Source organism: Pezoporus wallicus, unplaced genomic scaffold (assembly GCF_028554395.1).
Source record: "Pezoporus wallicus isolate ANWC-B61680 ecotype Strahan unplaced genomic scaffold, APGP_CSIRO_Pwel_v1 scaffold_3294, whole genome shotgun sequence".
NCBI classification, from domain to species: Eukaryota; Metazoa; Chordata; class Aves; order Psittaciformes; family Psittacidae; genus Pezoporus; species Pezoporus wallicus.
The window spans coordinates 11446394-11518482 of record NW_026635478.1 but is presented as its reverse complement, the minus strand read 5'-3'; the positions used below and the strand labels follow the sequence as shown (position 1 = coordinate 11518482).

Below are 72089 nucleotides of genomic sequence, written 5' to 3'. Positions count from 1 at the left end.
TTTGACCACTCCTGGAACCTACAGTGTTGCCCTGATTCCTTAGCAGAGCACAGACCATCCCTCCTTTGCCATCTGAGGAGGATCCTTTCAGACCCATGGGATGAATCTCCTGTGCCTCACCGTAGCTACGTGGCCTTACCTCAGGCTCAGCTGATCCCAAAGCCCATCCGTGGAAGATACTTGGCCTTACCCGGTCCTGTGATCTGTGGCACATCCTAATTGCCACCATGCTGCAGACTTGGGCAACATCTGCCACAGCTGCTCCCAGGCTCACTGAACCAAGGCAACCCACATAAATAGTGATCCAGGGGTAAGCGGCTTGGTTTCCCTAAGCAGAGTCTAAACCTGCAGACTGGCTCTTGAAAGGCAGGAGGCTTGATCAGAAGCCTGAGTATTTCTTAGGAAACAAAATACCTTTTTTTTTTCTTTTTTCTTTTTTAGTTTGCAACGCCTTAGCAATGCAACTTGGAGTTGCCAATATATGGGGATTTATCTCAAGGCTCAGATACTGAGTGTTTTTCCTAGACCTATGACACTGAATCAGATTTATAACAGAATCTAAGCTTCAAATAAAGAAAAGGAAAATGTTTTTTGATCTTGTGCCTATGCAGGAAGATGGATTGTGGTAGCTATAAATGAGATACAAGGAGGGAGAGAGGCGGCAAACCAAAATGCAAAACAAACCGGAATCTGTTTTATGAACGATAATTCAAGATTCCTGGATTCTTGGTGCTGGCTGTACTGCCATACCAAAGGCCAGCGTTGGGGGTGTGGGTATTGCAGCACTTGTAGGAGTTAAACCGCTCGCACTGAAAACCAAATACTTTCCCACACACTGCGCTTCCCAGTAATTTGACGAGCCGTGCTGACCTAGATCTGCCTGAGGATCTAATATATTTTTGAGTGCAAACATAAATACACTCTCTTTCTGCATTTAATTTTTGAACAGCTCTAATTAAACCTAGCTTTATTTAAACACATCCAGAGCTCCCTTGCTATTTGGTCTTCAATGTGAAGAGTCTTTGCCATTCACGAGAAGAGCTTTGCTGTAAATGAACCTGGGAAGAGTGGCTGCTGCTCCTCTGTCCCTCTCTCTTTTGCTGTTCTTCACTCTTTTGAGGGAAGTGGCTCTCAGAAAACAGATTTCAAGCTGGAAGAAGATTTAATCACGCATCCAGCATCAATCAGGGCAGAGGAGTCCTACTTACGGGACAAATGTAGGCTTGATTTGCATAGGGGATGCTGCATTAGGACCTACTTTTATTATCATTCACAACAACAGTAATATGTTTCACTTTCAGATCACAGAAAGTGAGAAGAGCATAAAAACTGCCCTTGTTCAGTGTTTTGTCTTATTTAATCTGAAAATATGCCCTACCAGATTTCCTGTAACCCTTCTCCAGGAACACATTTAGAGGCATTGCTGGGCTCTGGCTTGGAGTTTTCCACCAAAGCAAAGGTGCTGCTGCGCAGATCCCATGCAGGCGCTGTTGGGATAAAGGGGGGATGTGTGGCACAAAGAGGGAGCTGGAGAGGGTGGTCAGGGAGGGTTTCAGCACACTGCTTGATGTGATACTGTGTAACAGCCAAGTGGCTGCCACTGTCCTAACCTGGAAGCACTGTGTTTGCTGCAGCCCAAGTGGTTTGTCTGAGCCTGACAGACTGTCAAAGTGCTTGTATGACTGAGGGTGAGAGAAGGAAATGCAGAGTAAAAAGAAAAAGGAAATGAGAAAAGCTGAGAACCACAGGCCACAGGTTTCAGTTGTCACGTTAACATTGCACCGCTCTGTTACATTTGCATCCAGAAAACAGGAGATAATGGGTTAAACCGTGACAACAACCCAGTGTACAACTGGGTTCTTGTATTAGAAGATAACAAACAGTTAAAATCTGCAGTTCGTACTCCTTCTCCTCTTCCAGTTTCACCATTTTAGTGGGCAAGGAGAAGAGTTCAGACCTTTAATGTTCCTTTCAATATTCTGTATTTGCATCCCCAAGGAATGAGGCTGGCCTCTGCAGGGCTCCTTGCCGTAACCCCCATAACCTCTTGCCCTGCCTGCTTGACTGATTGCAAAATCACAACACCAGCAGAACATAGTGATGGAGCTAAGGACTGGGTAGGTGCCTGAAAAGCTGCCGGACGCACGAAGACTTCTCTGTGCATGGACCTTCCCCTCCTGCTGCTCCACAAAGGCCTGGGGCAGGCTGGACAGTGCCCCAGTGGGCCCTCAAGTCTTCTTGACTTCCAGGGTGTTTGACATGTGTAACGGTGACAGTGTTGTGTCTAGAGGTGGATTTGAATCTCTGGACCCTAGTGCTCAAACTCATTGCACGTAACTGCCAACGAGTTTTCTACCCCAGCAGTACAAGTCAGTTTTAACGAGCAGGTTAAAAAAGGGGAAGCCACTCTTGCATACCTGTCCTGTTTTCCCTTTGCTTCCTGCTGATGTCAAAGTTTCAAAAGTCAAAGCCTTTTGGAGCAGCCCTACCATAGGACAAGCGCCATGGTACCCATGGAGCAGCTCTACCATAAGATGAGCACCGTGGTACCCGTGGAGCTGCCCTGTCTCACTGGCTGTAACCTACCTAGACCATAGGTCTAATTTCTCTTTCTACCCCAACAACAGTTGGTTTCCGTAATGAAATACTTTTTGCGTGATGGGCACGTTGTGACCAAAGCCTACTTTCATGGTGTAATCATCAAGGCAAGTTTATCACTTTACCTGTGTGTACAGGCATCTCCAGAGATCGCCAGTTTTCCTCCAAAAGGCAAATTTATTTGGAACCTGATCGTGAGAAAACACAAACATTAAGGTAGGAAGATCTTGCTGCAGTGGTAGATTTAAAGAACCAAATGTTAGCATGCTTTTACAGTCATTCATTCCAGTGCAAAGTGGCTATAAAGTACTTCCAAGGCTGACTGCTAATGCTTACACCCATTTTATGCTATAATGAATGACCACACAAGATGCAGCACCATGAAGATTCAGGTCCACGATCTGTAAGTAATCACAAGGTGCAGCCAGCCATGTACTATCAATCCTATATTGCTTTTGGCATTTCTATACTGCTTAATGCTCTTGTGAGTGCCAGGTTATCCTGAACTTCATTATATATAGCTTTGAACATTTCATCAAGTCCTGCTCTTGCTGAAACAATAAATAATCAGTCCTAACCAGGTGCAACTCTGGCAAATTAAAATTGCACTGACATGGAAAATTAGACCCACTAGCAGCTGGACCAGCAGGACTGTGCAGACCAGTCAGGGAAATGCTGAAGCTGGTGGTGGGAAGGATCTAGCTGCTGAAGCAGAAGTGTTTAGTACTATTTTAGGCATATGTGTGTATCCCTCTCAGTCCTTCCTTGCAAGTCCAGAAGGGCGTGGGACTCTGATGGGTTGCGTGTCAGACGTGCCAGGCCCGTACGGGTGTTTTGGGTATTGTAGGATGTATAAAGCAGCCAGTTAGAGGCTAGGCAGGGTAGACGAATGTGCTTAAAATAGCACTACGTGACTACATTTAGGCAAATGAATGTGGCCTTGGCATGTCTGAAACCCTGCCCTGTTATGTCATTTCGATACCTGGCACACAGCAGGGGAGAGACTTGGTCTACTGGGCTATGCAGATTACACAGATGCAGCACACACTTAGGAAAAACTAAAGTCAAGAGTGAATGTTCATGCCTCTAGAGTTAGGTGGAAACTGAAAGGGTGAGGGTTTTTTGGAGGTTTTTAGACTTGAGAGAGTTTTGGTTCCCTCTTGGTCATGCCATAGGTGACTACGAAACGATTTTGCCCACAGCCTGACTCTTCCAGCTATTGTTCTGCCTCAGGCATATACTGCAAATTGGAAAGAGCACACAAGCATGTGCAGTTCACTGCTAACTCCATGGATTGCAAATTGTCTGACTGGATCCTATAAAGAAAGAGAAGCGAGGCCTTGTCAGAGCTGGGGGACCTTGTTGTGTTCCAAGCAAAGAGGCTTCGTCCTGCTGGAAGTGTCTGCCCTAGCCAAGGAGGAAAAAAAATCTTTGTATACAGTCTTTATAAATAAGTAGGTTATACCAAGCTTGTAACTGACTCACACCTTTGTCATCCCAGGGAAGCAGCTTGGCCAGGCTCTGAACTCTGGCTGCCCACTCAGCCTGCAGGTTACATAGAGATGCAGCTCAACTGGAGGTATTAGATTCAGCCACATCACACAACACAACCCTGGTGCAGCAGGGAGGCCATGGCAAGCTCCTCTGTAAATAGCATGGAACTGTAAAATTGCCATCTTTCTGGGCTTTGAGAGATGAGCCTTGCTGTGCACAATGCCCCTGTTGTGTTTCCCATCTGTTCAGGGAGCGAACAGAGAGGAGAGGCAGAGATGGCCAGCGCAGAGGTGAGACCACACAGCCATGTAGCGCAGGAAAGCTCTCCCCAGCCAGCCTGCATAGGCTGGCAGGCAGTTTTCTGGGGGAAGGGACAAGAGTTTAAGCTTCTGTCTCATTTTCAAATGAGCAGAGCATCACTTCAGCCAGCTCCTCTTATTTCCAGTGATGATCTCTACAGCAGTAAACTGAAGAGGGTCAGGGCACGACCTCAAGCAGCAACATGCAGCCCTCCATGCTTTTTATGTTAGCATATTCCCTGCCACAGTTTTGGCCTGTGACACCTGGGGCTCTCCCAGCTGGCAGCCCTGGGGCTGGTCCTGACCGTGGAACTGGTGAGCTCACCCTGTCCTGGGAAAAAAAAAACCTAGGTCAGCCCCGACGACATGAGCTGGGATCTGCATACTCTTGTTTGATCTCAGGGCCAGAGAACAGGCCCTGGCTGATGTGCTCACTACTGCAGATACTGCCAACATGAATGATTTCTTGGACTATTTTGCCAGGGAAGGCATAATGGTACCACATGCCCCATCACGTCTGGTGCCATCCTGAGGTGATCTCAGGGGCTGTCACTCAATCTGCAGAAAGCAGAGCAGCCCTGACCTCTGCTTTGGCAAATGCTTGGTGCAGATGCTTCCACGGACCGTAACTGCACCCTTCGAAAGTCCTTGTTGCACCAAGCTGGTGTGTGAAGTCGATTCTGAAAGCAAGTTAGAGAGCTCCAAATACGCAGATGAGAGAGACAGAGCTTGTGCTGGGCCTGAGGAGCTGCAGTGGGTAAACCTCTCCTGCAGCCCTTCCCTACTGAAGTGCTAATGCAGAGCAGAAAAGGGCTTTCAAGCAGTGCCCCCGTCTGCTTAGCACTGTCAGAGTCCCTGTGGCCCTTTCCAAAACTGCTGAGGAAGCACAGTCTGCCCCAGAAAAAGCCCTCAGAAACTATTGTGAAGTTTAGCTTGATGCATTGCAATGTAAAACTGCAAATTCCAGCTGGCTGACGCTTGCTGCCGGTGGAGGGACGCCTCTGCCCGTGTCCCTGTGGTCCCACTCCAAACAGTGGTTGAGTAACACACCTTACACTGCTGGGGGATCTTCACTGGAGGCCACATATCGAGGGACTAGCAGGTAGCCATCCATTCCTTGGCACTGTACATAGGTTAAGCAGGTCCTGTCCTTTTCTGTATCTCACGCGAAGGCTAGGCTCCACTCTTACCCTGCGTAAGTCTAGTTTGCGGCCTGGAGACTTACACAGACCTTGTATGCCCCTGGCATGAATTGCCATGGGCTGTTCCTCCCCGAGACAGCCACTTGTAAAGGTAGGACCTGTGGCTCCGGCTCATCTGAGCGGTGTTTACTGCCCCCAGCTGCTCGTTGCCAGAGAGCACCCGAATGCAACCCAGCACTATCATTTTGCATCCGCTTGCAACTCGAGCAAGATACCTTTTTCTATCCCATTGCTTTTTCTGCAGCCGCCACGTACCTTTGCTTTATGCCGTTTTGAGGCTTTTGGAAGACAGAGTGTCTGAGATGCAAACACACAACTACCACAGCTTTGAACTAAGTGAAAGATCACAGGATATCTTTGCAAAGAGTTAAATTTGCAGCTGCAGGAAAACAAAAGCAGCAGTCTAACAAGGCTTATTTAGGGCTCAAGAAGCATCCTGGCATTTGAAGTCTGTCGTGTATTTACAGAAGTCTGCCTCTATCAACATCACCACTGCCCATGGAGTCACGGCATGTCAGTACTTATGTTCTACGTTGTCATTTTGTCCCAGTGCAGCCACCGTGGTGGGGACACCCACCCGGGTGGGGATGTCACAAAATCCGTTCTCAAGGCTGGCGAGAAAGAGACAAGGGGTGGGGAGCGAGGGGAAGCCAGGTACGGTGCTCCCATGACATTTGAATAGCAAAGCTTTGGACAGCCACCCAAAGCCAGGTCATTGTCCTCCCAGTACCTAGCTAGTTCCCTAGGCATCTAGTTAAAAATGAGCCCAGCTGCACTCCTGAAGAACTGGCATTAGGTGTGTGTGAAAGGGCAGAGGATGTCTAGAGATTTCCAGGGCACTACAGAAGTATCGCCTGCTTTCACTAGAATTCCGATTATTCATAACATGGTAGTGATCATTTTGCATCTCACCCAACAGGTGGTCTATTAACGTTTCTTGGCTGCAGTTGCAGGAATAATACTTCTAGGCTTTACAGGCAGCATTCATCATGGCTGGCAAGGTAATTTATGTGTGTCTTAAATACTTGTAATTAGAGTTCCTCATAGTTCCAGTGAGGAACAAAACAGATTTCAGTAACATGCAGATGAATAATTCAAAGTGCATTCCTCAAAAAAAGCATTTGTTTTTCTCTCTCACTTTGAGTCCCTTGATCTAAAAGCTGGGACCGGTCTCCCCAGGGTTTGCAGGTCACGTAGCTGCCACCAGCCCCCCAGGAAGTTAGGAAGTTCAGAGAAAACCAAAGCATTTAGCTGGGAAAGAAGTTCTGTAATGTCAGCTTCTCTATTCTGGATACGCCGGCTCCCAGCTGCTGCCTCTCCAATAGGTACTCCACCCAGCCCTCAGATAATAATCACAAGCTATTTCACCAGCTCTGTTTCCTTCTACATTTTTTGCTGTTAACTCCATCGGCTGAATTGATAGCATTTAGCTTGAGAGTGCAGTGGTTATTTGGACTTGGGGGTTATTTGGACTTGGGGCTGTGAAAATACTGACCCTTGTCCTGCAAAATGTGCAAGCACACACGAAGCTTCGTTTCAAGGGGGCTGCTTGTAACCATGAAGTTAAATAGGAGTCTTGAAGAGACAGGGCCAAAAATGCATGGGGTGCATCGCCAGGGTGAGATGGTTTGCTAAATAGATGTGGACATTCTCAATGTCACGTTCCTAGGAAAAAATCTCTGTGCTACCTTACCATTCAGACTCCCTCTGGGGGAGGAACGACTCTGCTGTCAAAGGGTCTGATGCTCCTGTTTCCACTCAGACAAAAATTCCACTGACAGTAAGAGCTGATATGGCTAAGTGGAAATTGCAAAACTGGATTCAGATTGGCACATAGTCGAAAGCCAGAAATCCTCAGTGATAAAACATTTGTCTTTTCAAAGCATGCACCAGTTTCTGAAGCAGATTCTATTTTTTCAGAAGTGTTACTTCCTCCCTCAGCTGCTCATAGTTTCCCCCTTACACAGAATTATTTTAGCAGCTCAAAATACATATCTGCATGTGCAAATTTCAGCAGCACGTTAAAGAGACACCATCCAAAACACTTTAGTCCGTATGAAGTGAAACACATAATGTCTGACATGGAAAGTTTGTATTAGTTTAAGCTTGAATATTTCAATACATCTGTCATGGACACCTAGTAAAGTTCCTTTTGCTGGACTGGTTTTCTCCCTTACTTACTCACATGATGTCGCTTCAGAACATCATCTCTGAGCATCCCGGCATACAACCTACCTCTGAAGGGACCTGTGAAGCTGGAGAAATGCATCCATTTTTCCAAGGGATCAAAAGGTGTTTCAGCCAGCACACAAAGAAAACAGTTTAGGGAGAATAATAGTGCATATAGAGTAGCACAGGCATTTCCCCACCATTTTGAAGGCTTCACTTAAAGTCCAATGGAGATCTTAGTGAACTCTGTCTCTCAGGGTTTTTCTTGAGGTCTCAGTTGCCCAGATAGGGCAGAAGCCCTCAGTGCCCCTGGATAATTACTCTGCCCAGCTGGCGAAGCCTGCCCTGCAGTAGAGACTCTTCCTTTCACAAGCACTAGTGCCCTGTACCTACTGATCCACATTCCCTATTTGGTGATCGCTTTGTCTCTTCTGGTGTTCAGTCCTGAGAAAATGAATTTAGCCTGGGCAGTGGCCATCTGCCCGTCCAAGGGCTCTCAAGCTGCATGGAAAGTCACCCATAGTCAAGAGCTTTCTGTCATGCTACCATGATGAGAGAAAGCTTTTTCCCCCTCATCTCCGAAGACCTTGAGTTCCATGTGGCAGTGAAAGAAGGATAAGAAGGTGAACCAGCCCTCCAAACAGGGTTCTCCTGCTACGAGTGTTCTGAGAGGGGCCCCAGTATCAAGCAGACTTCACAAGTACAGACTTACCTATGGGGCCAAAATCCTCACATCAATACCCAGCAAAGTAACACTTGCTGTGGGTCTGTTTTACCTCTTCAAAAGCATGTGGTTAATTTGGCATAACTAGAAGCAGCATTTCAAGATAGCCTTTATATACAGCATTTAAGCCTACAACTGGTATTTCAGTGGCATAAATGGGTTCCAGGTGTGACAGTTGCCAAGTAGGAGATGAAAAATCTCAGCTGGGTGCAGTCGTTACAGATAGTTGGTGGCTGTAATTTTCAGCAGTGCAAAGATGGGGAAGCTGTCCAAGGCTTCTACCCAGGGCAACAGCACTCTGGTCTATGATGTTCTGCCACCTTTATCAGCAATAGCAGTCATAGGCTGAAACGATACTTGCTGCAGGTTGATGATAGAGGCTGCCATGCAGGGGTGACCAGAGCTAGTTAGAGTTGCCCTTTTTCCTGGCTGAACTGATAGAAGTAGGTCAGATCTCTCTGTCCATCTCTCATTTATGGGGTTACTTAGGTGGGTAGCAGAACATCTTAATCACTTTGCTTAGTTAATTCTGATTTCCTGTAACACTGTGTTCTAGCAGCTCCCTAGAAGACTGGTTTCCAAGTGGGGAAATCTTGATTGCAGTAAAATCAGCAACATTTTGCCATTAATTCCATAGCAGTAAGGATTTGACCAGAGAATATCTGTGGAAGTCAGTGAGTATTGTGGTTCTGTGAAGAGCATGCAACTGGAAAAAAGACTTTGCTCAAGAAACTGTGCATACACAAAAGGAAGCTCAGCTTAAATTGAGAAGTGTAAGCCTGAACAAACTCAGAGCAGCTAATATCTGCCAGTCTGATTTGTAGGCATGGAGCTCCAAGGTGATTGTTGTTTGGACAAGAACCAGAATTTTGGGCTTCATTTATGAGCTATATAATCAATATGGGCTGAGGCCAAAACCCACAGTTTTTATAAGGCTGGGCTATTTCTTGCTTCATATTATTAGGCACAGGAGACAGAGCTGACTTAGATTTACAGAATCTTGGCTCAGACTCAAAAAGCATCAGCATGACTACTGAGAATGAGTGTATTCTCAGCTAAGGCCCCTCCAGGAACCAGGATGTTTCACTGGATTTTAAAAGCCCAGTTCCAGTGCAATTGCAGTATTCATTTCTACAATAGTGTCACTTGTGTATTACGTGGAGCAGTATAAGATTACATTTCTGGTTCATAGCCTTTTCCCTTTATTCAGCCTTAAAGCACTTTGCAGCACAGACAAATCCTGGAACTGCTGCCCCCTTTGCAGCCGTGCTGCTGCTTCTGCATTCAGTCAGACTTTCAGTCATTGGGACGTTTGCTCACAAGCCGCAGCGGTGTTCATCAGGCACCCCAGTTCCTGTGGAAAGATCTCCTTCAAAGTGTTTTTCTGTGAGCTATACCACTGAAATGCAGTTGACTTGAGCGAGGCAGCACTGCTGGATGCCGTGCAGACACACCACTGCGCACTTCTGAGTTTGAAGGGAAGAATAACTTTTCCTGATAAAAACTTGAGGAGGAATTGAGGCAGCAATCTTTGTGAGAGCAAGGGGAAAAAGAAAGAGCCTTTTTCTCTGGGAGGGTTGCGTGGAGAGGTTTTCGGTGGCCGCGGGAGGTTAGTACAGTTTTCCACCTTATCCAAAAGATGGCACTGTTCACATTGGAGCCGTGCTCAGCTCCAGGCAGGGGCACCAGGCCTGCACCCTCCGGGGTCTTGTCCTTGGGAACCCTGGAAATGCAGTCCAGCTTAATGCCCAGGGGCTCATTTCACAGCCCCCTGCACTGTGGCAGACGGTTCTTTAGCGGCATTATCCCTACCTGATTGTCATCCAAGCGGAAGAGGGGCTCAGAAACTGACTTGTTTTTGGCAGTGTTCAATTTCTCTGAAATCCAATTGCTAGTATTTTGGAACAGCCAGTTGTGTTTTAAAGTGAGAAGGAATACTGGGAGAAACAGGGAAGGGATGAGGAGATGAGAGGATGAGAAGCTATGAGAAGGAGCAGATGAGAGTGGTGGGGTGGGACGTGTCAGCAGTGGGAGTAGAGAGGGAAGCAAAGAAAAGAAGACAAGAGAAGTCAGCATGCAAGCATAGAGATTCAAGGTCCCAGCAGGAAGGAACAGGATAAAGAAGCTGGGGTGATGCTGGTAAATGCTAAACTGGGCTTGCTTAAATTTATCCCCCTGCCTTGCTCATGTGCTGAACATGCAATTAATTTGTAGTGCTGAAGAAATGAGAGAAATTTCTATCCATAGTCCTTAGATATGAGAGTTAATGGCCCAGGTACAGATACTCATGGAAAATAAAAGAATTCCCTCCTCCCAGGCCCTGCAGTGCCTCTACATTAAGCTCAGTGGTGTGTTAACAGAGCCCTTTCCACAGGAGCATCACACAGACATCAGGTTTTGTGTTGCTGTGGCGTGGCAGTCACTACACAGGCGAGGGGACTTGCTCCACCAGGATCTGAATGTAGCCCCACGCAGGAAGCAAGATAAAGGGTGTGAAGAGGTGCCTGGCCACCGTCTGCTCCATGGGTCATTCACATGAAGCAGAGAGGTTTACTTGCATGCATCTGGCCCTGCAAACAGCCACCACCACATCACTGAGTGAACCAGACCTTTGAACACAGCTCAGCCTGAGCCAGAGTGGCACAATCTGGGCTGGAGGGTCCTCCTGCCTCCCTCCTTTGCTCACCACAAGAATTACCTGGCTTAACACCTGGAAGGAGCATCTGTGTCTGCTGCCTGCATATAGCAGGATGGAGGCTTTCACTTGGCCAGTCTAGCCTTGTACTCACAACTTTGTGGTCCAACTAGAGACTACCTTTGTAGAGAGATATGGAAAATAATGTTTTATATTATATATATGTATATATATATGTGTATATATATGTATATATATGTATATATATAAAATTCCCCTTTTAAGGGAACACAGGAGCATTACATATGAGTGTTGGATAAGAGGTGAGAAATTTCGTACTAGCTTGAAAATACAGGAGAAATTAATTATACATACATCCCTTTCAATCCGATTTATAACTTTAAAGATCATCCAGGAGGTTGTCAGTTTTGAGTTTAATTGACCTATTTGCGATTGAGCCAATTCATTCCTACAGCTGGGGACTCTTTTTCATAGTTTTCAACTCACTGATTCAAGATTTTAAGGCCAAAAGGGATCATTAGATCATGTAGTCTGGCCTCTTGTGTATAGACTTTCATCCAGACATTCTTCTTCTGAGCTGCACAAGATGTGCCTGGCAAAAGCCTGCATCGCAGAAAGGTGCATGGTCTGGATCAGTGATTCCCAGGATGGGCAATGCACTGTTTCCCTTGATCACTTGTTCCCATGGGTAATCAGTCATCTTGAGATTAAAATGTGAGCATCATCAGGATCTCAGTGATCCAAGATATTGCCTGATCCAAAAAACGTTTAATGAGCAGTGCCTGACAGACATGCTATTAATTCTTTAAAGATAAACTCTTAAAATATAAATAGAATTATGAATTACTTGGGAGATGTTAATTTTGCCAAGCGGGTTGATTAGCTTCAGATACAGGCAGAGCAGACCAAACACTGGGAGTCATCACATGTTCTTTCAACTTTAACTTATATTCTTGTTAAAACTCAGGCATTCTGGGGCAATTGTGTATGTTTTACAGCACTAGGTTTTTAGTTACCCTTTGGAAGCTGTGACCGGGAAATGCCCCTGTAAGGCGCTGCAAATGGTTCTTTCCATGTACCGCTTGGCAGATGCACAGGAAGATGACGCTGGAAAGTTGGCTCTCAGCTGTACTTTGTAGTGAGGCGCTAATGCACGTGTTCTAACACTTTGTAATGACGTGCTTGGGGTTGATTAGGGTGCTTTTTTTTTTTTTTAGTCTTTGCCAAATAATAAATCCAGTTGCAAGCTGGAAGCACCAGATCTCCCATCTTTATGAGAAGACAAGCACCGAAATGAACAGATGTGGCCCCACCTGGAATGTGGCGCTGCTTGCTGGTGTGCAGCTCTCCCTATGGGCATAGATGCAGGGGACACACACAGGTGCTAGAGCCTCCCTGGTCTCCCAACACATCCCCAGCCCCTTCAAGATCTCTTAAACTCTCATTTCTCTTGGTTGCTTTAAGCCCTGGTCTCCTTTCCTTACTCCCTGTCTCTGGACACCGTTGCCTCTTCTCTATTCTTTTTTTTTCTGCAACTGGACAGGACAGCCCCTTCCCTTCCAGCCACGGGCTGAGAGAGGTGAGGATTTTCTTCTTCACTGATACTAGCCCTAGTATCCACCTAACTGGGGACCAGATGGCATGAAGTAACTTTTAATAAGACACACAATCTGAGACGCAGCAAGATGCACCAGGGCTTGCCAGGGTCTGCATGGTCAGACATCAGGCTTCTCGTCACAGCTGTGGTCAAAATCCCTACAAATATAAGCATTGCAAGAGCCCTTCAGTGTGTCCTGAGGGTCTAAAGTCTGTCTAAGGAGCTGGGAGAATCCCTGCTTCCCAAACTGAAGCCTCAAGCACACACACTGTGCACGCAGAGCTGGGGCATGCTGGCAAGAAGCAAGATTTGTCTTTGCAGCTGTTTGAGCCTCAAAGCCACTGCCAATGCTTTTCCATAGGCAAGGGGGTCTTTTTCTGTCCTATTTCCACTCCCTGCCAGCACTGAGGCATGCCACTGCTTTTCAGGGATTTGGGCAATGTGATAAGCCTTGGCTAACATTTAATGCTATTTATTCTTAGTACAGTTATTAAACACACAGGAACAAGAAACTGGGGTCAGCAGAATATCCAAGGGCAGATCGTGCCTGCTGACCAAATGACACCATAGCCCTGCAAACCCTGAAGTGGTGGTCTCGGGGAAAAGTATGGTCTCAACATCTTAGAGCAGAAATGGCATTAGACACTGTCACTAAAAGAAACTGCAAAAGGAATGTTAAATTAAATAGGGATTTTAAATTTTAACACCAATTAAATTTTAAATATTCCAGCTCTCAGTAAAATGAAAGCAATATTTCTGTTCCAACATGGAATGGGCCACATCCTCAGCAGCTGTATGTTGGTGACCCTCTGTGCTGAAATCAAGGCAACTTAACTGATTTGTAGCAGCTGAGGTTGTGCCAGTTCAGGCTCTCTCCTGGAAATACATGACTCCAATCTGGCTGGCAGTGCAGCCTTGATGTTTCATTAATTTGCAAGAAAGATGCTGCCAGGATAGACACACACTCTGGCTGTGTGGCTGACAAAGAAGTAAAAAATTACTCTAAAACTTTTATCATCTGTCATGTTATAGAAGCTAATTTAAAAAGCATTTCCCAGGCTCCCAATCTCAAAGGATCACTTAAGGATGTTGGTTTTGTTTGTGTGTGTGTGTGTTAGAAAACCGCTGCTCGCATTGTGCTTTTCAGACCCTGTTTCTTTCAGAAGGGTGAGGGCACACAGGGAGGAATGGGAAAGACCCTTCATGTCCTGCCAACACATGACTGTTCCCCACACTCAGAGCTTTGTCTTTCACGGCTTGAAATGAGTCATTGATAAAGGTTCCCACTACTTCCTTTGGGAGATCATTAAACAGCCTTTTTGGGCTTCAGTGTTAGGATGTTTTTCTTGATCGTCAGCCTAGACATTTCTCTGCTCTGTTTCCTCCCATTGCCCCTAGTTACACTTTGTCCCACCCTAAACAATTCCTTTTCCCTCCTTATACTGATATATCCCTGTGCATATCAGAAAAGGGGTGGTGGTGACTGACACAGAAATAACACATAAGCATGTTATCAGTCTAGCCTGCAGAACAGTTTGCACTAGCAATCATGACATGGTGCTGCAGCTGGGAGAGTGAAGACAAAGAGGGGTATCCGCTGCTACATTGGCTAACTGGCCCATGGGCCAGTTGGCTACTGGCCTAACCCAGTGCGATGCCTACTCAGATTAATGGGTTTAAGGGACCTCAGGAACTTCACAGGTCTGAGCAAAGCTCTGCTAGACCCCTGGACCTCACAAGGAGGTACTGCTCCCTTTTACCAAAGGCTGCCCTCAGCAAAGGTGCTGCAGTGCAAAGCTAGCGGTTGCTGTTCTTGACACAGCCAGAGTGAGGTGAGGAGACTCAGCAGTTGTGAAAGACAGGTTACTACATCACCCGTCATCCTTTGGATAAGCACGGGGTGTAAAATGGCATTAGGGGCTGTTTTGAAGAAGTTAACTTATGTCTGGGTGGAGGCATCTGCTGAAGGGAGAGGCTGCAGTGCAGACCTCAGGCTGCAGGAAGAGCCTTGAGCTTTTTCCTGGGAAAAGGGCAGGCAACAGACTTGCTTGCAGTCCATGTGCCCACCTAGAGGACCTCCTGCAGTGGGTGTCTGGGCTGCAGGAGACACTGAGAGGGCTTTGTAACATCAAGGAGGCTTAGAAAGTTCCAAGCACAGTCTGCAGTGGACCCACAGCACATGGCCAAACAGCCAGAAACTCCTCTAGTGGTACATACAGAAGGAAGGGGGTGCAATAATGCGGAAGAATGGAAACTTGCAGCAGCAAGGACCAGCAGGGGGGAAAGACTTTCCCCAAAGCCTGAGGTGCTCCTGCAGAACAGTTTCACTGCTCTCTAGACTGAAGATGAAAGACCTGTCACATCAGGAGAGACGCTGGAGCTGAGTAAGGCAGCCTGATCTGCTGCCTGTGTAACAACCAGAATGACTAAGAAGAGGTGATGGGTGATGCTAGCAGGAGGCACAGAGGCACCCCTTTGATGACCTGACATGCTCTCTAGAGGGGTGTGCTGCTTACCGGGGGCTCATATCAGGGTGTAATGGAGACACTATCAAGCCTCCTGCAGTTCATTAACTATTATCCGCTGCTGTTGCTTCACGTGGGCACCAGAGAGTCTGAGGTGTATCAAGAAGGATTATTACAGAGCCCTGAGTGTGGCAGTAAAGGGCTCTGGAGCAATGTAGCTTTTTCATCAATCCTCCAGGTCAAAGGGAAGGCGTTTGAAAGGGCCAGGATTGGTGCTACAGCCAGGCTTTGCCTGCTTAGACCACGGGACTCTCTTTGAGAAACCTGGTCTGCTGGGGTCCATCTGTCAGAGAAGGGGAACATCTTTGGTCATAGGCTTGCCAAGCTTCACAGAACAGTGGCAAATGTCTTTAAGCTGACAGAAGGGAGATTTAGATTAGATATTAGGAAAAAATTTTTCCCTGTGAGGGTGCTGAGGCCCTAGCGCAGGTTTCCCAGAGAAGCTGTGGCTGCCCCATCCCTGACAGTGTTCAAGGCCAGGTTGGACAAGACTTTGAGCAACTTTCTCTAGTGCGAGGTGTCCATGTCCATGGCAGGGGGTTGGAACTGGATGGTTGTTAAGATCCCTTCCAAGCAAAACCATTCTGTGATTTAAGATCTTCCACCATGTGCTGTCTGTTCCCTTCAGGTATTGAATACCCTACCACCACCACTAGTAACTGAAGCCTCATGGTCCTTGCTCTGTTTAGTGACCACGTGGCTTACTGTAAAAACTGTGAGTTTGATAGAAGCTAAAAGAACCCTCTGGTTGAGACAGCATAAGGAAAAATAATAACAACATTATATCATAATCGCAAACCAAAAAGTACTTGAAACTTGAGACTTTTATGCAGCAGTAACAGCCTGGCAAAACAAAAGGGAAGGAAAGCTAACAAATGCAAAGCTACAAAGGCAGTGCAAAAAAAAAATACATTGCAAACAGGCATGGCTATAGTGATAAGCGATGGACTATTCCTCCCTGGCTTATAGGTAATTGTGTGCCTCCCTCTGTGTCATTGAAGTGTAGTAGATTTTTTTTGGCTTATTAGTTTCAAAACTGTGCTTTAAGTTTCTCTGTAAGTTTTGGTGTAAACCTCACTGTTCCCAGGTCTTTTCCCATTCTTAACTGCACATGTGTTAGACACAGGATTTAAAGGCACTTCTCAAAATCCGCATAAGAAGCTTGACTTTGTTTTTGCAAATAAATAGTAATAAGTTAAGCTTATTGGCTCAAAGCTGCTGCACTGTCATATTAGCTGAAAGAAGCATAGCTCCTGCAGAACTGGGGTGGACAGGCTGCCTGGCAAGGAGGAGAGAGTTCATCTGATGCACGGGTGCAATATACATGTAGATTTTGGAGGAAAACCTCTAGAATTGCCTATCACACATATTTCTCAACATTACTCATTAAAGAATGAGAGCAGGTCACCTGAATGGCACTGCAGTGGTTAATGTTGGGGAGAGATTCAGATGGAAGCTGCCAAGGAGAAAGATGGATTTCAGAGGCAGGAAATGGGAATTGTTTTCGCTCTGCCTATATGACTTCAGCTGACTTTCTCCTCACATTCCAGGGTCATCAGTTGAAAGCTTTGAGCTTCTTTGTCTTTGTTGCTGCTATATGTTCACTGGAATGTCAAAATCAGTGTGGTCAGCAACACAGCTCTGGGGGTGCAGACTGAAAGCCCTGAAAACTGTCTTCATCGGTCGCTGCTTAGGAGAAACACAGGCACTCCTTCTGGTGGCAGTTCTCCTGGTGGCAAATACCACACACTTCTGTAGCCTCCTGCAGGGCAGCTATTCTCTGTCATGCATGTAAGGGAGCAATTTCATAATCCAGAGAAGATGCTCAAAGCTAAGGCACTGGTTTAATAAAGTCTGTGAGAAACAAATAAAAATCTGCAAAGACTGGCAGAAAGAACTGGAGCGAGTTTTCCTTGCTGGCAGAGGATTGAGGCTGAACCACATTGAAGCTGAACCACAGCTTTCTGGAGAAAAACTAGGCATTTAGAGTTGGGGTTTAGATTTTGTAACGTTCTCATAATGAGCAAAATCAAAAAGGGCCTTTGGGATCTCAGCACTCCTAGGTTTACAGGAAGCTGGGATCTAAAAAATGTTGCTTTGAATGGTGTCTCTGCCCATGGCAGGGGGGGTTGGAACTGAATGATGTGTAAGGTCTCTTCCAACCCAAACTGTTCTATGATTCTGTGATTCTACGATAGAGCTGTGTTGGCCATTATGACTCAGCTAATCTGATTGTTACCTTGTGCTGACCTCGAGGAACACCCCACTGACCAGTTTTGCCTACCCATTTGAATATATGAGCAGCTTCCACTCCAGTGGCTGGTTTGAGAGCAGCTCATAAGACTTAGTATGAAGTAATTTTAGTGATGCTATTACTGCTAAAGCCCTTCTTAAGAACCAAAATATAGAGTCTGTCAAGATCAGTAGTATCTTCCGCTGGCTTACACGGCAGCTTAAGCCATACTTAGCTAAACTATATAGTGGTCCTTCTTAAAAATGTTGTGAAAAAAAACAGAAAATGCTGTGTTCTCTGTCTAAGACAGTGGGATTTCCACGTTAAGTCACATAATTCCCAAATCTCTTTCTTATACTTTGTTCAACCCAGCTGGAATTGTGAATTTACTTAGAAGATGATGTGTAAGACACAGGTGAGTTGACACATTTGTCAAAACATCTTGGCCAAGAGTCACTGGCTTGCCAAGTGTGATGCGAGACTGCAAGATGGTTTTTGATGCCTGTAACAGTTGTAGTGCCATGACTGGAAATTCATAAAGGAGTGAGAAAGAGACTTTGCTATGGAAGGATGTGGGGTAGTGGCAAAAGAAGCAGCATAGTTTTCAAGAGAAACTCAGAGATGTATCACTGGCAGAACTAGCTGTCTACACTGTGACATTGAAAAGGTTAGATTAGACATCAGTCTAATAATACCTAGGACATAAGGGTTGTTGAGAGACTTAATTAATCACAGTCTTGAAGCCTGAAATCCACAGAAAGGAACTGAAAATCACAGTTATAATAATTTGGGCCCCCTGGCTGGTTATGTTCAGGACCAGCTACCTAGAGTGATCTAAGACAACTGTGTTGGCAGGTGCTGCCCCAGCAGTTTGTCTGTCAGAATTCCCCGCCGAGTGGCAGTATTTTTAGCTGTAGATGAGCCTATTATCAGCATAAATCAAAGGAGCACAAATATTTCTCAGTGTAAGGCATAAGGGCTGATGTTGAATTTAGGAATAGTGCGATGTTAGTTGCTGGGAATGATTCACCTAGGTCAATACCCAGCCACTGAGAATGGACAGGACCCAAAGTTCCCAGAGAAGAGGAAACCAAGGCAGAAATGGGAGTTTATGGAGCAGCCTCCCCACAGGATGAGTCCTGAGCTCAATTATACCTTACAGTAAGAAGATCTCATCATTAACTGTACATTGTGGATGAGAGTCCTCTTTGATCTGTTTTAAATGTTCAGTTTAATTAAATTCCTTTTATTCTTCTTATAAAGAAAGAATAAGATGAAGGAAAAAAAGTTACCCTCTCTTTAGTGTATTTTTCCTTTTATTCATGTCTAAATGACAGCTCTAGTATTTTCAGTTTCTTTCTGTGAATGCATTTATCAAGTCATTTAGATATCCCATTTCTAGACTTTTCTTTTTCTGAAAAATACTTTCAAGAAAAGAATAACTAAGAAATAACACAGTATTTTGGATATGCCAATATGCTTGATTTATATAAAACAATGTTGTAATATTTGCAGAGCCTGTTTTCCATCCTGGGCTGTGCAATACTCACACAATTTTGGATGACTCTGCATTTGAAGTAGGGATTTTCACTGTCACCAGTGATGACCCACTGTTTCGTTCTGAGTAATTTTCAGCTTTTAATAGTAGCTGTCATTTAGGTTTGTTTCTTTTTTTTCCCCAACTCTGATTATTTTGTGTTTATTTAAAACAGCAGATTCCGCTTGCTCTCATATTTCTATCTCACCTTGCTTTCCTAGAGTATTCTGAAAGTTTTCATAGCCATCCCTACTCCTCAGTGGACTTCAACCGTTTTGTGTCATCTGCAAAATTTCTTACCTCACTGCTCATTCAGTTTTCCGGACCATTAATAAAACCATCAAAGAATACATCTGCCAGTACAGATCATTAACACACCGGCTGCTAATCCTTTGCCAATGTCAAAATGTATCATTTCTTTCAGATATTATTTTCTCTGTTTTACTAATTTTAAATCCCGAGTAGTGAATTAACTGTTGCTTAAGAAGTTTACAAGAAGCTAAATAAACAGCTCTCAAGTATTGGCATTGTGAGATCAAATAAAAAGTGGTTTGAATAAGAACTGCTGTGTGAAAAAAATGTCTCTGATGATTCTCATTTTATGCTAATATTGTCTATTCTCCTTATGCTCCTAATGTCAAATTGCATTAGTCCTTAAAATCGCAGTATCATGAGGGAATATAAAGACAGCCCACTGATATTTTGGATCTCTATATTTCAATGTAATACGGTCATTAAAACTGTTTGTATATTTTTTATTTATTAACACAGCAATCTTAAATACATATCTAGGAAGAAGAAGTGTTTCTTTGATGGAATATAAATTCCATTATGTGCAATGAGAGCAAACATGATTATCTTTACCTGTTGAACCAGGAGATCTATTCTAGGATAAATCTCCTGGGACCAATATTCTGAGCAGATCATTTCTGCGTGTCCGTAAAACCACCTTTAAGAACTGCCTGAAAAAAAAGCAAACCTGCTATATGCTGAGGTTTAGTAAGGCTATAGATTCAAGAGGCTTCGACTAGACTGAATCTTTCTGATTCACTGTCTGATTCTGAAATAAATAATCTGATTTTAAGTATATCACCTCATTTCAAAGTGTTGACTTCTTTGGATGAAGGTGGAAGCGACTAAACACATGCAGGAGATATTTTTGCAAGCAGAAGAAAGAGGGCAGCAAAAGGATACCTCATTCTCATCCACAGGACCAAGTTAATTTCAGCTCAGGGTTATCTGTAATCAGTATAGACCCATACGATGCAAAGCTTTTCGGTGGAGGATACTGACCAAAATAACTCTCTGTGCTGGTGCTGCAGCTGGACAAGAGGTGCTTTTGCTCTGGAGTAATGAATGCACTTCTAAAGCCAGAGTGATTACTCTGGGATAATGTCACCATTCTCCTAGAATCGTATTTCTGGGGGGTGGAGGTCTGGCATGGCTAGTGATTAAAATGACAACGTACAAATTCTGACACAACGTTGCATCCCACCTCTGGAAAATGCAGCAGAAGCAGTCGATACTCTGAGCTCTCCTTATGTGACCTACTGACTGTGTGTGGGAATATAGGCTGCGCTGCGATTCTCTTCAGCCGCAGCAACTGCAGCTAATTGTCCCCAGGCAAATGAGCTCACAGACCTGCTGGAGAGATGCAGTAGAACGTCATAAAATGTCTTTCTCTGAGTCAGAAAAGCATCCTCATTCAGAAAAGGTGCTGTCATTTAACTGTTTGATTTTAAAGGGTTCCAAGTCGCATGGTTTATTTTCACATTATCAATTTGTCTGTCATTTACCCCATTTTTGCACATGGTATCATCAGAGGGATTAGGTGGTCATCTGAGGGAAACAGCATGGTCCCGGTAAACTGGCTTACACCCATAATAAAAGGACAGAAATAGGCACTTGTGCTATTCTTCTATATCTGGGATGACTCAGAAAGAAGATGGAAACATCAGCTTACTATATGGATCAGCTTAATTATTCTGCTGGCTTAGCAAATGAGACTTTCTATTAATGACAACAAAGTTTTTTTACAGGGGTAGTTACAAAGTAGTACATTTAGAAGGTGGGTTGTTCCATTTTTAATTACAGATAAAAAGGGAGAAATTAGAATACTTTACTAAAACTCCAGGTGCCAAGAAGTCAATGTAATAAATTGGATGTGGAAGATAACACTTCACAGTTATAATCTGTCATCTCAGAAAATCCAGTGTGAAGCCACATCTTTCAGAGGCTCTCACAAGATCCAAAAACGTGCTGCGTGATAGCTCAGATCCCAATCAATCAGCATTTCTGGAGTGGAGACAGATGTCCATCTGCATTAGGACACCTCTGCTCCCTTTCATCCACACATACATCACTCAGTGCACACTTCATTGCAAGGCTCGGTCTTTTATAAAGGGCCTTTCAGAAGAGAAAGTAGGGGCACACAACTGGATACCAAATTGTAGAAAGATGTGAATGAGCACGGGTTCATTACACAAATTACATCTACTTGTACTAATGGGGCCAGTCCGTGAATTCTGGATGATTGGATTTTATCCTTATCTTTAGAACTTGCTTAAACTCACTGTGTGTTTTGTCCAAGGCATCTCATTCTGCAATTTATAATATTGACAGAAATCATATAGCTCAGTTCCATTTTTATTAAACACACCCACATTTCTCGATGGAGGGCAAAATTATACCACAGTGCATACAGCTATCACATTGCTTTGGTTTTGTTTTCCTTGGGAATTAAATTATCTTTACTATCGACTTCTGTCAATTTTGCTACAATCTTATTAGAGCTCTAGTTGTGTCCAAAGCCTTGACTATAGTAGAAAAGCCACAAGGAAGGATTGTAACCAAATACCTTTCAGCACACCTTTCTCACAAATATTTAACCATCTGAAAAACAGGCATCCTGTCCAAGTTTGTTATATAGATTCCCTTAATGTATATGTAGATAAAGATACCATCAATGGGAAAATTATCCAGTCAGTCCTAGACACCCGGTTTTCAATAGGATGAATCGTCTTCTGAAAGCACCTCTCTTCATTGGCTACCGATAGAACCCAGACATGTAAGTTTTTTCATGCCTAAGGTTAAACAAAAGAAGACTTACTATAAATTGCAGTATCATTGTATTTCAATCCAACCACTTTGTTATTGTATCTTCATCATGTAAACTCAACAATTTTCACACAAAGACAATCAAACAGAGGTAATGATAATGATCTTGATAATAAAATGTGAAGCACTGTTTAGTCTAGAAATGCCAATTTAAAAGTAGGACTGGTCAAGCTTAAGGCAGTCTTAGGAAAACTAGGTGGCAATCTTAAACCTCAGTAAAGAAGATGCTAGTGCTGTGCTTTCACTCTCCTTGCAAACACAACAAAAGCTCTAGGTATACTTCATGCATTTCCTTGCTATTCCTCTTGCTTGGTACCTGGTATAGTAAACACAAATTATCTTTAAGTACAAGATTTGAAGTTCTTAACATGCTGCACTCATGTAATTTTTAGGTGCTTCTTCAGTATGTTGAGTAACTGAGCTTTTGGCTCCCCGCTAAATCACCTTCTTATGCAAAAAAAAAAAATAGAGTCAACACTGAGTTTGAGAGCACCCCAAACAGGTGTACTCAGCAAAGTCAATGCACACAGCTTTTATAACTAACCTCATCACCAGGCAGAAGGCTCTCTGCTCCATGGATCTTGTGGCCAGAGCAGAAGGCACTTTGATGTGGATATTGTAGCCAGAACAGATACCATCTCTGCACATATGGGCACAGAGGGTATGGAAAAAGAAACTGTCTAAGAAGCTAGTCACTGCTTAGTTGAGTAATGTGGAGGTATCAACAAGCACAGACCATGCGTCTTGAGCCAGCCTGTAGAAGCTTTCCAAGGCTGATATGCAGTTCTTCTCAGGAGCCCATCTGCTCATAGCCACTATGCACCTCTTGCCTTATGAGTGGAGGTGGTTTTCCATATGCAGTGTCGCCAACTCTATCTCTCCTTTAAAGTGACTGTGTGAACTGCCTTAAGTCTTTGTGTTGCTTCACAGTAATAGTAATGCCAATGATTAAAAAACCCACAGAAATTAAACAAAACGCCTTGTCTCCAATCATTCATTTCACGGTCTCCTTCTCCCTCTCTCTTCAACCTTTCCTCTAAATAAGGTCTTTTCTTGCTGCAGTTCCAGCCAGCTCCAGTGATTTTTTTCCTGTCTACCTGATCTCAATCTAATTAAAAAACAGTCTTAGCAGATGCCTCTGGACGATCACCAAACTTAAAGTGAGTTTTCAGCAGAAGGAATACAATCCAAAAATATTGGACGTATATTCCAGTAACAAATTCCCATGACTTCAGGTCAATTCATTTGATGGAGTAATCTGGCAAGGTTCATTTCTGACAACAGAGGTATGCTGGTTTATACCAGCTGAAGGTTTCATCCTGCCTTTGTTTACTAAATAAATGCTGAACTTCCAAAAAATAATGAGGTTAACAGGTCACATAGCTGCAACCTTCCACTCTTGATAGAGAGGCGGAAGGGTTGTCAATCCCACTTTCCTCCTTTCCCAACAGAGCCCTGTCCCACTGGTGGTGCAGAGATGGGGATCCCTGGGGAGCCTTCTACACTCATTAGTTTCTCCATAACTGGGGAATCATTAGATTTAAAGCAAAAATGGGCAGATATTTGTTCATACAGCAATAATTGCATAAAAATAGGGACTGGTACATTCATAGAAGATAGGTGCCTATGGTAAAAACTCAGTATTTAAAAATACCTATCATGAGATTCAGCAGGACTAAAAATGGATGACTTTTCATTGAAATTAAAGCAACTCTGAAATTTGGACCAAATTAGAAGCAATGTTCACCTATTTCTTCCAGGTTCTCAAGCTGTCTGCTAAATTTTAGGAGAAAAAGACTTCCAGTGATTCTCCTGCCTCTTTTTAATTAAATTTGCGAACAGAGGAGGGTCAAACAAGAATCTAGCCTGTGATTAATTTATCTAGTTGAAATATGAACTCTGCTGCTTTGAAAAACCACTATATCCAAGCTTGTTTCTAGTCAAGGATTTCTTTATAGCAGGAGATTCTTGGAACGAGAAGATTTATATTCTTCACGTCTCTTTGTGCAACCCCACAGAGAGGGAGAGCATCTGAGTGTGAGAGAGTGTGTGTATGGATGCAAAATCTCAGAGGATGCCCTCCCTTTCAGAAGAGCCAAATATATTCCATAGCATTAGTATACAACATACCTTGTTATTTTGGTCACAAATTACCATGGGGACACAGAGCTATTCCAGCTGGGTGTAGATATTCATAGCCTTTGTTTACTACCTACTTGGCAGGAGATATATATGGAACTATCTATATGGCACAAGTGGAATAAGCACCACAGTACTCAATTCAGCCATAAAAATGCTCTAATTTATTGAAGTAGTGTGGTTGGATGACACAAAAACTAATCAAGCTAGTGATTCCACGACTGCCTGGAACAAATCACCCCCATGTACTCTGTTCAGCCCATTCCTCCATCATTTAGAGGTAATCTCAGCACTATTAAAATGTGCAAGATAGATAGCACTTGAAACTGAAGTTTTCTGCTCTTCCGCGAAACAGGTCTAACTAAGAAATGGCAATGCATTTTCATGCTTGCAATGAGACTGTGTGTTATTCCTGCCAAAAGAAACAGCATTACAACCAGCTCCCCCTTTCCTGCATGGACAAGTTGAACCATGTGAAATCCAAGCAGCTTCTGGTTCTTTGCAGGGCAGCCTCCAGGAATGAAGCTACACTGAATGAAACTGCGCTGCTTTCTCTAGAAGAAACATAACTGTGCCAAGAGCTGAGACCAAGCAGTTTTGTCTAAACAAACCTGAGCTGGCATCACTCAGTGCTAGTGTGAGTAGCTCTGCCATAGGCACCTGAAGAGGACAGGCTGCAGGTACTGGAATGACTCAGAGAAAAGCCTGAGACAAGCAGAGCTTATGCGCTAATGTGCAGCATCACTCTGGACAAACTGAGCTGGCTCCCTGATGTACCACCTTGGTATCCTTCCAGAATGCTCCCCAGCATAACCTGTTATATGTGTATAAACTCAGTTAGTCTATTAGTTGGATCTTCCTTGACTACCACACATAATTAAGAACTAACTGTCTTTAAAAAGTACTGCAGCCCTACAGATTGTCAATATTATATACGGGCTTTCAAGTGCTGGGAGATTCTGGCCATAACCACTGAAATAATTAATTGAAAGCTCCTTTTCTAGCTGCCTGGGTACATGCGGTGTCCCAAAGGGACATCAAAACTGAAAAACTGGGCAAGTGAAAGTCATTACCTCTGGGTAAAGGGAGAGAGTGGAGGAATGAAATCAGCTACTCTCACTGTAATCCAGCGACATTATTCTTCTCTTCTAGAGAGGCCTATAATAAGCACAGGGTATTTTGATCCTCAGATCTTCTCAGTTCTATACCATGTAAATTAGCCAACTGTGAGGATGTCTCCTGGCCAACTCATCTCACAGGGTGGTATCTTTATCATATGCTTCAACTATACAATCAAAGTTAAATAACAGGCTGAGCAACTACTAGGCTTCATTCCTTAACAACCACAAACACATTTAAGTCTGCTAGCTGGAAGGGCTAGCTGGCCCATGACCTCTACCAAAGTATGTAGTATTTCAGTTCTAGGTGACCTGGAGTTCAATGCCACCACTGGGGAGGACAGGACGGGGCTGCCTATGTTGCATTCACAAGGAGGTTTACAGGAGACAAGAGAGTTGCCTGTAGAGATGTGCATTTAAAAGAGTTTGGGAATAAACTTTTTTTATATTTTGAAATAAGAGTTTGCTCTCTGGTATTGCCAGTTTAGCATTTCCTTTCAGTGAAATGGCAGCAACGCCAAAGGGTATGGTTAGGACAAAACCAATGAAATCATGAAGACAGAGTCAATTCCCTGTGGTTTGTGGTTGTAGCAAGTGATACCATCATACAACCCGAGCAAACCACAGAGCATGTAATCTAGTGAAATGTGGCACAGTTATAAGGCAAGTATATTTGTCGTGCAATAGAAACGGTTGGAGCAATCATAAGTCTTTTTGTGCGCCCAGGCTTCTTTGCAACGCAGTGCACTGCTGCTGAGTCAATTAACTCTACATCTGCAGGTTCCTGCAGTAAACCCTCACTCTGCAGGATGAATGTGACTAGGTGTTTCTCACTGCTGCACATTACTTTCCCATTTGTAATGTTTTTTTTATAGGCTCAGGCTTTGACTGAGGACACAGTGTTCCGGCCCAAAAGGACGTGTCTTCGCAATGCATTTAGAGTGAGACTGCATCTGCTCTTGGAGAGTCATGAGTCTAATAGGCAATCTGCTTGAGTTATGTACCATGAAGCAGACTAGACTATGGGTAAAGATTCTCATTCATTACATAATTTCTTTGAAATGATGAACCTGGTGTGTTTGTTATGAGATCCAAAATAAAGGATCATTAAATGTAAAAGGACATTTTGAAGGTTGGCTTTAAGCTCATGTTTAGCAAATCCTTTTTTGTTGTTCCTCAGACCTGTGATAATGCTGCAGATTTAAATATTTCCTAAAGAAATAACCTCCTTTTTTTTTTTCATTACTTAAACCCCTTTGTTTTAGGTACTTTTAAAACAAGCATCATTTAAACTTCACAAAGGCATTATGCTCTGGATTCAAATGGATAAACTGGGGCAAATGGGCAGCTAAGAGAATTTCTTGAGAAGCTGAGCTGAATATACAAGTCCAATGTGTTAACTAGCACACTGCTGATGCTTAAATATCGCCCAGAAAACACAGTATGTTCTTGACACAGACATGTTGGCCAGAGATTTCAGTTTTATGAAGTTGCTCTTCATAAAGGGGAACCAGACTTTAAGAGCACAGAGGCATACCTTTAAATAAGTGGTTTCCCATTAGAGGATTCTTGTGCAAGGAATGTTTAGGACCTGATCCAAAGTCTACTGAAATTTTACGCTGGCTTAAGTAAAGCTTGTATTAGGACCTAAGTACTGTGCAGAAATTTCTCAAGTGTAAGAAGTGACAGATGAGTCTATGCACAGCTTAAATGAAAAAATAGGGGTAGCAAAGGGAAACAGTATCTGCAGAAATAGAGCATGGAAATGGTGGAAGATCATTAAGTTGTCATTGTCTTTTTTAAAAGCCAACTGTCAGAGAGGAAGGAGAAAGTAATAACTGGGAAATGAGGTGCACTCCAGCTCTGAAAAGGTAGTGTCTTTAAAAGAAGAAAAATCTAATATAATATTAATTGAGAACTACTCTTTCTCATTCTCTCTCCTGCCAGTTTCTAAGTATATGTATATCTTTATCTATGCAACAATAAATATATGGGGTTCTATGCTATTAGGAGTTTAAAAAACAGCAGTTTGACAGCTCCCATGCAATTACTATTTGAATTTCTGAAGCTATTTGTTAAAAATCTTCAAAATACGCTCTAATACTCTCTACACCTACTCCTCAACTAAGGTAAAAAAGCATCTGTCCTCTGAAGCCAGCAGAACATCACCAATTTACAAGGAGGACGAGATCTCTTTAGGTTGGGTTTCAGTTTATACTGCCTGTATAACTCTGTAGCATTCAGAGGTGCCTTAGAACACAGAGTCAGAGTACCAGTGTCTGAAATACACTGCCCACGAGGTGGGACTGCAGCAACTGGGAAGCATCATGCATCAAGGGAAGTCAACGTGTTGTATATTTGGATGATCATTGTGGCAATTGCTTTGGACTACGGAAAAGAAAGATTGTGAAGTAGGAGACTTTCTTAACTGATTCCAAAGTTTTAAGCTGCCACTGCCAAGATTTACCCAAAGTTTCAGTAATAAAGCTTGAGATCAAGATATTTTCCTTAGAATGAACATGGTCGATAGAAGTGTGCCTTCATAAATGATGCTTCATGCTGTGGAGAGTTCAAGAGTTCTTTGCTTCTCCTTCAACTGATGCTATGGCCAAGGTCCCTGTTTGGTTAGTTTACAGTTGTTTTTTGTATATATTAAATGTAAGTCAGAATCCACACATGACAGAAGAAGAAGCTTTTTTCGGAGATAAGCTGGAACTGTTGAATTCAGACGCCAGAGCCAGCCTCCTAGCTGGCACACAACATTCACTAAAGTCAGTCCATTTTCAGCCTAGAAACACAGCTTTGGGTTTTGCTTCCTTCAGAAAAGAAGAGGGAACAACTACTTCTTGAGTTTAAACTACAAAGTATTAGCTGTTAAGAATGAATTTAAACTATCTGTAGGCTGCGTGACTTCATAATGAATTATTAATGTAACTTAACCATCTGCTTACATGGGGAGACATGGAGGGCCATGCTTCCACAAAAAACACAACTGAACTCTTTCCCCAGGCTTTGCAGGAAAAGCACAACATGGGCATCAAGAGACCTGAGGTCTAGTTAGGGTGATGGCACACACTGTGTAGGAAGGGTTACTTCTGCTGTGTCTGTTAGTGCATCACTCTCTTCATAAAACATGTGATAAAATTGTTTGTGTACAGTACACTGAGGTTGTTGTGTATGATCAGCTCGTCTGCTGCAGCCAGCTTCAGACAGGAGAAAGCAGACTTGGACTGAATGAAGCTGAAGTTACATGATTTCTGAGGCGCTGTTCGTGCCTTTGCTCTGAGCATTTCTTTACTCTTATTTTGGCAACTGCACCTTCACACTGCAAGAGACAGAGCAGGATTTACATCTTATTTCAGAAGTGAGGAGTTGGAAGAGATGAGCTGAAGGTACCTTCTCAAGCTCCCCATCACCCTCCAGACCAGAGCTCAGATAGCACCCAACTTGCACCTCCATTTCTGTCCAGTCCCCAGCACTTTATGTTGCCAGTTCCAGCCCACCATAACAAGTCAGTTTAGCGCTACTTGGCTAGGGTGGAAAGACGTCAGCCATGATTTATGAGGGACTGGGATAAGGCGGGATCAGGGAGTCTCTGAATGACCCCAAGTTTGTTTGCTGCCTTATAGACTGCAGTATTGCCTAGGCTCCCCAGAGCTTCATTGCTGCTCATCACTTTTTATTAAAGGCTCAATCACAGCTTGAAACTCAGTGAACAATCTGGCTCCACAGAGGATAAAGGATAAAAGGGGCAAGCTCACAGACTACCTATAAGTCATACATGGTAATGTACCAGTGCATAATCAGCCAGGGCCAAAGTTTATTGGATAATTCACTCAAAACAAGTAACACACTCAGCACTATGAAAATGTAATGTAATGTGCTTATTTGGTGACTTCTGTGGATGATTAGTTGCCCTTAACCCCACCCTTACGGAGATATTGTTTATACTCAATAAAGTTTCTACACAGCTGGCATTGTTATCTCTTTTGACACTCTCAGCAGAGACAAAAATGAAAGGGTGCAGAGACTGAAGTATCATGGACAGTTTTCAGCATACTGCCAATACGATGAAAGGAAACTCATCCTGTCACTTCTCAGGCTCCCTCTGTTTTGTGGATAAAAGTTAAGTCTCAAGGAAGATCAGCTCGGAAACTCTGAGGAGCCCTGAGTTTTGCACGTACAGAAGTTTAACAAACTTTGCAAATTAGAAAGGGAACTTCTCATGATTAAAGCAGTCAATGATGCTACTCCACCAAAAGAATTCAGTTCATTTATTTTGAATTGTAGGTTTAGGTTTATGTATTTGTTGTAACTCTTCATAGATTCTGTATCAGGGTGTTGTGAAAGCAATGAAATGACAGGAGATCTGACTACAGCATTCTGAATTCATTACTGACTTTCCAGATGGAAATCATTGGGTCTGCAGAAGAGCTAACTGAGAATGATCAAGATTTTACTGCAGCTAGATGCACTCTGTTTAGATTGTGTGACTCAGCATGTAAAAACAATTAAAAAAAAAAAATCCGTAAGTGAGGAAAATCAAATAATACAAAATTAAGTGTTATCAATAATAATAATAATAATGATTAAAAAATCAATTCTCTTTAAAGTCAGCTCTCAGGCTCTGTTCCTTTGCACATGCAGAGAGCATACTGCATGTCCTTTACTCCTCCTGCCTTGTGTCGTGACAGGCTCACTCTGGATTCCTGCCTGCACCTCTCACTTCTGTTCTTGCAGTTCCACACACTAAAGAAACAGCTGGTCACAATTTATTTAATCATTAGCTAGCACAATCATCTCCCCACAGTCACTAGGCCAGTGATGCAGTGCTGCAGGCTTAATAATGCACCTCCTGCCCCACGTGTCGTTCCGAGCCATGCACGCATGTACTGATCTTGTACAGCTCTGCGAGAGTTGTTTCCAAAGCTGAGATAGATTGGACCTATCTTTCCAAAACATAATCCATAATTAAAGAAGAAGAAGAAACTACTCTCTGCCTAATTTCTACCTTGCTGCCATTTGATACAGCCATATTCAGCATACACTGTGAAATGGTCCAGCACACACTACAACAGCTGCAGGGAAGGCAAATGAAAACACAGCACCCTTAAAGCCTAATGCCAGCTAATGAAACAAAACTACTTAACATTGTGTATTTACTTGCCAGCTGTTTCACAGGCTGCAGTTCAGTTGCTTTTGGATAAATGGAAACAAAAAATAAAGTTGTGTTATGACGGAAGAAGACACCAATGTCATCCTACGCAGACAAAGAACAGATGAACACGAATCCCATGTTTTGAAAGTCAAAGAGGCATGAAAAACAATACACTTCCTGTTGCTTGAGTCATATTGATTCCCTTCAAGGGCAATGGAAAATAAACTAACAAAACTTTTGGCAATTAATTTACCAAATTACCATTGCTAATTTCAGAGGATTCCTATGTCTTTACCATTAGCTACCACAGTGACCTCTCAGTGGCTGCCAGTGATAATGCAATGCAACTTGCATTATCTCTTTTGTGGGACCACACAGTATTCCCAACACACACAGAGGCACTGGTCTTGTACATGTCTGCATAAACTATTTTCAAAGCCAATGTGGAAAATGTGATGTACATCACATTTGAAGGCAGAGACTGCAACAAAGATTTGGAAGAGACCGAGATACGCACTTGGGAAGGAGCCAGTAATTGCCCATAGGAGGATGGAGTAGCTGGATAATGAGGTGGTAAGAAACAAGGAAGGAGAACTAACTGGGGAATCTAGGACAGCAGCCAGCTAGCAGAGGTAGGAAGTGTCTGTTCAAAAATGCTGGAAAACATACCTGGAGAATACTGGGCCTTGCTAGCAAAACCTTGGGCCAGGCATATATCATGCAATGCATTGAGAGTAGAACAAGACAGGGTGAAGGACAGAGCTGTAATTTCTCAGGGATATAAAGGAGGTTGCACAGGATGTCCTAATTCTGGCATTTCTAAGTTTTTGCTCAGACAGTTTTGCAGAATGAACAGTCTCTGAATGTAGCTTTTTCTGTGTAATGTGATTTTTCACTAAAGTAATGAATAAGATGCAATTGGTCCCCGCTGAACTCAAAGGATATATTTTCATTTAAAGTTCTGTTACGAGCAGTTTTATGCACTTGCATGTCACAGTCCTGAGTAGCATTCCACTATAACACTGGGAAGCCCTGAGCTTGCCTGGTGGGACACATCATGACATTTTGGTAGTATAGTCAGACCTGAATCCTTATTTCCCCCCTTGGTTACATTCCACTTAAAACTGCCAGTGAAACATAAAAATGGGCCCTAAGCTGAACGATGAAGTTGGTAGTATATATACTTACTCACAAAAATACACGCATGGACTATTATCACAGAATCATCCTTTCAGTGTTTATGGCTTGAGCTTTGAAACTGTAAAGATGTATCCGATGACAAATTTTTTTGGCTCTAAGTTTTGTTATGAAAGATTCTCTCAGCACTGTGGGAAACAAAAAGGGATTGTCAGAAGTACAGCCCTTTTGTAAGGCTTTGGGAATGCATTCTCTTTCAGCAAGGTTACAAAGTAGGTTTCTACAGTGCCCTGAGACTCACAGGAACCCCGTTGTCTTTCTAAGCTCTATTACATCTGCTGCCTTTCTAATAACTGTGGTACAAATGGCATGTGATTCTACTTTGCTTTCAGAGCTCTAGCTAAAGAAAATATGCAGTGACACATGGACATGTACCAACTCCCTGGGATTGCACACAGTAATATCAACCTACAGATTGGGCAATCAATATTTAAAATTCATATCAAGTCCATGGGGGAGTTCACTGTGTGTTACAGTGTCTCCTGGATGGACCATGCAGTAAAACTGTGATTCACCAAGTATTTTGTTTAATAGAAAAAGAGGCAGGCTAAAATAAAACAGGGCACTCTCCATCCACCTTGTGTTGTCTGTGTGCTCCTGTGACTGTGCAGTTATTCCAGAGCGGGGTCATGTCTGTGCTGCTGTTGTTTGGCACTTGCAGGTGATACTCCTGCACCACAAAGCACTTAGGGCCTAAGATGGTGGGCAAAAAACTGCTGGTGCAGATGGTATGATCTAGATGTAAGAAGTGGTACCCAGATGCTGGGGAGGCCCCTGTACCTGTCTTGCTGTGTACACACACCCTTCCATGCAGGAATACGTCACCCAAGTTCCATATTTGCTAGTGACTTTAATACACTCATTTTGCCAAGGTCCTAAAATACCATTATGAAAAAAAATCTAGCTTTCTCCTATCTCCCATTGAAACACATTAGACAAAGCCTGAAATTCACTTCCAAGGGGAATAACTGTATTCTCTCAGTAAGACTTAAAATCTACCTAATAACCACTAGGTTGACCTTTTCCTTATTTCTGTCAAGTCCCATATACAAGCCAGGGGACCTGTTTACAACTTCTCTTCTGAAGTCACAGTGCAGTTAGTGCACAAACATCACCTGGGACACCACCAGTTTTGTGCTGCTGTTTCTAACCACTGTGTAAGGATGGGCAGCTGTGTTGTAACCAGGTCAGATGTGCTGTCTGTGAGTGTAACGTATATGCATAGGATTAAGAATGAAATAGAGCCCTCCCCATGCTATGAGCTTGCTTTTCAGAACTACTTTTTTTTCCTCTACTAATACTTCAGCTTTTTCTGAAACAATCTCCTTCATTAAAGGGTAAAACAGAATAGGCAGTGGCCTTGCCCCACATTACTTAAATGGGATAGAGGACTTCCATGCCATGAAAACTTTAAACTGCACGGAATATGAGGATCAGAGATAACATACAGATTAATTTAATTTCCTTGGTTTGGAACACCCTGGCTTATCCTACAGTTTCCAAAGAAGACTTAGGGGGATAGGAAGAACTGAGTGGGATAACCCTGCACCAAGCCTATCTTCATGGATCTTTACCAATGTTTTGGTCTATTTGGGGTGTTTGACACTCACTTTGCTTGTAAAAGAAGCAGTATCGCTAGCCTTGGAGACTAAATGTCAGAAATTCATAAATCCACAACACAGGGTAGTAGTAGAAACAGTGCTTTTGTGCTACCCATATAATTTGTCTTAAAACTGTCCCACAGGTTTGCTTCTCTTCTATGCCCATGATGTCCCTGTCTTTGCTATCAGGTTTGTTACTAGCAGCACATAAAGCAGTGGCTTCTCTACTAGAGACTAAACTGAGATCTACGAACATGCCCCCACACAGGTTGCAATCTGCTTTTGACAACAACTGAGTCATAACAATCCACACTGCTGACACACAGGTGAGGGAGCCTTTGCAATTAAATCCCAGTCATTAGCATCCCCACTGCTGGAGCCATTTAGTCTCAGCACTGCGGAAGAAAATGAGGAAACAAAAGGGTACCAGGAGAGACTACCTGCTCCATCTATCTCTCTAACAGTAATGTAGAGTGTCACTTGCTCCTGAGCTATTCCAGATGACCTGAAATGCATTGAGGAGGATATCAACATTAATTCTGCACTAGTATTCTGACAATTGACTGTATGCCTGCACACAGTTTATTTGGACTGTTTCTATTTCATTATTTAAAAAAATACCTTGGAACATAACAATAGCTACTGCAGAAGAGCCAACATGAAAGGCAAAAGGATTGCTTATCAACCACAGAACCTTGCTGATTTGAAACCTGGATTTTAAATGTATATGCACCAGTTCACTAAGACTTTCAATGAGAAAGAATTGTGGGGACCACTATGGTGGAGAAAGATGCAGGTCAAGAGGCATCTCCTTCTGCCCTGACTCCTGTAGCCTGCTCATAGATAAGCCAGCATCTTTTCTTATCCTCTGGTTCCCACTGAGCCCCACAGAAGAGTTTGGAGGCAGCCATCATTGTCCTCTCTCTTCTGCTTTCTCTCACCCATGAAGCAGACACCTGCACTGGGACAGACAGCTACACTTCTGATCTGGACCTGTCAAGTAATCAAATTTCACTTCCCAAACATTCTAAGCTTTCCCAAAGCTTATTTTCCATCTAGAAAAAAGGCACAGTTTGGTCAACTTGGCTGCAAGGGTAAACCCTCTTGATTATTGCAGTCAGATTTTCTTGACATTAAATGCTATGTAAACCCAAGTTTGAGAACAACAGAAATTACTCAGGAAGTGCTTAGTAGCAAAGGTGAAGAAGAAAGGAATGAATGTTTTTTAAGAATTTAGTGAGTAGCAAGCAGCAGACTGTTTTATCTTGGTATGGTTTATTTTGGGATTTTTTCTTCTTAGGAAACACCTGAACCAGATTGATTCCTCTTAACCTGTCTTGAGAAGCTGAAAGACTGACGTCCAACAAGTTATTCCTGTTTAAACCAACCAAGCTTTAAATTTGCTGTCTCTCCTTCCTCCTAATAGTTGGTGATTGGATACCACATCCTGGGAAATCCTACTGTTCACCAGATATTTGTGACTCCTCCTCCTCCTAGAGAAAAGTAAAATTGTAGCATGTATTAAGATGTGAACATCTCTCTGAGATGGACTGAAAGGGCAAGGCAGATGGGATCCTCACACGTGCAGTTTTTCTAAGTGAATTTTTAAAGCCTATGGGTCATATGGCAACCTTCCTCACTCCATCCTAACACGGTACTTCTACTTTGATTCAGAAGTGCCCCCTCCAGGAGCCAGAAAGGCCAGATGTCACTCCTTTCCCACTCCATTTTTTGCTTGTCTACTAAGACAGCAGATGAAGGAGAGCTCTTTATTATACTGGCAACTACTGTTCACTTGGAATTGGAAGGAAACCCACAGCTCTTCTCAATATCAGATAGCCACTCAGTGCCAATTGGAGATACATTTCATTGGTAAACCAGGAATTTATTGCCATTATTAAGTTATGGGAGCTCAGTTCATACTGATAATTCTCTACAATTAATATATAATACAGGACATGTTGCCTATAGGATACTTTGTGAAGGTGTTTATTAAGGTAGTCTGTGGGAAAACTTACTAGTGTAGCCAATGTGACCACTGAGGTCCCAGGGCTCTAACTGCCTCTATAGATATTCCATTCAAAATAAGTAGTCGGGGGGGGGAGGGTGTTTAGCTTATGTCATTTTGAAAGTGAAACAGATTAAGCCAGAAAAAGAGTGTTCTAGTTTGGAATAAGACTATCCATATAGTATGCATCGGACGATTTAATTTTACCTGTTCCAGTTTCCCCCATTGAAACCACCTTTAAATGGGACTAAACCCTGTGTGCTGCTGAGCCATCAGTTTCTGGTCTCTCTCAAATCTTCAGTCTACTGTGTGGTTTCATGACTGAGAAGTTAGGATTATATGAGCATTATGATTGTTTCTATAGGAGCTTAAGACCATAGTGAGTGAGTAGACCTTACACCCAAACTTTGTCTTAATTGTTGTTACAGCGCTACAAATGCATACGTTTGACAAAATCATTAACTACTGCCTGTAACAATCATTAGCACTAAAATACATAAAATTATCCTTATAACAAATTAGCATGTGAATTTGCTTGTGCTTGAGAGGCCATTCTGCAAAGCTGCATGTGAGTTCACCTCACTGTATGTACCTTGCTTTTAGAAGCATGTCCCATGATCCCTTAAGCTGCAGTAAATTCAGCTGCTCTGTTATTTCTTACCCTTTGCAAGAGCTTACATATCTGTAGCTCTCTGTCCCAGCTGGTTTGGACACCTCTTCATGGCAAAATGGGAAGTGGGCAGCCCAGATGAAGAGTTTCTCTTGGGATTTAATCTATTGCTCTTGACAGACAGCATAACTATCAGGTGAAAGGATTTTGTAAGGAGTATCTGAATGAAAGCTTGACTCAGCTGTGAAGCAGATATATTTTTAGGGCTCTGCATTAAACCCACCAGGGTTTAATGAGTTGCTACAGGGCAGCTAAGTAAGTGTCAAGCTAAACTTTTAAAGGTACTGTAATCTGAAGTATTCCTTTAAATCTCTTTTTCTGAAGATAAAACAAACATCCTTGTTTTCATTTGCTCTGAGAGAACCATATACACATAGTTACTGCTGATAACATTACAGGTCGCAGGATGAGCTGTTTCCTGAGCCGTGAAATTTTCACAGTGTGAACCAGCATCAAAGCCCATAGCGCTAAGGGCTTCCTCCCCATAAAGTTTTAAAATGTCACATAGTTGTATTTGGCTATTGCAATAGTTCCACTGAACCCTGAATATTGTGTAGAAAATGTAGAGATTAGAAAGCAAGTTACTTGGTCATGGTTTTCTTGAGTGTTCAGCAAGTTTCTCAGGAACTGTGGGATTCTCAATCAAAAAGCATTTAATCTAGTGTCACTGAGAAAAATACTAATTCGTTGCACTTCTGAAGTGCCTCTCATCTAAAGATAGAAAAGCTTTTTCACAAACACTGCTGACTCACACTGCCCCTAGGAGATATGTGCTATTACTATCATTTTACATAAGATAAAACTGTAGCACTGATATATTTATTTAAGTCTGTACCTGGGCAAAGAGCCCCACTTCATGCATACAGTGAGCAGACAGACACAAGCAATAATTCTCCAGTTTCTTTTCTGATACTTCTTTTACTTCTTATTACTTATACATATATATATAAATGTATATAGAACTTTGGAGAACATAAACCATGGTAAGTAACATCACTACATATTGCACGATATAATAATTATGGCACTAGGTTGTATATATAAGTTGTTTGCTGGACAAAATCCATCAATTCTTACAGCTTTTGTAACAGAACCTAAGAAGTAGGGATAGGAAATCGGAATGATATTTAACATGTCACAAGACATTTCCAATATCTGCATTTCTAATGATATTTTGTAGTACAAATATAGAGGAAATATTCTGTGTTACAATGAATCGTCCAACTGATACTAAGTCAAATCAAGCAACCAACTCCCAAGGAAGGATCTAGAAATCAAGAAGCTTGAAAGAGAAACTTGCAACAACTTAAGTCTGAGGGTCTACATATTTGCATATGAGGGCTTCATTACTGATCCCAGATTCTAGGTCTTTAGGTGAGGCAGTGCAAGCAAGAGAGTCTTCAAATAGAAAAAATACATATATATACATGGGTGTGCACTTGAACCTTCTTTTTCCTAGAAGGAACAGTGCAAATAGATTCCAACTCAAAGCAAACCTAAGATATGCACATGAAGTTCTCTAGACTTAGATCCATGTTGCTGTAATCAAGTTGCAGTTCCTGAATCCAGATGCTTTGCATTTGTGGTCTGGCATAGGCCTTTCTCACAGAGAGAAGACTAAAAGAATTTCCAACAAAACAAAGAAATCCTTGCATTCCAAATTGTGGATTTTCCTAAGCTCTACTGTTCTTTGTTGAGTTTTTTTGTGTTTATTTTGAAAACTGTATTGTAGCAACTCTACTCACCACTGCTAACTGAGGAGGCTGACTTTTGCCTTTCTCACTCACACAGCTGGGGACTGAAGGATTCTTCTTCCTCCTAGTTCCTGCATACAGAGTGCCTGTTGATGACAACAGTCATTATTTCCACATACCTACTTTTAAAAGAAAGTTGGTTTAGGAAACAAGAATGCTAACAACAAAAGCTCTCTGTTTCTTCTGACTCTATGGAAGAACATTTTAAATAAAGCCACATTGGGATAAATATACAATCACATGCAAGGTCACTAGCTGTCACTAAGATACCTTTACTTTAAAGAATCAAGCTCTCTCTTGCAGACTTTCAGTTGATTGGATATTAGCAAGCATTCGTTGGCCAAAATCACAGTTGTGCTGGCTGTCCATGAACAACATGTACTTTTCCAAAACCTTAGCAGCCTCTGAATGGAGATCACGTCATTTTCCTCCCCACTGTCACTTTCCCTTTAGTTGATGCTGTCAGACTATCTGACTTAATCCATCTCCACAAGTTTCACTGCAAAAATCATTGTCTTTGGCTCCCTGTTTTTGCTGCCTGCAGTTCTCCATAAATTCCTGACAGGGAGGGAACAAACTTTTTCACTCCTTGACCTTGGATATTTGTCAGTTCCTTGAGCTGTGTTCAACCCTAATCTCAGCCTTGAACATACTTTTACCATGGAATCAGCTTTTAAATGACTCCACATTTCTACTGACATGAACACCACCTTTAAGCAAGTTCACTTGGAGATTTCATAAGGGCTGCGTATTGTTATTACATGAGAGCAATTTTCAGAGGTGAATCTCCGGACTTCATTCTTTCACTCCATTATGTGACTCGGTCACAGACTGTATGTTGTAATGGGTGACAAGAAGATAAAGGGTCATCCTTAGTCATGGTTTCGTGAAGGTCAGGTTGTTCTGCCAAAATTATCTGGGAGAGAATTGCTTTTTCACAGGCCAACCTGACACTTGCTACCACAGTTTTTCCGTAGCAATAAGCTTGCAAAAGAAGCAAAGGGCAGTAAATGTACTTTTCATCCAGACACCTCTGCTTAGCAGTATTCACATCTCAAAGGCACTGCAGCTCTCCAGATTTTCCTTTCAGTGGCAACTGGAGCTTAAGAGTGCCAAATGTATTAGCACATCTCAGCGTGGTGACAACATTTTGTCTGGTAGGTGATGCTAATGACCACCAAGCAAGCTGGCTCTACTGACTTTCTGAGGCAGTTCACAGGACAGCCTGCTTCATACATCCTACTGTTACCTCTGGTTAGCCAAATCAAAAGTAGCAGAGGTATTTGGATTTCCTAAATTCTTAAGAAAGCCTCTTACCAAGGTGCTCTCTCTCAACAAACCATTGCTAAATCTTCCGTTTTTTTCAGTGACACTGAATTATTCATAATGTAATGTATTTGACCATGATAGAAGGAAGTGAATTGAAAGAGCTGTGCTTGTTTATATTGTCTGAAGATGTTGGCAATAATCTTGCACAATTTCCATATTTGGCCACAAAGAATTATTATTCATCCCCTTGATTTTCCCAGGTTTTTCCCTCGGAAACAGGTCAGAATGATCTGGTTTGTTTTGTTTTTCATGGAACACTGAAAGTACACAGATGCACATTACATAAGTGTTTTTTAAGCAGTAAACAACAAATAGCTAAGCAAATAATTTTGACAGACTAGCATCCTTCCTGCCAGGTAGGGAAACACAAACAGGTCAAAAAGTATCAAGGCTGAGAAAGCAGGGATAAAGAAACCAGAATTACTGTGTTTCTCGTAAAATGATGGTACAGCATTTGGTACCTAATAAACAAAGCCAGGGTATTTTGATAGATTTCTGTCACCAGAATGGTGTCCTTTACTGGACCATCCTTTTCCTTAGCACTGCAGAACCTTGGAATTCCAGGTAATTAATCTGCACCCAGTGAGAAGCTGAAAAATTATTTTAGGGTTTTGAAGGCTACAGAAGAACTTAAGCTGGCACAGGGCACAAACACACTCAAAGGTGTAGACTACTGGAGCACTTGACTGTCAGCCAGCATGAGTGAGGAAACAGATGCTTTGCTTTCTGTCTTATTAATGATAGGAACAGTTAATTGACCTGCACTAGTCAATTGAAATACTGGAGAAAGCAGCTGACTTAGTTTCTTACCATGGGATATCACTGTAATATCTTGATTGACCTCTTGCTACTCAGAAAGTAGCATCTGTGTGCTTGTACATCACTTATGTTATTGCCAAGAATATGTCCTCCTCCTAAGGCAAAAGAGAAGAATCTGCAGACATTTCTCACTGCTCACTGAAAATTACATAGGCAGCCCCACAGACAATGGAATCCCTTGGGACAGGACAAAAGAACAAATCCATCATGGTGTAAGTGCATCTCATCTCACTCAACTCTTCAGTTTCTGGGACAAAAACCATCAGAATCAGCGGGGGAACAGAAAGCTAGCAGGCTTGATCAACCTGCTAGAGAAGATGGTGATAGGATTCGGCTCCTTTTCACTGAAATTGTACTAAATATGTTCCTTGTCTGCAGGTTCAATTTGCCACTGAAAGCTTAATTAGCTTTCCTCAGCAACAGGAAACATTCTGATTGACAAAACTCGCTGGTTTTGGCTGAGGCTTCAAAGTGCTTACTTCACAAATACATTCCACTGTTATTTTTAAACGCCTTCCAAAATTCACAGCTGAGCATTTTGATTCAGAGTGAAATTCATCATCAACAACAGAGAAACACCATCACCAGTAATGCATTTCTGAGGGAAATGTGAGGTAGAAGCCCAGCTCGAACTTTGTGACCTATGAAAGCAGCAGTTTTTCCCCTCTTATCTTTCTGTCCAAGAAGAAAATGGGGCTACTTGAGTGAAAAGGAAACCAAACAGTCAGCTCAACAGCTAAAGACTATGAATTAAAGACAGTGAGAAACGAAGCTTTTTGTAGGTAACTTGCAAGGTCTTTTGTTGTCAGCACCAAAGAAAACTGTTCAGAAGGGCCTCGGGAGGGACTTATAAGGCAAAAGAGGACAAATGGTAAGGTGTCAGTTAAAATTTTATATGGATGGGTATGTGCTGAAAAGAACAGCTACCATACACCCTACCATCATCTTTTCAACTGCAACAACTCAAGAGTAAAGTGACAGGAGTCACTGGAACCGGGTAGTGGAAATCCTGTTCTCTAGCAGCTGTAAAGGTAAAATGCTGAGCTGATTGAGGAGGGGAGAGGTAAAGAGCTGTCAAAACACCATTATGCCATTAAACACACTTTGTTTTCTACTGAAATATGGTGGACTGCTGCTACTAACATCCCTCAAAACAGATACTGAAAGGATAATGTTTTATTATTATAGAGGAGAGCTAGGAGCTAGAAAGGATACAACGGGTGTATGAGAAACTAAATACTTTAAGCTAATAGGCAAATACCATCAAACGGTATCCTCTGTGAGGCCCATCTCTGCAGTTTTGATTGGGCCTTTGTGCTTCTGAAATATGAGCATATTCTGAGCTGATAGTCCAGTAAAATTAAGTATCTAAGAGGGAAATGCAAAAATATTTGAATCACCAACTCAGTTCAAAGGCATTGACCTAACTGTGCTGTGTTATGGCATCAGGAAAATAACTAACCATACTTAAAGATAATAGTGATTAAAAATGTGCTTGCAGAGGAAAACAAGTTAGCAATACTGATTTCTGCAAGTCTTGCTATTATGAAGCATTTAAGAGCATGTTGAAGAGCCCTTAATGAATAAGGAAGCTTTCTTTCACCAGGATCTAAGCAAAACTGCATTTATGCATATGACTCTGGACCCCAGTGTTCATGTCAGTTATAAGGCTGCTAGTTAAGAATTTTTAAGAAGGAAAGAAAAATCACAAAGGGAAAAAGAAAGTAGTCATACATTTCAAAATCGTTAGTCCATCATCTGTTTGAAAGTCATCATTGCACCACCCTCAGTAGTAATGTCTAATGGCATAGTTATAGAAATCTGATTAAAGCACTTGTAATTTTTGTGCTGTAATAAAATAAAAATGATGCTTACATCTCTAAATTAATTTCTAGAAAAATCTGGCAGTAATACATACCACGCATGAATATTTATCAGAGGAAAACAATGGTAATACTCTTAATTTTTAACCTGAGATCTTGGATATTGTTAGCTTTCCTGGCAGTATTAAGAGGCATAATTTCATGATTCAGTTGTGAAAAGATCTGCAAATGAGCCATAAGTAAATAAAGTTGAATTATTTTTTTGCAAAGATCTGAGAAAGAGAGACTGAGGGTATGCAGGTTGCATGTGAAAACCTACAAAACCCAGATATATTTAATATGTGACAGACCACCTTGCTTTGAGTTCTGCCTTCAGAGCTCCCACACTCAGGAATTAAGTCTACAAGCAGGCACTCTCTACCTGCCTGCATCCCTGTGCCCTGGAACAACGTGACTTCATTACAGTCTCAGGAGCTGGTTTGGTTTGGTTTCATACTGATTGCTTCATTGGAAAACATTTTAGTCTTAACGGCTGTTTGCAAGGAAAAAAAAAAATTAATCTTGAAACCAAATTAGCTTGTGACACAATATGGGAATATAGCCAAGAGGACTGCATGCAGGTCTCCCATATCATAGCAGCAAACTCCCTTTAGCTTGGGAAAAGCCCTGAGGGATGTTCTGCATGTGTCCATAGCACTTTGGGTTCAAAAAGGAGCATACCCGTGGAGTGGAGATGCCACTTCCCTCACTGGCTGTACTCAAGTTCACATCACAGACCACTGTCAAGTGCACAATGGCTTGCTCTTGAATGAAACTGAGCCAGAAGATGTCCTCTGGAGACATTCCTCAAGAACTCTAGATATTAAGCAGGAATTCAGACAGAAACCACCTTGTGCAGTCCAGTGGTGAGCATGAGTGGGCTACACAGCAGCCTAGGAAGTTTCATTCCTACACCATCCAGGGGTAGGTGCCCCTCATAGCCTGTTGGATCTGTCTAGAGCTGGGACAAAATAAGTCGCCCTTGAAATATGTACAGGGTGGATGCCAGGTTTGCAGCATCAAGGGGTGTGCTCTATAGACTTGTTCCTATTTGTCTGCAGCATTTGCTCATCTTAACACAACCTCTGATGCCACCAGCATCGCCAGGTGGCAGGTGCCAATTCCCATTCTGTCACAAGCTTTTCCCTGTCCAGGAAGCTAGCAGAACAGATATGGGGGCCCCAGCTCTGCAGAATACCAGAGCAACACAGAATGAGACAAACTAAGTTTGAGTAAATTAGACAAATCAGGATTATACAAAATAGACACCTGGTAGCTCACGCTACCAGTGATTAAGACAGAGCAGGAAACAAACCATGAAATGAGGTCTATTACAACTGGCTTCACCAGGTTTTAATCTTCTTTGTCTGGATATAAGAGTTGAGAAGGATCTTCCTGACTGCCCTCACTGGTTGTAGGATTACTGTTTAGGTGTGTAAAGCTAATCAGGTGCATTAATGCTGGGTCAAGCTGAAAGGTTTTCCCTAGGCTGGAACTCCTAGAAATGGGGAAAATCTCCTGACAGCTGTGTAGTCACATATCTACACCAGTCACAGGGCCACCTCCTTAGTGTATATAAATAATTTAACTAGTCTTTGTTCACTAAACAAAGAATGAGTGTTTCAAAGCTGTCTTCAGAAGCTGGATACCTAGTTCCTTTAAAATTAATGGCAGCTGAGCACTTAAAACTTTCCAGTGATTTAAAATGCTAGGTAGAGTAATGAGCACATCTGGATCATTAAAGCTCCTTTTCATTTACATATTCAGCCTAAGCTTTTCTGTGTTTCACTTGGTCCTATTCCTTCTAGTTCTGTTTCCTGGATCTAAGACTGTTTTCTCTCCTGCTGTGATGGTTGAACCCCCTTGCATGACAGTCACCTTGCTTGTCTAACACAAATTTAGCTCTTTTCAATCTTCCTGAGCCAATCTCTTCAGATGCTTTTTCACCCTGTCATCTTCTCCTGAAGTCTTTGCAGCGTGTCCACAGCTTTCTGGGTTTGATGTACCCAAATTACACACTGGCTTTCTCACCACTGCCTAATTAACAATTCACAGGCAGTATAAGAGTCTCTTACTGATTCTTATTTAATTTTCTAAACACATCAGTATTAGTAACAATAGCCTCCTCACAGCTTACTGACACATGCAGCTCTATAGAACTTCCAGGGGGAGTGAAAGACAATCCACTGGGGTGCGAGAAGAAAATATTTTTGTAATATTAATAAATAGAATTAAATTTCAAAGTACTTTTAAAATAGGTTTAAAAAATCTTTATCCCATCCTTTTAAATTTCTATTGATGTGTATGCTTTACAATATACATAATGTATTACTGCAGGCATAAATGTATATAATTTACACATAAATAAAAGTACATATGTTGTTACTGGAATGGGCGTACAATTTAAGTTTAGAGAACTGCTGGTACAGAAGTAAGAGGTGGTAACATGCATGTATTTTAAGTCTTAAGCTATCCGTGTCAGAAAGTCCACCCCGTTGCCACTGTGCATGCTACAGCACATACCACATCTGCTGTTGAACTCACCTGGCACGGGGTCAGGCCTTGATGGCTGACATCGGGACTGCCTGCACAAGCTGCTGCCATCATTCCCCATGGTTAATGGTCTACCCAGGGAAAAGTGAGGGTGTGCAGGAGTGTTTGGGCTTTGGCACCAGGCACTCTGATTAGGGAAAAGGGATGCAAAGGTCTTTTTATCCCTGTAAACAGAAATTCAATTAAGTTTACTGTATTTCACAAATGTAGCACATGCACGTATGTGCACAGGATATAAAAAACAAGTATATTCTATCTACTACTGCATTATTTATTGTATTGCATTAGCATATTTATTATTGTATTTTGCCTAGGTTTACCATGTTTAATGCGCACATACATTACATTTATGTGATATATCTAACAAACAGCAAACATAGATTTGACACATTCTGCATTTAGCTGTAGGTGGAAAAAATGCAACTTCTGTATTGTTTGACATATGCATTATAATTTATCAGTTGCCTTTGGTTGTAATTCTGCCATCCTTGAACTCTTTGCACTGAATTTTTTCATCATTTCTCCCTGCTTCTGACTTAGGTTCTTTGGCATGTTTGAGCAAAAGTTATTTAGCCATTTTTGATACAAAGCTTGGGAAGAACAGCCAGTTCAACCTACGCTGGAAACTGTTCATCTTCTGAATATCTCCAGCCACAGTCTGGAGAAGAAATTTAGAGAAGAACAATTGCCCCAAACACAAGAAGGTTCACCCACTTTTTTTTTGTGAAAAATATATCCAGATTGGTCAATCCTTTATTTCTGAAATACATGTTTTTCTGTTGTGAACCTGGCTTAAAAGCCCCTGGAACCAGTATTCTGGAAGGGACTTAGAAAAAAAACATCAGTATTGCATTCCTCATTTAAAACCATTGAATGACTCAGCTCAGGGGTTCCTGTCTGAGACCTGGGTGCCCAAACTCAGATGCAGAAGCTAAAGCAATGAACACAATTTTTCATAGCACTGCCGATTTTAAGTTTGATACAAAGGCCAGAAGACATTTCTGAAGCAATTTAGGAAGCAATGGTTGTAAGTCCCTAGCCCAGTTCAGAGTGCAATGACCTGAGAGAAGACAGAGTTCAGGCCCATCCTTCTCAAGACAAAGGAAAAGAGTTCTCCAACTTTAACAGTTTTGCTGAAAGCTTTCCAAGTTTTGGTCTCCAAGTGGTGCCAGCCAAACACTTGGGACTCAAAGGATAATACATAATAATAAAGTCATATTTTAAGAAGAATTTTATCTTCTGCTTAGTCTTGATTGACAATGAATGCACTGCTCTCAGAAGCTTTGGTCTGGATTCCTATTTGAAGGTTAAGATTAATTCCAATTTTTAAAGTTCCCCAGCTTTTCAGGATTTGCTTACCAAGATGCTCATTTAAAACCATTTACTGACAGAGCCAGTCTGGCACAATGCTGCTATTAGAGTACATACAGTAAATGTCAGATACCTTTTAATGAAGTTTGGTCTTTTTTTACTTGTTTGCCATGGGTCAGCCATGTTCCACCCTGTATCAGTTCTTGTAGATTCCTGTTCCTTTTCATATTGCTCTCTTGTCGTAGAGAAAGTTGGTATAACAATGTTCTCAGGTTCTTCACTTTCCCCTGTAGCCATCAGTTCTTGCCTGGTGGTCCAGTAGAGAGGAGTGTACCAAGCAACAGCCTGATAAAAACCCCACCAACATATCACTGCTTATTTATATTCTACATCTTTTCATCAAGATAATTGTTTGTTGTGGACAAACTAGAAGGGCCGAAAGGGTAGGCACTCCTATGTATTTCAGAGTTATTTATCATTAGAAAGATAAATATTAATCACAACCACCAAATTCCAGCTTTTTTTCATTGCTCTTTAAAATCCATTTCCAGTCTTTAAATATATTTAGGTTAGATTCATCTAAGAGCCTTGAAATTCCACTGCTTCAATTCAGTAAATGAAACAAAAAAAAAGAGAGAAAAGAGGACAATTCTCCAAGTATGTCAAAGGCTGCTGAAGGAAGAAAAAGCAAACTGTTCTTCATGTCCACAGTGGATAGGACAAGAAGAAATGGACTAAACCTGAGGCAGAAAAAGTTCAGTTTAGGCACTAGCAAAGCTTTTCTGAGCATGGAGAGAGTGAGGCACTAAAGCATATTGCCTGTGGACATAGTGGAGTCTCCATTACTGAAAGTCTTGCAGAACTACCTAAGTAGCCACAGCCAGAAGCAATCCTGGCAGAGGTAATCACATCTCAAGTTCCCTTTCAGCCTCTGACTCCGTGATACTGATGTGATAGCAGGTATAGCCAAACTGAGCTAGAAGAGGAGTAAATGTGAAAAGGTGACACCAAAAGTCAGTGTTCACTTAACAGTTTGTAAGGGGTAAATTATGCTACCTTGGGGAAGCTGTGTATCTTACACTGTTTGTGAAAGTCACAGGTCTTTTCCATATTGTCAGTAGTGTGAGTTTGTCTAGACAAAAACTGCCAAAAACCATAGTTGCCACTGGACAACTATAGAGTAAAAAATTATCTTGGACTCCCTCTCATCCCCAGGTCAACACAAGTTTGCCTAAAAATATTCAACACGGTTGCCAAGCTGATGACAGTTACTAATGAGCAGCCATGGGCTGAATAGCCCTGGGCATAGCTGGATCTTTCATGGCTGTAACACATGGAAAAGGACAGTGGGCTGGCAATTCACACTGCTTCAATTGCTGTGAGGATGTTAGCCTTTCATTCAACAAGAGGTGTTTTTACTCAGTTCCTAATAATTAACATCCACAGAGGCAAGGTAAACATAGAGAGATCACAGCTTTGCTATGTCTGGATTGCTTGTGCTTGATTCTACAAGGACTTTAACAATATGATCCTAAATCTCTGAAAGAAGTCCAGTGATACAGCTGTTTGGGTAAGGAAATGCAGTGATTTTGCTCACTTGGCCACTAGGCTCACAGAGAATGGTAGTACAGTCAAGGCTTGTCCTAAATCTCTCCAGGTCCTTCCAAAGAAGATCCGAGGGAAATCTGTGAATCACCATAGCGTCTGCTGCCCACACCTGCAAAGAACAAGCAGCCATTAGGTTGAAGACAAAATGGCTCCTGAATATTTATACAACATAGAAGGTAGTAAAAACATGAGGTTTTACTTTTTCTTTTTTATTTCTGTAACACTGGTCACTATTTGATCTGTGAAATCAAAGCTGAAAGAACTGTATTTCAAGACTTGCAGCTTAGTTATAGTGATTATTTTCAAGTACCTCTCCTGCGGATTAACAGAGATTAGCAAAGGCACATTTTTCAAGGTGTGCTAGTAAATCCTGGGCTTTTTGGTCTGGCTTGCTGAGAGTAAGATTAAAAGTAGGCAGTTTCTTTTATTTTCTGAATTACCAGGGGCATTGGAAGAGATCTGTGATATCAGCTTTAAAATTCCAGTCTCTGCTTGATTTTGGATTCCCTCTGTTCATTTTCAATTCCCTCTTGTCTCTACTGGAGACAAGAAATTTTATGTACTTTTATCTTTATACAAAAGATTTAACAACACTGTGCTTTATAAAGTGAACACAATTATCTGTGACCTTTATCACTAACACAGTAGCAAAAGGACCCGTTATGAAAACATTTCTCTTACATAAGACGACCACAACAAGCTTTTGCAAACACTAAAGGATTTAGCAGTTGCCATCTGTGAGAAAATGCCTTCAACCATTTCCTGGGAGCCAAACCAATTATCATTCAATTTTAAAGGAGAAGTATCTAAAAAAAATATAGAAAATGCCCTCTTCAAAAAATGCTCACCATACAGCACTTTGCTAAGGTGTATTTTGTGGCTTTTTCACACATACATCAGACGACACAATTGACTGTAGCTCTTTTGAGGCACTGCCAGCTTGCATTTCCAGCTTTCTTGTAAGAGGGCTCACACAATGCTACATTGGCCCGTGCTGAGCTTGGTGATGAATATGGACTCTGCCTCCTTTTGTTTTGAGATGCCTCAGTTTTCATTTCAAGAAAAGAAAGAAGACTGGTGGTAAAAGAGGCTTCAGACCATATTCCAAGCATCCACACAGGCATCTAACTTGAGCATTTTGCCTCGATTCATCTGTTGCTCTCACGGGGAGCTGGGGCCTGGAAGTCCTCCCTGGCTATCAGACACAGACACTATTGTACATGAATTTTAGATGCAAGAGTTGTCAGCACAAATACAACCCTTTGAAATTAACAGAAAGGCAGAAATTTTCTGCTTGTGTATGCTGAAATAGAAGCTGTGGTGGACCTTCTACCTTCGTCTTTTACCTTGTTCACCCCAAAGCCCTTTAATTATAATGGGAACAACAACCTTGTCAATGACTTCAGTGCTGATCGGAGCATTTCAGAAAGGTCTGCCTTTGCGTGGCACAAAAGCCAACTAAGGGGAAAACTTTTCTGGGGAGATCTGCAAAGTATCTTGCAGCCAGCCAAGCAGTCTGCATCTTTACCCAGTACAGCAACAGCTGTGCCCTCTCTGAGTGCGGGTACATCCCAGAGGTTGCTGGAGTTTGCGTGCAGACGCCAACAGACATTCCTCAGCTACACCTACAACTGAGCCTTGGTCACATTTAGTTCATGTGTCCAAACCTTTTTCATTACCATGGATATCAGATGCTTATATTTGTTATTATCTATTTAAATCTTTTCTGGGGTACAATGAAGACATCTGACTCTTTGCATCTTAGATCCTACCTACCTCTCTAACTCTTATTCAAACAGGCAAAAAGATACATCTGAACTAGCTGGAGGGGAAGCAATCTCTGAAGAGCAGCAGCCCATGCACTGAATTTTTAACGTATGGTTCTGGCACAACATCAAAGGAGTGCACATCATCTTCATTTTACAGAATAGGAAATGAAGGCACAGAGTCTCATCATTCTGCCTAAAGTCATCCAAGGCAAAGCCAGGACCAGAGCCCCATTGCCAGAACAGTGGTTTATGGCTTTCTCTGCTGGATAACCGCTGTCCTCAAGTGGTGGGCACAGTCTGGAAGGCAGCATCACTTTTCTATTTTATTTTCACTTCAGGCCATGCTGTAGTGGTACCTCAGACTATACACAAAACTGTATTAATTGCTTCAGTAACAACACATAAACTCATTTCCTTTCAGGTTCTATTATTTGTAGGTTTCCGATACAAGGTTCACACCCTTCATTGGCAAACACTAGCACAACTCAATATTCTGGCAGTAGGGTGGTGAGCCTTTTAGAGAAAAAGTGACTGGAAAAAGTAATGTATCAAACAAGGACTTCCTAGGATAGCTTCCCATTGCTAGACAACATGAAATATGTGATGAATCATGAGAATGCCAGGCCTGTACTGATGATCAACATCAGGAGCTTCTGAATTCATCGTTATTTGTGAATGTTAGCCTTTCTGAAAATACAGACTTAAGTTTGACTCTATACCATGAGGCTAAGAGTGTACCCTAGTCTGTCAGCTGGGAAAAGGCACTCAAAGCTCTCACACTCACTGTCACGGTGGAGCTGGGCTCCATCCTGATCTCAGAGGGAAACCTAAATACAGCTACTGGTTGACCTTTGATGTCCTGCTTCAAGAGATAACCCCCAATGTTCTCATCTTCCTCAGTGGCATGGTTCTGGATCTTTACAAAGCATCCACCTTGATCAACTTCAGCAATTTTCAAGTTTCCAATAGCACTGAAAGAACAGAAGTTGATTTGAAAGCATAAAAGCATTGCTTAATTGAAAATATACATATATTTCCTCATAACAACTAGCCTAGATGTCAGTAATTAATGGTAAGTAAATATACCACAGGCAGAATATTTACAGCACTGCCATTCTACTTTTTATGCAGTGCCCTTCATCTGAAAAAAAAATAAAAACCCATTTGCATGAAAATCAGAATATTCTGTTTCTTTTTCACATTTAGGTAACATCCTTTGCCAACAGAAATAAAAAGATTCTTCGTGGGGCAAAAGTCATCAGTATACCATTTGAATTTGGTTTTGTCTAAATCTTTATAGGCTACAACCTCTAAGACTGCCTTGGGTATTTAGCCTGGTATGATTAGTAGGAGTTGTGTGGCTGACCCTCTTTGAAAGCTTAGAAAATGCATCTCATCCATCAATATGTTTTTCTCCTCCTGCCTCTCATTGTTTTTTCTTTAGTGGAGACAGTTATTCATTATTAACACTTTTTTATTAACTCAGAGGCCCCGTGCTACAAGACTGAGATTTCATCCCTCCCCAGTTTCAGGATCACAGCAAAGCAGGCTCTGGTTTGCATCTGCAGTAAGATCGGGGACTTCCTGTGAGCAGAGGAGCACTCAATCTCCCTTAAGCACTGGAAAATAAATTTATCACTTGAGTGTTCCTTTAAGTGGTGCCCATGTCAAGGGATCACTTGTAAACACTCAGTCCCAGACTGTAATACTCATCATAGGTCTTATTAGACAGGATAGGAACAAAGTCTAAGAATCATTCGGCTTTTGGTGCAGCATCTACCGCAATAAATGTAATTGTTTAGCACTGGTGCAGTGTCCTGTCTGTCTTCTGTGAACGTAGTGCATTTGCCCTTGCCATGCTCATCTTGTTCTAGTAAGTTTAAATCATAGATCTCTGTGTGTATAGTAAAGGTTGACCCAACAGCGCAGACAGCCTATGTGCTTCATTAACATAGCCAAATCCTCATTCACAATGTGACAAATACTGCCCACCCACTCCAAATAATTCAGCTGTGTGGTGTAGCAGTGAGTCACACTTGCTCACGACAGCCAGGCTGCCTCCAGGCTGCTGCTGGCATTGACAGATTTGGAAGCAGAGCCGCAGGGAACTGCCTCCTCCGTGGCCATAGATGACATGGATATTGAACGCAACACTTGGCTGCTTCTCCTTTGCCTTCCTGCAAACTTTGGGAACTCTAGAGCATCCGTCCTACCACTCCATCATGGTCTATTTGTGCTTCGCATCAGCAGGGACAGACCTGGAGACAGCTCACCAGAGATGCAGAGCCTTACAGGGGCTTTGACAGCGCAGCCAGGCTGAGGGGCTCCTTGACTTCAGACTCCCCTCTTCTTCTGGCTGCTTGCTTTCATCTGTCTGCCTCAGTTTGGCATGTTTCTCCTTCCTCCCTTCTCTTAGGACCACACTAAGCTGGACTGCTGAAATAACCTGGCGTAAAAGGTTTTGTGGGGATGTTATTTTAACCTGAGTAGTTTTGGCAGTCTCTGCAAGCTGCTGCAGCAGTGCAGATGAGGGGAAGAAGCTTTGCAAATGCTGTGACTCAAACCCTGTATGCTTTCTTCATACATCGCTACAGTCCTGGAGCTCCAGCAGTGCCTTAGGACTCCACTGGGCTCTAAAAGCAGAATGACACCAGCAACAAAGAGAAATCCCTGATATTTTTACCCTCTGGAAAAATGTAGAGCCAGTTAAGTCAATGGGAGAGGGTTTTTGAACTGTACAGAAAGCAAAGAACTTCCAGCTTTCCCATTTTTCTCTGTCTGTGCAAGAAAAGTGAAAGAAAAGTTTGGATGCCAAAATGTATCTAGGAGGAGGACAGGAAAAAGTAGATGAGGAAAGACACCTCCTAAAGTGGCCTTAAAAGGCCATTTTATGATGTAACATTTTAAATAGCAGAATACTGGTTGATAAAGGAGCGAATAATGAGCGTCAAGTGTAGTGCAACTTTCCCTAAACAAGACCTCGGTTGAACCTACTGAAGCTGAGGAAACTTGGGTACATAAAATGGGGCTGACAGGAGGTTTTGATACAACACATAGGGCTGGTAAAGGAGCAAATGATGAGACATGGGAATTTGGTGTTGGGAGCTGCTGAAGCAAGCAGCACAGAGCTGCCAGCTTGTGCCTATGCAATCCCCTGCCTCACAGCCATGCTGGCTGCTGGAGAAGGTCAGATCCGAAGCTGCAAGAGTTAAACAGCACGGTCAGTTGAGCCATGACTGAAGGTGAATATGGCAAGAGCTGTTAGTGATAAAGAAGAATAAATGGGTTTGATCATCCTTCAATATCAAATGCTTCTGAATCAATTGGGCATGCTCCTGTGCCAGCTCAGTGAGCACAGCACTTTTGATGGGCATGGGACGTGAGCTCATCATCATGCAATTCTTCCAGGCATAAAAATACAGCCTTCTGCAGACAGCTCCCAGTACCTAGAAGAGCCTAGGAGGAGCTGTTAGCTCTTGATAATCCTGGTCTGGGTGGGTGGCTCTCTGGCATCTCCCTTTTGTTCCTGGGAGTAGCCATCCACCAGTCCCCTGACTCAGCCCAGGATTAACAGCAATATGTATTCTCTGCCCATACACCCCAAACAGAACCTCCAAGTCAAGAGCCCCCTTTCTTTTGTTGACACATTTAAATCTAAAAATTAAAAAGCTTAATTGACTTTGATTAAGTCAGTTTTTCATATGGGCATGGGGTCTGCACATAGCAAAAGAGAAGGAAGTGGAAGAAGAAAGGAAGGAAAGCAGATAGGTCACACCCAAAACCAAGGACCTTAACTCCACTCACCACAAACTTAAGAGTAGGTATAATTCTCCTCATGTTACTCCTAAGAGAAGGCAAAGCTCTCTCACACAGGCATCCTCACACTCTTTCCTGCTGTTTTCCGCAGAGACTCCTATCTTCAGTCAGTCATCTTTGCTGTATGTGTCTTTAAATTGTAATTGGATAATCTCCCAGATTTTTGGGGACCCCTTTGCCAGAGAAATTCCTGGGGGTATAACTGCTATTTGATGAAATTCAGAGTGACTAAATTAACTAAAGGCTGACTAAAGATAAGATTCTTTCTTTGAACTGGAAATCCTATTTTACCAGCAACTATTTTTAAAGAACCCTGCAATAAAACATGTATGCTAGTGCCTTTATGTTCTAGTATAGTTTTTTTCTGCCAAACGAGACTCTGAATTTATGAACATCATGATCCATGTGAATGTCTCATTGGGAATTTGGACCTTAGCCTGTGCACGTACTACCCTTGACCTTAAAAATCCCAAATGAATAGGCACCATTTGAGCTAATTTCCCCAAACCCATTCGGTTTTTACTTTCCTCTCTAAATGTATGTGTAGCTCCTAGTCCCACATCAAAACCCTGTGCATAACAAGAGGGAAGGAGCTTGTGTGCAAAGTGAGACCTGCAGGATTTCTCTAAAAGCTTGTGTATGCAGCTAGCTGCTGGATGGCAACAGACTTTTGTGAGTTTAAATGAGGGAATAACTTCTCCAAGGAGATGTTCACTGAAGGCTTCAAAGCGTTTTTAGCAAGTTAGTTTACCTTTCAAATAGTGAACCAGTTCCTGTGAGACAGGAGCTAAAGTGCTAAAGAGTGTGTGGGAGAGGTTGGATTGTGTTGATGCTGTAGTTTCTGCTGCTACATCCTGACGTTCTCTGGTGGCACAGAATACAAAGTTTTCTGTAACATGCACAGCACTGCACGTTGCAGAGGGGAAAAAATGTCAGCGCTCTCAGTACCATAGGGTGCATCAGCCATGGGACCTACTACCTGCCATTAGAATGCCTTTTGAACTTGCTCCTCTCTGAGCTGACAGAGGTAGCAACAAGACATTTTTACTGTAAAACACACCATAAATTCAAGTCTTTCTGAGCTCCTAAGTCTTCAAGAAAGCCACAGGCTGATACTGCTATTGTGTTGGGAAAGGTTTATCTCCAGAAGTACAAATCTGTTTATTTGTATGCCAGCATATTTAACTGTACTGGAAGGACAGGACAGGAAAAGCCCTGGGAGAAGGCTCAGCTCGCTCTTTCTGAAAGGCTGTGAAATGTTGCATGCATAATAGCTATACACAACTGTAGGCCTGAAATGCCAAGGTTCAGCTGGGATCCCAAGTGCTTTACAGATCACGGCTTTAACTTAATTCACCCTTAGTATATAGCACATGCACTTAGTACAGAACAGATACTGATGATTTTCAATAGCCATGCACAAAATATCAAGTATCAGTTTCTATTTTTCCTGTTTTTTTGCAAAAGAGACACCCTGCAGATTTAATACTGCTCAGATGAGAAAGTCAGGGAAACATTCAGGGAACATTCTCATTGAACGGACACCACAACTGTCTCTATGCATCAGTGCCAGGACACATCTTACAGTATTATCACCCTCCTAGCTCACAGCTGATAGCTGAAAATCCTAATGCAGCGAGTCCCAATGCTTCTGAAAATTCTGATATCTCAAATCCCATCCATTTCTCAGCATGACATTAGTTAACAATCTAATTAAACATATAACCCTCAAGGTGCTTTAAGTATTTTCACATATTCTCAAAAGCAAATGGATGTAAATTAAACTCAATTATAAACAAGAAAATCAAAATATCCTAGTTGGCCAAACCCACATATTTCTACTAGTTTGTGTGTTGTGGCCTCATGACAAATCAGATCCAGCCATACTGCTTGTCATTTCTCTATAGAAGTGTTACTAAATTACATCTTCATACTGTGTACACTCACAGGATGTTGTATAATGCAATACCAAAATAAAACATTGGATATTGTGTACTACAATGTAATTTTATTTTTTTAATGTGTATAACAAGAAAGGGTATAGCTTAAATTCAAATTGAGTGGAATTAAAAACCCCCAACCTGGTAGTTTGCTAGCACAGTGGAATATCGTAATAGCAATGAATCAAATGAGAATGAAAATAGTTGCTTAATTTATGCATTAAACAAGTTTAACCACACACAAAGCAAACTGTCATTGCCTTTTACTCTTTATCTTCAACAATTAGCAGAGCTAATGACTTCTTTTGCTTTCTGTATGATAAAAGACAGGGTTCAATCCCCACTGGAAAACAGTTCACACAAAACAAGGAAATGCATAAAGGGGAAGGTGATCTCTTTTATCTCCTAATATTTATCTAGAGTTATTCTCCTCAGGCCCAATCAAACAGTAAGGTGTCTCTCATTATTTGGAAACAGCCTTAGAGCTCTGAACATAACTGGAGCTTTCATGCTGGCTTTCAAAGGTATCTTTTCATGGCTGTCCCTGTAATGTCCTGAGAATTACACAGATCTCTTTATGAAAACATATGGAAGGAGCACCATGGATTTACAAAGACTAAGTCCATGAGAAAAGTGCATATAAAGTCAAAAGAATTACAAAACGAATGAGAGCAGGGAGACCAGTAGGCACCAAAGAGCTGGAAGTCAGGGAAGCACTTTATCAAGTGCCTCTCAAAATATTACCTCCCGTTGGCTTAGACGTAAATACTGTCACAGGAACTGTCTGAAGGACTGCAAACAAGGAATAATAATAGACAAGGGGGTTGCATCTCATATGTTTCCTATAGGGACAAAGAGTAGCTGTCGTTTCAACAAAGCATTTTCACTTGTGCAAGGGGGAATGAAACAGCTGGTTAATAAAATATGTAGATAACATCAAGTTGAGAGAAGAGGGTAGGGGAACACAACTGAGTTCCAGAGAAATAGTACAAACAGCCCTGGAGAGCTTAGAAATACAGGAAGGAAATAACTGAGATGCAGCTCCTGGAAAACAGTACACTAATTCATCAGGGGAGAAATAGCATTCACTGAAGGGAAAAGCATTGAGAGCAATAATGTTGAAAGAAGGCTAGGAGGAAGCCAATGAACCAGAAAAATACTGATAATTAACAAGGAACTATAAAAGTGTACCAAAATTATGAATGATCCAGGGACTAATTTATGGGGGAAGAAAAGCAAAAGAGCTAAAATGATTGTCTTCAATAGATAATCGCAGGGACATGTGATACCAGAATTGGTATAGCATGTAGTGGGTGGAAAATCCCCAAAAGGAAAAGGATTTGTGTGACTATCACCAATTAAATATCACTGTAAAAGCAGAAACGTAGGTTGACTATTGTAAAAGCAACCTTACCAATAAACACATGCAGGCCTATCTGCTGAACAACACAGTGGGAAGCTGTCTGTAGCAGACAGTGTCCACGTAGAGGCTACCCTTAAAACTGGAGTTGTCAACCATTGTCATTTCTCTGAAGGAGACAGATTCAAGATAACGGAAACCAGCTGAGGATCTGTTTTGATAGGTTATTCCCACCCTTAGTATATGCAAAGCTAACTGAAAGATGGGAAATGTCTTTTTGGGACAATTAGCTTCTCTAGGAGACAATACTTTACTTTTTAATGGGGTTTCTAGGTGGGTATAAACCATATACAGCCCAGTTATTCCTTTAGCTGCCTGTCACTGCCTTTGATAGCTTCATGCAGCCCACATAGTACCCTCTGAAGTCCCCTGCGTTATCAGTTCTATTCTTGGATTCAAAGTTAGGTGGGATCGGTCAAAGACAAGGCCAAACCAGCCATAATGTACTGTGTTTCTGCTCCTTTTATGGACTACCTTCACAAAGGGGGGGTCTTTGAATTTGTATTCAGGAATATTGAAAGGGACCTGGTAAAAGAAGGGTAATTAAGCCTTTCTGAAAGTGAAGTCCAATTTGGGGACAGTTGTCCCTAAAGAAGTGAGTCAGATCCTTACATTTCAAAGCCTGTGATGTTCTCCAATATATAAACAACATATAAACAATATAAACAATAACCCAGTCTCTTATCAAGGGTTTGCCTGTGCTTCGCAGCTCCTGTACAGGAGGCATTGCAGCAAACACCATCTCTTCCCTACAACCTGAAGGTGAGTGCCAGCTGTGCCTGTACCTGGATGCAAACTCTTGGTACTCCTCATAAGCAGAACGTCTCCTAGGATTCTGCATGCATCTAAGGCTCTGGGCAATCTTCCTTGAGTCAGTAAACAAAGGGCTGAAGCTCCTCCGTCCTGGCACTGTCATGAAAAGGCTAAGGTTTCTTGAGGAAGCAGAGTTCCAGCTCGGCATTTCAGTACCATGTTCGGGCTGAGCTGATGAGCAAGCAAAAGACAATGACACTGAGTTATGCAATATTAACAGAAAGACAAATTATGAGAAACAATATTTTTTTTTTTCTTTTTGTGCTAGCAAAATTGGAACATTTTACTTCCTCTTTGCCTCTTATTGCAGCAATGCTTAGCAAACACTCCTCTCAAAGTGTTAAACCTATGGCTATAAAACAGAGCACAGCTGGTAAACTGAGTATTTTCTTACTGACATGTAGATTTATTACATCATTGGAATTACCTTGGGTACCGAAAAAACAATAAATTATGCCATCAGTGGTGTAATTGTCATCCTACAATTTCAATCCTGTTAGACAGCATAGCATCAGCTGTGAGTAGATAATGAATATATCAAGGCTCCCTTCCAATTACAAAATGAAAGTGATAACATCCCCTGATCCTCTTTTTGTTCCTTTTTTCAAATATAAGTGTTCAAGGGGGACTTTGCCAGGACTTCCCATTCTGGCAAAGGCAGGTAGAACCAGAGAGGGGGAACTTAACTCTCATCAAAGACTCTACACCAAACTAAATCCTTTTCAGTGCCTGTTTCTCAGACTGTACATTTGAGGTTCCTTCAATACTTTATGTTGTGTCTTATACAAGACTCACTCCACCAGAAAATCTATCTCTAACCAGACCTGGTGGGACAGCCTTAATCTTGGGGGAAGATGCATCCCTCAGCTCATATTAGCTCTGAAATGATAGAGCAGATATGTAAGCAGACTTGCTTATATGAGTGTCTGGGTCAGACAGCATTACTGCAATGCAGATAAGCCTCGCCAGATCACTGGGAGTGTTGTCTACAGCGTTACATTTTTTTCATATGAGGATTTTTTAATTACCAAAAAGAATGCTAGAAATTCTGTAGTCCCTTCTCCCTGTGCATTTCATCATGGCATGGCTATGGCACAGCATCAGACACTCCTCAGTGCCATTTGTAATCCCTTCCCTTGGGATTCCAAGGGAAGCACTATTCCAGCCCTTGGACAATGCTGCTGGTTCACTTGCCTGCATAAAACTAGCAGTTAGTGGCAGGCAAGTGTAATAGCACAGGGGTAATAAGACGGTGAAATGCTACAGCACAAGCCATCTAAAGAGAAAGGTACAGCTGGTCTACAGCTGAAAGTGTGACTGATTTAAGAACCAAACTAGGAAATACTGAAGAATGGCCTTTGGGCTTTTGGTAGCAGGGAAAGAGCACGAGGGGCAATGAACTCCCTAAGCCAGGAACTAGAAACATTGGGATTTGTTTTTCTGGGCTGGAGACTTTGGTAGATCAAACACCCAGAGCGACAGCCGAACTGGCAGCCGCAGGGTGAACAGACTGTGTTAAAGCTGCTTTTCACTGATGTGTCAACAAGCCAGTCTGTTCTGAGATCAGACCGGTGGTTGCTTTTGCTGTTGCTAGGATCTAGCGTTCTAAAAGAAGGCTTTTGGGGAGCCTCTAGGAGGGGCCCTGACACTGTTGAAATTCTGTGGGATCAAATGACTAATTTCCTTATGTTCCTTTGGAAACTACTGTCTAAACTGTGGTAGTGCTCCACAAACACTCAGCAGGGGAAAATGCTGTGGGGGAAGCCTCCAGGAAAGCATCTGTTGGGCAGAAAAAAAATCTCCTCTCCTATGGTATCCCGAACTCCAGGAAACCTCATCTCCATCAGCCATTAAGCTGCCTTAAGTAGTTCATCCTGGGGCACCATCTCTGTCCTGTAGGCTCTCCTTGTTTGGGTTTTGTTTTTTTTTTGGTGCTGTTTTGCTTTGGTTTTGTTCCACAGCAAGGGACACCTATACCCTAAAATTCATAGTGGAGTGCTTAGGAAGCTTTCCTAAGGGAGAAGAGGCTCTCAGTTCAAACTCACCTTGTCCAAATCAGTGCAATGATTTTAATCATGGTTTTCCACTTAGGAGGCTGGATTAACTTCCAGACAACAGTGTGGAGGGGAAAAGGGATCTGACCGCAAATCTTGCTCTCTAATGTGCTTCATTGTTTGCTGGTAAACATACGGGAACCTGAGGGAAGGACTTGAACTTAGTGGCAAGCTCACACTCCAAAGGGTGGAACAGGCCCACTGCTTTCCACATATCTACCTTGCATCATATGTATAAACATGCCCTAATTTTCTTGAAGTGGATCATTAACTAAAGACGCGACTGGGAGGACAGGCACAAACAAATGTGAGCACGCACACATGTGCACGCACACAGTTCTCTGTGGGAGGCGACATCAGCCCCTTTTCCTTTGAAGACTAGGCCATTAAAACACTTTCACAATCTTTTCTCCTTTCAGAGGGCTGTTCATAGCAGGAGGACATACACTCCTTTTGGACAGCAGACAGACTGGGGTCTTTCATTGTTTTCTAATTTGTGGGGTGAAATCCATCTTCATTCATCAATACACTGGAGTGATCAACATTGGAAAAAACCCCTCTCCCAACCCTGGGGCAGACAAGCGCTGCTAGAATAAGCTGCAGCTGCTCCCTCCCAAGCCCTTCATCACAGCGCTTCACCAAAGCTAAGTGTTTTGATTTGGTTCAACAGGCAGAAATGAAACATTTCAACTGAAGAATGTCCAAGCATTTTGTCTAGGTCAAATGAAACATCTCGTGCTTTCCAAACATGCTGTTCCCCCAGCAGCTGAATTAATGAAGCCTAGTTTATAATGACTTTTCCCCTTCATTCTGCTTCCCCATACCCCTGTCCTGGCTTCATCTGGGCTCTCCTCCTATGGTTAATAAATGGGAAGGAGGAAAGGCCATACCAACCTTTTCTTCAAGAACAGCACCAACTGTATCTCTCATGTCTAAAGTAAATACTTTTAGAAAATCTATAAGGCCTCATCCCTGAGGACACTATTCAAATATTTTTATTCCCCCCCAATGACAGTCTTTCCATTTTTATGGTTGTACAGCTCTAAACCAAGTGCCAAAATATCAGAATTGCCCACTGACAAGAAACTCTAGTCATAACTATGTTTCAAGAGCTGTGCTGCATCCCTCTTTCACAGGATGTTGAGCAAACCCCCTGGTACAATTGGCATCATCACTCTGATCTGTGTCAAAGTAACTAAAGAGAATTTAAAAATCTATGGGGACAAAATGCTCTATTTCGCTGCAAGGTATGTAACAGAGATTCGTCCTCCTTTCTTAGGCCTCCCTTGCACAGAGCAACACTCACACAAATCCCCACCCAGAACCAATTCTTCTTAGACTTGTCCTGTGTTTCTGTGAGAGCCAAAAGATCTGGTGGCCAAGTGCAAAGCCTGAGCCTTTGCCCCATGAGCAGCACTCTGCTGCAAGGTCGCTGGTGTCACTGCCCTCTGCCTCACAGCACAACACTTGAGAAAATGACATGGAGAAGGAGGCAGAGGGTGCAGAACCTCTGCTGGCATTGATGTTGCTCTCAGCCTCATCCTGTGATTATGAAACAGTCACAACATCTGCAACAGGGAAGAGCTGGATGCTCACTCTTCAGCAGCTTAATCTGGACCTGTCATGGCTCCCAGAACATGTGCATGCATCTTTCCACAAACCTCCACCATACCTCTATGTACTGCTTGGAGCACGGATGCAGATTTTTCTACATGGGAAAGCTAAGCCTATTATAAGACATGAAAATAAAAGGTTCTTTTTACATATGGAGTACTACTGCAGCTACACCCATTGTGAAACACAAGGAAATAACACCACTTAGTCCAGGGAACACAGGAATATTCTCTACCACCTGAGGCCTCACTTATCACTCTCATGTTTGGAGATATGAGCAGTCCCAGTCAGAGAGTAGGATATGAAATGGTATGTGGGCCACTCCACTCCAATATAGCCAAATATGACATACAAAGAAAGCCTCCTCTCAAGCTATACGGTTGCATTTTTACACTGTCTGCACATGGACAAATAAAAGACTCTGGTTTCTGTCCTAAATACAAACCAGTTGAGTCTCCAGAGGCTTACCTGTGGATCTCCTTTGCAAAGCCTGAGTTAGGCCAGAAGATTGTGCCAGACTGGGTATGTCTGTGGTCCTTCTGTCAGAGGGAGGAATAGGTAAACCCACCAAGGTCATGACTGAAGAATTCTGTGACCCGTCTAGTGTGGAGCTTGGAGCGAAGGAGCCTGCAACCGATAGCTGAGACCACCAGGAGGACATCATGTCTCTGCTGTATGAAAAAATGACCCTTCAGTAATTTGTCAAGTAAACAATCTTTAAAACCAAACCAAAGCATACATTGGTCACTTTGTCTACTAAATAAAAAGGAAAGCAAGAACAGGATTTTATATGGGGACAAGTCATATCACTATTAACCTGGAGAATGATTTCTCAACCTCTTCCTCATTTTAAAGTGGACACAGTCCTAACTAAGTAATACTACATCGTGATACAGCCAACAAACCTATCTTCAGCTCTGAGTAACATGCTTGTACCATCTAATGTGTCTTCATGCTGGATTGACTGTTTGTCACATCCATCTGAGCAGGTCCATATCTGTGATGAGATCTTTGCATTCTTCTAGGCAGGTTGTGGCAGCTTCTGGCTGAAATCTGTAAGTCTTAATTCTCTTCTGCGTGCCAACACGGGCATGAGCAGACAAGAGTTGAGCAAGTAGTGTCTTGTCCCTGAGCCAAATGAACTTAAGCCACTTACTATCTGGAAGCTACCTTGCCAAGTCAGCACAGCACCCATCCTAACTAATATAATCGTTTATTAGGTTTTGGACCAGAGTCGGCTTATATCCATACTTCTGGGAGCACAGACAGAGGGATTTGGATTTGTCTGCACTTTCCTTAACCACGACATGCTTCTAGATGCCAACTATGTGGACTGCTCCCTTAGAAGGATGACCAGACATCCTGCAGGGCCTTTGTGTTTGCAAATACCTTCCACTACCATCTCACAGGAATTGCTGAGTTCCCCATATTAAGTCCTTCAAAAGAAAGTCTTTGTCCTTCTTGAATTTAAATAATTACATGGTTCATTTTATGTCATTCAGGGAACCCTGTAGAATTCCTTACTCTAGCACCAAGCTGCTGCTGCAGAGTCAGGACAGCAAGAGAGGTTCAGGGAAGCTTCAGCCTTGCCTCATGAGACAGGATGTGGGGGCTCTTCCAACTGCCCAAAAAGGGTGGAAGTTGCATGTCTTGTGAGGACAATATGGTGCCCTAGCAAGAGTTACTGTTCTCCAAAGCATAATTTCTCTGTCCCGCTCAAGGCATCAGTCCTTTGCATTGCCTCTCATGGGCTATGCCACTGCAGCTCCATGAATCCTATGCAGCCACTAAAAACATGAAGTCATTTACCTATCAGAGACAAGTAAGTTAAACTGTGCACTTTTTAAAGGAACTTATGGGATTAAAGACCATGTGCTTGTAAATGCAGAGGGACTCCCTGCACACACAGAGAGGCCATCATTCTAAGGACTTCCGTGATCTACACTGTGAAACAGGATAACAGAAAAAGTGCACTGTTCCTATGATACTGACATGTGTAGGACTTCTTTTAATTAGAAAACTCAAAGCTTAGCAGCATCTGTTGAAAGCCTCAAAGGAAGAAAAACTGTGTGTGTATTCATCCTTGTAAATATTCCCAGGAACACTATTTTTGGTCATGGCAACACAGTTGAGACTGACGGTATACAAGCTGGCAGCTTTTAGGCCACATTGGCAGGAAAAGAGTTTCCTTCCCAAGCATCTGGCCTTCATCTGTGCGGATACACTTGGTCAGGCCATTTATTTTATGATCTCCACCTGCATGTATGTACCTATGCCTCTGCCTGTGTGGGTGGGTAGGGCTGAGCATTTGCTGTATGTTGAAGAATTACAAAATTAACTTAATTACCTCCTGCTTCCAGCTATGGTTGTACAAGTCCAGAGCAATTTCAATAACTTTAGTGGAATTACTTGTGGGTTTATACAGGTGTCAGTGAGAGCACAGCTGAGCCCAGAGCAAAGCTCTACTAAGTGCCAGCTCATAGAAAACAGCCACAGAGACTGGCAACCTGATTCTTGTACCTAACAAAATTCCTGCTTGTGCAATGGATGTCATCCACAAGCATTACGCATTAAAACACATTATGGAATCTAAAATACAAATAAAGTTGTTGTGGTCTTCCTACTAGATAGAGCAAGAGGATGTTAAAATGTTCACCCCATCTTGTCACTGCGTAGAGTAGAAATGCCTGCACTACAGGCTGTGATCAAACAGAGGAGTGGACCAAAGTCTCGCTTCATTAAAGGAGGCAGCTAATGACCGTAGTAGTACCGGGATGACACATCACAACTAAAACCACTCAGATTTGTTTGCCACATAAATCTCTGTAGTTTCCAGCCAAAAAGGATGTGTTGATTAAAATGGCTCTGGAGGTCTTTAGTTTATCAGCTGGCAAATGGCTCCAGCAGACAAAAAAGCATAAATTTTATGGTTTGCTTTATATAATGCATAAATTATATTTATAATATCTTATGTTAATTATACTATGTTATGCTATGCTACGTTACACCTGTTTTATTATTTTATGCATCTATGCACAGATACCTACATATGTCTGTGAACAAATTAATGGTAAGCAAGATTCAGCACTCCTGCACGAAATCAAGTTATGTCAGTGTAAAGCACATCATGTGTGACAGGGGGACCAGATGACTGAAGCAGGTTTAGAGAATTTGCTTCTTGTTCCTTTAGACTTTCTAATATAAAGAGATCAGATAGGTCTATATTTATTGATAGATATGCAGCCATTACATTTTCCTTTAAGTTATTCTTTCCTTCAAGAGGACCTTTATTCTGTGGGTTTTGGCACCACAGCTGGTTAGTGAATCCCCATCCTTCCACTCTGGTTTGCAGATTTCAAGTGTATGCAGTTTCAATCTACAGGAATAGCATGAGGAGAACTGCGCAAGTGAAATTCATGCCTACTCCAGGACCTTGCAACACAATTTAGCTACTGACTGCTAGGTGGAACCTGAGCAAACAGCTCTGTTAAGTGGATAGAAAAAGCAGAATGAAAATTGCCATGGTCATTTTACTAATTTCTCTCACAACTGTTCTTCCACTGCCTTTTTCAGGGACGGCCCCTCCAGCAGGTGCTTGTGGCTGTCTTGTTTTTCTCTAAGAGAAGGAAGCAGTTGCCTTTAACATTTTATGTGCAAGGAACAAAATAAGGTGAGATGGCCTAGGTTAGGAGGCTGGGTATGAGCTTCAGCAGTGCCAGGTGACGGCTCCCACTCTGAGTCTTCTTGGAGAGGTAAAGGGCTCCTTGACTTCAGTCACAAGTGTCTCAGAGACAGATGGGGTGAGGTTGGGTTGGCAAATCTACATGGGTTGCTTTGCCTTTGGTGTGCCTCCAAAACAAAGGATTCCTGGTAATTCAGCATGCAGGGGACTGGAATTTGATTTGGAAGAATACAGGGAAGAAGCTAAGAGCAGGTTGGACCTTTTCTAGGCTTTACAAAACTACTTCCTGTGGAGACAGTGTTCTCACGGGAGAATGCACAATTAGTACATAAACTCTGAATAATCCTGAAAGATACAGCAAGGCCATGAGAGGCCCGAAGAAGCTTAAGCAAGCAAGATAAGAAGAAGCTGGAATTCACTGAGTTAATGAGAACTGTGGACTCTTGGCAAGCTTTTGAGGTCAAGTTCTCACACCTGTGCTTAACCAATTATATGTTAGTCACTAAGGATCTTCAAGACACATATCCAATCATAATATGCCAACTCACTGTAAGTGCATGTAAGAAATAGTATATAAGGAGTTAAGGCTTTGTAATAAATTTGGCAATCACTTGATCACATTGATCGTCTCTGCGCTGTCCGTGACTCCCGCGTCAACAAGTGGCGCCCAAACAGGGACCCTCCGATCGGTAACTCGACGAAGACGAGTTTGAAGGTGTGACAAAAGGAGGGGGCGGAGAGCGCTGGGATGTCAGAGGTCTGCAAAACTTTGCGAATCTCACCCTGATCAGGTGAGCGGCTGGGGAGGAGATGGGGCATTTGCTATCCAAAGAGGAACAGGCGGTGGTGAAGCTCCTCCAACACATTCTCTCTAAGAGAGGACTGCAATATGATAGTGCTGCCTTACAGAGGCTGTTAAAGTGGTCCCGTGATCGCGAGGTTAGTAAAGGGACCAAAGATGCACAGAAACACTCTACACTTTGGAGATTGGTGTTCGAGACTTTGAAAGAGATGAAATTGGAAAGGGCGGCGGTAGCTTCTGTATTTGCCGCCACAGCTCCAGAAGGGGCTGTCTCCCCTAACCCCCATCATAGTGCTGTGGCTATGACTTTTGCACCTGCTGTGGTACCTGGAGCGGCGCTGAAAAAATCAACGCCCCGAGCCCAGGAAAGCAAGAGCCAGGTTCGCAGACGGCCACATACCGAACGAGACACCTGACAAGAAAGACATAGCTGTGAACAACAGAGACCCTGAGTTCGACCCAGGATCAGACCCCAAGTCCCCTGAATCCGAGCCAGATTTATATCCTCTGCTTCCAGACTTTGACTCTTCGTTTCCCTGGTCCGTCTGCTCAGCTCATCAGCAACTACTCACTGGCCTTGGAGATGCTCAGCTGCAACAAATGATGAAAAAGCTTGAAGCCCTCAAGGCTCGGGTTGACACATCTCTATCTGTGCCACCACCTTATCCTCCGTAAAACCCCTTCCTTAAAGAAGGCAAACAGGGGGAGGAGGTGGGAGAGGTATTGGGGGGCACAAATCCTGTGCACTGTTGGCACGGGTTAATCAAAGATGCGATTATTACTGGTGAATTTTCTGCAGTGGGCCTCTCTGCATATCCTGTGTTTACTACGTAGCAGGGGGTTAAAGAGTGGGAAGCTTTTGATCTCAAAATAGTTAAGGAGGCCTGACAAGCGGTGACCACATATGGGTTAAAATCCTCTTATGATTTTTTTTGCGATTGACAGGAGACTTTAATGACTCCCCTGCTATAATACGTGGTCAGGCATTAGGTTCAGGTTATATGACTAAAACTCCGGGTATTCTGGTCCAGTACAAGGATTTGGAAACCGGCATTTGGAAAGGTCCTGCGGAAGTAAAACTAACAGGTTGAGGTTATATGCGTGTAAATTACAGATTCCGGTTTGCGGTGGATGCCAGCTCGATGGGTGAAACTCTGGAAAGAGTCAGCATCACCCCAGGACACCCGCCTTGTCAGTGATTGAATGAATTGAAATTTGAGCTCAGGACATCTGTTTTATGGATGTTTTCAGTCCTTCTTAAAGTGAAGGGAGCAACCTTTTTTACGTTAAAAAACCAACCAAACAAAAAAACACAACCAAAAAAACGCCCCCCCCCCCCCCCCCCCCCCCCGAACCTCCAGGGAAGCGAGATCAGTGTGGGATATAGAAGTATTGTGTGATTTTCTGGTGGTGGGAAGGTCTCTCATATGCTCTTATCAGGGGTATTGGACATGCTGTGATGGACCGTGGACTTGGGAGCCCATATATAACTCATTTAATACAGTTTCTCTGTGATAATCATGTATTAGAAGTTGGTAAATGTAAGTATGTCCAGGTTTCTATCAACCTTTGGAGACCTTTATAGATATTGCTGGCCACTTCTTCCAACATAGGCTGGCCACCTGTGTCGGAATGAGTGTGCATTTTGGTCAGTACAAAAGCCCAAGCCTCATGCGCTGTGGGGGAGGCAGAGCCTTTGCAGGGACACCTGCTAAGGATGAGCCTGCCACCTCGCACTGCAATGATGCTTCTCAGAGCTGGTTTGCTGTTAGTCTCCACAGGGTCCTTGTGCCACGTTCTGTACGTGGGACTGTAGTGGGAGTAATGATTGTCTGGATTTTGTGCTTCAAATATTGTAGTTGTGTGGCGTGTGCTTGTGGGATCCCGTACGTGTGTGTGTGTCGAGGGCAGACGGTGTTCTGTGTATTTTTTGTTGTTGGGTTCATGTAAAAGTTTTTAACCGGTAGCAGTTTAACATTTCGGGCATGAAAGGGTTAATGCAAAAGTGCGGTTGCCGGCAGGTATTTATGGTTGCTGCTGAAGCAGGCAGGCGGCTGTAGCTGCTGCCGAGCAGGCCGGCGTTTGTAGCTGTGCAAAGCAGGGTGAGCGACTTTTGGGGAAAAAAACAAACAAACAAACAAAAAACCCTGACCTCCGATTCAGCTCCCGGTGCTCCACCGGCGGAACGGCCAGGATGGACGTCAGAGCCGAGGAGTGAAGGAAAAAAAAAAAACAACAAAAAACAAACCAACAAAACAAACCAACAAACAAAAAACCCAAACAAAACCCAACCTCTCAATCTATTGAGGTATTGAGGCAGTTTGTAGAGACACCACAGACAAAGCCTAAAGAACACCCGCAACACAGTGGGTGCGGTAGGAGCCTTGCTTAGTATGTTTAAGGTAACCTGGGGGTGAGTCCAAGACCTGGAGGAATAGATAGATCGGTTGAAATAAGAACTGCTAACTGAAAAGGCGAGAGGGGTAGTGCAACCACAAGCTTTATGGGCGCCACTTAAGCAGCATCAGGGTGGCAGGAAAAAAAAAGAAAAAAAAAGAGGCAAAAAGAGGCAATGATGCAGCAAACTCCGTCACTGTTAACAACATGCAGTTTAACCTGTCTGCTTCTCAAGAACTGATAACCTGGAGGAGGGGCTATATTTGTGTCCTCCTGCCTACAGGTCCATGGCGACTGCCTGCAAAGTTTGTCAAGCCTTGCCATGAGCTGGACAGACGAATGAAGGAACCTGATGCCTCAGCTACAGGAGCTTACCGTGAATACCCCAAGCAGAATGAGATAGAGGAAGAGAAAAATGAATGATTGCAAAACATCACCTGGGGGCAACTGAAAAGTAACATCCTGAATATGTGTGCTTGTAAAGTAGCTATTATTAGAGGCTGTGATTTTGTGTATAAAACCACCTGTACTTACTAGCCAGTTGCTAATGAGGAACTACACCTTGTATTGTATAGATTTGTCACTTGTAAAAGAGATGCTAGAGTATGGAAATTTGCAGTAGCTGCTAGAAAATGCTAAGGCAAAAGCTAGAAAGATTTTAATACAATGGTAGTGTTATAAAGCAGGTGATGGAACAAACTAAGAGGGTGGGAGGATTCCACTGGTAAGAAATTTCTTTGGCTAGTCCCTTGCTGCCATCAGCATCTTTAACATGCTGCTGCACCCTGTAATAGTTACTCTGCTAATGTAAATTTGTGTGTGCCTTGCTGTAGTAGCGACTTGTTACTGGATGAAACAGGTGAAACCCTGCATTGACAACAAGGTGCAAGGACTGAGGCTGACCAAATGCCTGCTACCACAGTCAAGGGCAAGACTGGGTTGGCCTCTGTGTTTGCCACCAAGAAGAACCTTTCGCTGTGCTGTTGGCTGCAACCCAGCAGGCGTGGAGCGGTGGGGACACATGCCATGCCAGACCTTGATGTGAAGGATCAGAGAGCTATACAGCCTGTTATAAGAGAGCCATACAGCAGAAAAAAGGGGCAAGCCCAGGCAGCCTCTAGTTGGCATATGTTGGAGATATAATCTAGCCCAGATCCCCTGCTGAAGTAGGGTCACCCAAAACATATATAAAACATAAAGGGGGAAGATGTGGAGACAGTGTTCTCACAGGAGAATGCACAATTAGTACATAAACTCTGAATAATCCTGAAAGATACAGCAAGGCCATGAGAGGCCCGAAGAAGCTTAAGCAAGCAAGATAAGAAGAAGCTGGAATTCACTGAGTTAATGAGAACTGTGGACTCTTGGCAAGCTTTTGAGGTCAAGTTCTCACACCTGTGCTTAACCAAGTATATGTTAGTCACTAAGGGTCTTCAAGACATGTATCCAATCATAATATGCCAAATCACTGCAAGTGCATGTAAAAAATAGTATATAAGGAGTTAAGGCTTTGTAATAAATTTGGCAATCGCTTGATCACATTGATTGTCTTTGCGTTGTCCGTGACTCCCCCGTTAACAACTTCCCCTAAAGGGAACAGGTATTAACAAAAGTTCTACAAAATAAAACCTGTTTAACTGAGAGGGGAAGGGAAATAGATCTTGGCAAAGACTTAAAGTACACATAGTACTGGAATTAAAATTGCTGGACTTGAGCAAGTTGGAAGCTTGAGAAAACTGGGGATCCAATGCAAGCTTTACCACGTTGGCTCATGGGTACTTCTGAAATAAATATGGACAAAAGAGTGAACAGCATGTGAACAACATGCTCTGCTCTAGGAGATCAGGTGGGGTAATAATGGGCCTCTCAGGAAAGGAAGAACTGCTAGGAACTTGGGAGGCAAAATTGTGTCTAGCACAATAACAGAAGAAAATTTCTAAGTAATACTCTTCCACTGATGCCTTTACAAACCTGATATTCTTTTTTTTTCTGAGGTAAAGGACTAATAGAGGCTTGGTGGCAGGGACCTTTCTTTGTCTGCCGTAAAACTCAAAAAAAACAAGAAAGTGACTACTCAAAGACAGATTTTTAAAGAGTTGCATGGCAAAACAGGTGATAACATAAACAGCAATTGATTTTTCCTATTAACTCTCCCACCTTCTTTGTCCAGGCACATCTCTGGTTGACTTGATTTCACTTTCCAGAAAGACATGCTTCTCCTGAGCTCCCTTCAGTGCTTCCTTCATGGCAGGAAGACCTTGTGCATCCTAGTAAAAAATGGCATGAAATCAGAGGGAAAATGTTTTTTGAAGTTTGTGATCATCACACCAGCTAACCTAACATGGACTTTGGATCTGAAAAACAAAAGCTTCATATTTTGCTCACTGTGCCAAAGGAGCTTCCCATGTTTTGTAAGTTTGGCTACCTATAATATTGATTTAATGAGCCAAACAGGAGAGTGTTCCTGTAAACTGCCATCCTTCAAAAGTGGCCTTGACTCTCAGCCAGGAAAAAGCTGGAAGAATTGACATCTCTCCACATAAAACAGTTGTGCCACTATGATGGAAGATGCTGCCCACAGGACAGTGTGACTAAGGTACAGCTCTTCAAATACACACCCAAACATGCACTGTACGTTGCACTGAGTAACTGGGCATGCTATAGAAATGTATAGACATCTCTCAACAACTTATGCACTGACCACTTCTTAAGAAGGTTAATACCACTGCTCTTGGAAGCACATGCATTGGGAAAAGAACTTGCTTGGCTCCTGGGAAATGACTGCTCTGCATTACTGAGCAGGGAGAGCAACGTGAGGCAGTCTCTGTGCAGCACATAGAAGCATAGAATCATTTAGGTTGGAAAAGACCTAAAAATCATTGAGTCCAACCATAAGCACACAAACTTCCAGACACACTGCAAGTTGGGAAACTGTCTGCCTCACCCAGGCAGGGCCAATATATCTCAGGGTCAATTGAGACAGTGGGCAACGGGTGTCAGTCAAAAAATACCCTGCAGAGCTTTGCCACAGGCTGGATTCTGGAAGCCACAATAACCATTACTCCAGTGTATCATTTGACATGCAGAAACAATTTGCTCACTGAGTGGTTTGACCTTCTTTAGTCTCTGCACAGAAGCCAATATTCTTGTAATCTGCAAACAAATTGAGCTACTTCTTAGCTTGAGTAGGACAGGTCAGTGTCTCATTGCTGAGCATCACACTTCCAGTGTCATCATTTTTCTTTTACCATGAGAAAAACCTTCCAGAATTTTATTACAGTAGCATCCCCGATGATTTGTGCAATCAGTAACATAGACCATGGTTTCGAAGTTTAAGAGACTCCATATTAATTCTGTACACACAGTACGTGACAGCTGAAACATTTCTGGATTTGTTATCTTAAATCAGACTTGTTTGTACAGCCCCCTCCAAATAAATGAGTAGGCCTACTGACACTTCTGTGGTTTGATTGCTGCCAATTCGATACATGTGAGAAATAAACTTGTGACTGCCACAGTACGCTAGATTCAGGAGCATAAGCACTGCAATATAAATATTTTGAAAAGAAAGAACAACCATCTCCATGCTAAAATAATACAATTTTGGTCTGGGTTGAGGCACTAATAAAGGAAACTGCAATATAAAATCTAATAATGTCACAATATACTTACAAAGAGAATTAGTCTGGATTAAAAGACATATCCTTCATGCTAAACAAATACTTCTTCACATATAAACAGGGACAAGAAATAAATACAGAGAGTCATGGTTTCCACTTCGAGGAATGATGATCTAGCTAGTTAATGTAAAGAAAGCGTTGCCTTTGCTCGGATTGGCATGATGCCATTTATGACCTCATTAAAATATAAATAGATTATTGTTCATACATTTTGAGTCATGGAGGCAAACCAAGTGAAGTTGACTGGGGCAGCCTGTAGAAGAGCATGTCTCCAGCTCTTCCTTCCCCAGAGGTTTTCCTGATGCTCCTTCTGCAAAATAATGACAGCATGTCTGCAAAAGTCCAGCCGAAATGTTGCCATTGCCTAGCCAGACTCCTCTCCCTGTGGGAGGAGCGGTTCAGGGCCCAGCTGGCTCACTGCTCAGGTTCAGACAAGCAAGCCCTGTTAACAGCTGTATCTGCTGCGAGGACGTGAAGGAGTTTCCAGCCTGCTGGCTCCACTGCCTGCCAGACTTCTCCTTGCACATGCTTACTCGTTCGCTTGACCAGCGAGACACATTTCCCTTTGGGTTTGAAAGTGCCGCACAGAAGAAGTGAAGGAGTTTGTGCAGAAGAGAGTATCCTGCTCCATCTGTGTGGCCACTGCACATCTTGTGGGAATGATGGTAGAGCTGGAAACATGGTGCTCACCAGCTCCTGCCACCAAGCCTTGAGCGCTTGGAGGAAATCCCCAGTTTTGGGGAAATGCTGTCCCTGACACCTGGCTGCAGCTGAATACCAGAACAAAGAGATGATACCATACCGTGCCACTCAGCATCTTCCAG

At 42.6% G+C, this 72089-nt stretch overlaps 1 protein-coding gene and 1 long non-coding RNA gene across 4 annotated transcripts in view; both read right to left on the bottom strand.

The window, feature by feature from the left end:
- The window catches only part of LOC130607408 (uncharacterized), a 6331-nt gene extending 214 nt beyond the window's left edge, over positions 1–6117 (bottom strand). The window contains exons 1-4 of one of the 2 annotated variants that reach the window (XR_008974261.1): positions 6059–6117; positions 4086–4143; positions 2724–2786; positions 191–397 (exon numbers count right to left, since the gene is read on the bottom strand). This is a non-coding gene — a long non-coding RNA (uncharacterized LOC130607408). The remainder of the gene's footprint in view (positions 1–190; positions 398–2723; positions 2787–4085; positions 4144–6058) is intronic. The other variant, XR_008974260.1, reaches the window with a different exon arrangement.
- A 28502-nt stretch (positions 6118–34619) lies between these two features.
- On the bottom strand, positions 34620–61371 carry LMNTD1 (lamin tail domain containing 1). 2 transcript variants are annotated; one of them, XM_057424470.1, is made up of 8 exons: positions 61173–61371; positions 57009–57207; positions 49832–50018; positions 47268–47387; positions 45804–46015; positions 44351–44523; positions 37788–37882; positions 34620–34857 (listed from the first exon to the last, which is right to left on the bottom strand). In XM_057424470.1, exons 1-8 carry the CDS (start codon positions 61366–61368, stop codon positions 34822–34824), a joined length of 1218 nt encoding a protein of 405 aa, XP_057280453.1. In that variant the 5' UTR covers positions 61369–61371; the 3' UTR covers positions 34620–34821. The 2 variants fall into 2 exon arrangements, with proteins under 2 accessions (XP_057280453.1, XP_057280444.1); XM_057424461.1 differs by lacking the exon at positions 47268–47387.
- Between the last annotated feature and the right edge of the window lie 10718 nt (positions 61372–72089).

Bases quoted from the DNA above. Each gene is read 5' to 3' on its own strand.
- LMNTD1 (XM_057424470.1), bottom strand. From the start codon at position 61,368: ATGATGTCCTCCTGGTGGTCTCAGCTATCGGTTGCAGGCTCCTTCGCT. The intron at 50,019-57,008 runs GTACAGGCACAG...CTGTTCTTTCAG, and splicing joins TACCAAGAGTTTGCATCCAG to TGCTATTGGAAACTTGAAAA. The intron at 46,016-47,267 runs GTGAGCAAAATC...GGTTTTTATCAG, and splicing joins TCTGTGAGCCTAGTGGCCAA to GCTGTTGCTTGGTACACTCC.